The sequence below is a fragment of the Notothenia rossii genome (genome assembly GCF_949606895.1).
Source record: "Notothenia rossii genome assembly, chromosome: 11".
In the NCBI taxonomy this organism is placed as follows: domain Eukaryota; kingdom Metazoa; phylum Chordata; class Actinopteri; order Perciformes; family Nototheniidae; genus Notothenia; species Notothenia rossii.
The window spans coordinates 31,173,557-31,245,645 of record NC_136910.1 but is presented as its reverse complement, the minus strand read 5'-3'; the positions used below and the strand labels follow the sequence as shown (position 1 = coordinate 31,245,645).

The following is a 72,089-nucleotide window of genomic DNA, read 5'->3' as shown; positions in this document are numbered from 1 at the left end:
TGGGTATTTGTGAGGGAGCTCCTATATGGCATTACCCCGCTGAAGCTCACCAAAGTTTAACATATTTCATAGTTCAAAGTTTTGTCAATTGTTGTGTTTATTGGTCAAATACTGGTTTCTAATGTTTTCTGAGGAGTTTTACTGGAATGAAAGAGCACAGAGTACAGAAGCAACAAAGCAGCATACTGCATTAAACCTGACCTTCACAGAGAGGTTGAAGTTCATGTGGAGAGAAGGCTTCAGTAGTCTGTCTGCACTCTGTTTAGTTTTGCTATCTTACAATCAATATAGTAAATGTGAGGTAAAGTGTGTTGCCAATGTAACCGGTTAGAACTCAAAGTTGCGATGAGGTCTTAAAATGTATTGAGAGGGTCTTAAAAAAGGTCTTAAAAGGTATTAAATTTGACTTCAGGATTCCTGCATATACCCTGGACTCTCTTGTCTACTTTTTGCAGCCAGAGACCTGACAGCGCTTCCTCTCACACAGCTGAGCCACATTTGGCTTGAGGGAAGAGGCGGTTGAAACTCTCAGTATGGCTTGAAGATGTGCATCTGTAAGTCTGCTCCTGTGCTTGGACTTGTTGAAGTTCATGTTGGAGAAGAGCTTTTCACATAGATATGTGCTCCCAAAAAGGCACATGGTCCTCTTGAACATCCTGGACAGCTCAGGGAAGGTGGCGGGCAATTCTCTCATAAACTGTCCAAGCTTCTCTTCATTCCCATTCACATCCCTGAACTTGGCTTTGAGATCAGAACTGCACTGTAGGTCAATGAGCTCCATTTGAAGCACAGGGGGAGCATCTTCCACATCAAAGGAAAAGGGGTTGGCAAAAATCTGAAAGATGGACTTGTGTGTTTTTAAAGTCTGTAAACCTGTGATTAAACTCCTCCTGTAGCTTCACAATGGCTTCAACATACTCCTCACAACTGAATGGTGTACCTTTGTCTGCAAGTGCCTTGCATGCTGGGAAGTGGCAGAGGTTTTTCTGAGAGACCTGGGTTTTCCATAAGACCAGTTTTGTGGAGAACGCTTTCACATTATCATAGGCAGCGCTGACCAGCTGGCCTGGGCCCTGTAGCTTCTTGTTGAGCACATTCAGCTCATGTGTGATATCGACCAGAAAAGCGAAGTCCATGAGCCACTTTGGGTCACTTAGCTCAGGAACCTCCATCCCATCCTGCTCCATGAAGGCTTTCACTTCATTCCTTAACTCAAAGAACCGCTTTAGCATGTTCCCTCTGCTGAGCCAGCGTACCTGAAATCAAATTAAATTAAATTAATTGTCTTCATACACTAACAGGTAAGAAAGAGAAGGAAAAGAAAAAGAAAGAATAACCTAACAGAAAAAGAACACTTAACGAGGTGTGTGTGTGTGTGTGTGTGTGTGTGTGTGGAGCAGAGGAAAAAGTGAGAGCTGTCAGATAAGTTTGTGTTATGTTGTTGTAGTTACGTCGGGTCGGACGCTACAATATCAATAACAACGTGTGTTTAACATCAACGTCGGACGTGAAATAGCCACGGAGCGAAGCCAGTTTCCTTTCGGCCCCGTTAACCGTTTGTGCCAGATGAGCCAGAGCGCGCACCTCTGCGCCACCTCTCGCGGTGCGCGATTTGTGTTTATTCATCTTCACAGAGCGCAAGAGAGATTAACACACACATTGACACAGGCTACACATAGCCACAGACACACAGCTGAGGGTCCGAGGCGCTTGCTGACCGGGCGGCAAGGAGAAATGCGCATCTGGTGGTGCCCCCCCTTGTGAGTGTGTGTGTGTGAGTCTGAGACAGACAGAGGGGGGACAGAGAGAGGGGGGGGCAGAGAATATAAGAAATATTAACAGACCGAGAGAAGGTATACGTAAACAAGGAATATTTACCTCTGTGAAGTACAGAACATCTTCGTACGCTGACTCGATCTCCTCCAGAAAAGCCCGGAACTGACGGTGCTTTAAGCCCTTAGATCTGAGTCGATTTATGACCTTCACCACAACAGACATCACGTGTTTAAACTTTAGGCATTTGCAGGCTAGGGCCTGCTGGTGGATGATACAGTGCAGAGCGATTGCCTCCTCCACACCCTCCTCTTCCAATTTTTTTTGCACAAGTGCAACAAGTCCATTCTTCCTCCCTGTCATTGAAGGCGCTTCGTCTGTAGTTATCCCAGCCAACCTTTTCCATGACAGACCAGCATCCGAGAGGGCATCACACAGCTGGCGGAATATCTCCTGCGCAGTGGTTTGGCCACACATAGGGATAACCCTGAGTAATTCCTCCGTTACATGAAACTTATCATCTACACCACGGACGTATATGGCCAGTTGGGCAGTGTCAGTGGTGTCTGTGCTCTCATCCAGGGCCACTGAGTAAGCACGGAAGTCTTTGACTTTGTCACGTAGCTGGCCATAAATGTTACCTGACAGCTCGGTAACACGCTCTGCCACTGTGTTAGGTGACAGGCTGATGCTGGCAAACTGAGCTCTCTTTTCGGGGCAGACAATACTCGCAGCCTGCAACATACACTCCTTAATAAACTCGCCTTCTGTAAAAGGCTTTCCTGCCCTAGCGATCATCTCGCTCAGTGTGTAGCTGGCCTTTACTGCTTTATCAGCCTCGTCGGTTGGTTTCCTAAAGAGAGTTTGTTGCCAGGTGAAACATTTCTTTAGGTCTGTGACTCGCTTCTCCCTCTCATCTCCCCGGTATTTTGCATACTCCTCGGCATGCCTCGTTAAGTAGTGGCGTCTGATGTTGTATTCTTTGACAACGGCAACTTTTTCAGCACATACAAGGCAGGTAGGGGTTCCCCTGTGCTCAACAAATAAATATTCTAACTCCCACCTTTCATGAAATTGTCTGTGGTCATCGTCGACCTTTCTTTTCCCAGTGGGTTTTGAGAGGGACATGATGTGATGAATGAGGACCGCTACGCTTCCACTTGGTGTCACTCCGTTGCTTGCTGCGTTTCCTAGCAACCCGGCTGGCTGCCTGCTATGGTAGCCCATGTGGGCCAAAGCGCGTTTGGTAAAGACACGCGGGCCACATTAACATTACATACTGATGTCCACTCGGGGGCCACAAAATGTCGGCCGGCGGGCCACAAGTGGCCCGCGGGCCTTGACTTTGAGACCTCTGATTTTAAGAGATTGAATTGACTTGATAAATAAGTAAAGATAAAAAGATGTATTAACCATGAATTAATCAATTGGTAAATTCAAAATAGCAGTAAAGGGGAAACTGTTAAAGTACAATGGTAAAATCATCCTAAAACACACTGAGCCAGAAAGGGGGAGACATGATGGAAATATGCACCACACTTTAAGCAGTGGGTGTTATATATTCTTCAATTTTTCCATCATATTAACAAATTATTCTTCAAGTGATTTTTATTCATGTGTGAATAAAGAAGTGATCTCATTTGTTACAATATTGATCACCATTAAAAGGATAGTTTTAGGAACCACTATAAGACAAATCTTTATTTGTATGGATAATGTTGAAGGGAGAGCTAGTGGCAAGCCAAATATAATTCCAATCTATAAAGTATTAATTTCACCATTGTAACATATATTACTATACGAGAACTTTTTAGGGGGAAGTAATTGTTGTTTGTAGTCCAGAATGTAGTGTTTAAAATGGAGTAAAAGTAGAAACAGCACATTCGATTTTGAAAAAGCCATATAATTGGAAGGAATGTGGGGTCACTGAACCCATCCTGCTGTGGTTTTCAGGTCTCACTTACAGCTTCACAGGGAGCGCAAGGCATCAGTTTTTGAGTTTGAAAGACATGCTTCTCCACCTTCGAATGGACATCCATTAGTAATGACCTGATATTTAGAGATGTTAAAAAGTAAAAACATACCTACCATAAGTGATAATTCCTAAATTCAACTACAAACCATTGATGAAATTAGTTGTTTTTGAATCCATAACATTAGTGTGTTTCTTTATCAGAAACATTAGCAGTTCATATTATATGTAGATTTTAAATAGGATCTCAAGGATTTCATTTAAAAATAACACAGATGCTTGTCAGAAATTCAGAGCTATTGAAATATGTTATTAGTTCACTTGAAGATGTTGGGGTTTGTTTTGTTGACACAGGCCAAGTATTAAGATTCTGAAGCGGCACTGGCAGATAGGAGGTCTGCAACTAATTTAGAAAACCTGTTCACAGACGGCTGTTGTTTTAAGACACCCCACCAACAGGCTCCAAGCAGCCTACCAGTGGTGGGTCAAACACCTGAGGGCCCAGAAGCCCTGAGCGTAGACTTGAGGGGTGGGTATCAGATTTCTCCACACAGGTTGACGCCAAAGGGGGACGAGGAGCAGGAGACCGACACAGCGGAGTTCGTCTGGCTGAAGGTCGTCAGGCCTAAGTGGCTCAACCCCAGGTTCTCCGGCCCACTGAGTGACCCAGAAGACATCTCATGCCGTCCGCCGAGGAGCAAAGGGGGACATCTGGTACTACTGGAGCCAGTGTGCGGCTAGGAAATCACCTGAAGGACCCAGACACATCAGGACGGACCTGGCTATCGTCAACAAGGACATCCCTACAGCAGACGACTCGGAAGCTGTCATCAGCGGACTGGAAGAGAAGGATCTCGCAGACATCCCTACAGCAGACGACTCGGAAGCGGCTGTCAGCAGGCTGGGGGACTTGTCGAGGCAGCAGAGGAGTCTACTTCTCTCTGATTAGTTTAATCAGTTCCACCTTTGAAGGAAAGGCCGCATCTCCCCCTCCCTATCAGCTACCCTTGTTGGCGTATTCCTTTGAGGGGGAGGGAGCCCCGGATGGTTCAACACGCAAGGACGCAGTTTTTTAACATATTTTGGTCTTCCTTCACTGACATGAAAAGTTGTGTTCTGTTCCCAAAAGTTTAATGTAAGGGGACAGACACAGTAGCAAAGCATAACAGTAGTTATGTTTCAAATGTCTTATGTAAATGGATCTTTTTGATATAAGATCAAAAGGGGAAAATGAAGTATTATTTGAATTAGTTGAAGTATTAAAATAACGTGTTTATAGCAGAAAGTTCAAGAAGCTGTATTTCTGGTATATTCATTTTAATGTCACCTCATATATTCGTGTGTGTTAAATTTGAAGGGACAAAGTACATTTTTCCTCTTTTAAATATAGCGCAATAGTCTTTTTTTCCACTTTTATGTGTAATCAAAAGGGTGGTTTTTGGCTATCTGTGGTTAGGCATAATACAAATGACCTTTGACATCTGCTTTGCAGTTCCCAGACCTCTGAAGAGGCCCTGAGTCTCTGGCTTCCTCAGTTAAGTGCTAAAACTATTATTGATTAAGCCAAAGGACATTTTCCTCAAATATAATGCAGTTAAAGTCCTGTTAATCAGTGATTCATGTCCAGCATGCATTAGTTAAGAAACGATAAGGGTGTTGGTGTGTTGAAATGTACGTGCGTTTCCTGCAAGACTCTTATCAGATCAGGAGATGATTGGGTCACACACAAGTTAGAGAGACAATGGTCCTTCTGATTCTAAAGTAAGCTGACTTGAGGTGAAAGGAAGTTCACAGAAGCCATTAAGCTACAACAACAATTAACTTATGTTGGTTGACTGATTCGGTGACTGTCATGGGACGATGGCGTTTGGATATTTACAAATATGGCTTTCATAAAGAAAAACAGGTGACTGTTGTGTGATAAGATACATGATAGGATGTGTGTGTGTGTTGAAGATGTTTAGGGGGAATGAGTATGTGTCCTTTCAAAGAGTCCTCTGTCATGACTCCAAATCATTGATTTGGGGACTGCCTGAGGGCAGAGGGACAGAAACATATACACACACACACACACACACACGCACGCGCGCCCAGAAGTGAAACCGACCAATGGAACACTGCCAACTCACTGGCTAGCTCGCTCAGAAGTGAACTCGCCAATAACAAATAGCTAGGGAAGAGCAAGCCACAAAACTCCTCCCCACCTGTGTATAAATGTTGTGATCATTTTGAAGATCGGCGCTCTTGTTTCTGACTGGCTGTCGTGGTACGTATATCACACGGTGGTAGAACCTGAGCCCGGGGTACTCTGCAGAGTGCTTCGTGATTAGGTGAATAGGAGATTGGGTGATGTATTGTATGTTCTACCATTAAAACAGATTATTATTTAACCCTTATCCTGGCTGCTTTGAATTTTTCCTTCTTTTGAGAACCTGCTCATATAGGAACGGCGCTGAGCAAAGGTTCTGCCGCAACAGGCACTGCTCCTAACACTAGGATGGGTCAAATGCAGAGAAACCGTTTTGTCAGTACCTGCACTATGCAATGACAATTAAATTCAATCCTCAATCTTCATCTTCTAACAATCTCAATCTCAATCTTTATTTATTTATACAGCACATTTAAAACAACCTTCAGTTGACGAAAGTGCTGTACAGGCAATAACTATAATATCAAATGAGACAATGTGAGTACACTAATAAAACAATAATTAAAAACATGATAAAAAGCACAATAACTAGAAACATATAAAAACACATACAAATGTAAAAATGTAATGTTCAACTAGTATTAAACACCAAAGCTTTAAAGACCATTTTCATGAATTTAAAAGGATATCATTGAGTTTTTAGAAGTTTTTATGAAAGGAGAGTCCTCCTGAGGAAGGACTGCATCGGCCAATAAACCTTAGACAAGGGGGACACATATGCCTCATTCACACCAACAGTGTTTCAGTCGGTGTCAGCTGTGACGGGTTTTCGTGCGGGTTTGGCTTTATGAAGCAGGCACGCAAACGGTTACGTCATGACGCAAACGATGACGCAATGACGCAGCACCAGTCGGACTCTGGGCAGTTTGAAAAGAGCCGGAGCTAAACCGAAGAACCGGTTCTGAACCTGAAAAGCTCTAGCACAGAGCTTGAACCGGAGTTGCGTTGGTGTGAATGAGGTAATAGTGGACAATACCGAACACAACACATGGATCCAACCACAATCAGTGAAGACATACTGTTTTCCCAAAGATGTCAAACTACAAATGTAAAGACTCTGAAAATGTGGTTATATTTATATATGTAAAAAAATATATATATATATATATATATATATATATACATTCATAGATTAATATAAAAAAGGAAAAAGAATAATGTGACCCATATGAACCCTCTTTAAAACAGATGTCTGGAAAGTTCCTTACATAGCTTTACCCTGGAGTTTACCTCATGAAAACCCTAAGTGACACACACTGATTGGGCCAGGTCATGTGTTTTGTGTTCCCATAACAACATCTCAAAGATGTCCGTGTGCCATGCCAACACATGTGATAGAACTAGCTACATTAAAAAAGCTTGTTTTGGTAAGATGAATGCTTGCATAACATGTCCTCTATTACATTTAACCTGTTGTGAAAACCTTTCTTGATCAAATTGATATGAAACAAATAAGATAAATATTGTTGTGACATTAATATCACATTGGGACTTAAACATTAAAGTGACTCAGACAACCTAATGGGACATATGTCACAATAAGAAATGTGATTATGATCTGCTCATTTAATTTAGCAGAGCTCAAAGATATGTATTTAATGCAATTCAAAGAATATTAAACAAATAAAATCTAAATTAATTACATTATTAATCAAATATATAAAGAAAACCATTTTTGCTTATTGGTAAAAAAAGTCAACGGACAAAGAAGATTATTTACACTATATTGGTCATATTTCGATGTCATTTTATTTTTTATTCTGTAGTATTACAGTATTCAGGATGCACTGGCAGTCATCCTGGGAGATGATAGTGAGTTTGAAGGTTGTGAAGGTAGCTCAGATGAAGACCCTGAAGAGCCTGATTACACCCAACAAAGAAATGGAGAAGGATGAGTCAGGTGATTTCAGACTTGAATCAGGTGATGTAAATGAAGTACCTCAACCAAAGATGAACCCTGGGTTCAACAACATTTTTCTTGGAGAATGAAACCTTTTGAAGCCCCTGATTGTACATTCAAGGACAGTGTCACACCCTCAGAAATGCTTGAGTTATTAAAGGAGCAAACACATTTGTACAATGTACACACATCTTCACATTGCAGTAATGTTAACACCACTGTTAATGAGCTGAAAATATTGATTGGCATCTACCTGGGCATGGGCCTTTGCCAACTGCTTGGAAATCGTGCTTACTGGAAAATGACTCAAGGTGTGCCATAGTGGAAGACAACATGTCACAAAACCTTCTTCAGACCCTGCTCGCATCTCTACACTTCATTAATAACACTGATTTGTCAAACAGGCAAGAAAATTATAAATGCTGGAAGGTTGGTCCTTGGCTTGATCTGTTACGCCAACAATGCCAATAAATCACTGCAGAGGAGCACAACTCCATTGATGAGCTGCGCACATGGTGTATTTCAGATGGACTCACAGTCCAATAAGGCAGTATGTCAAGGGCAAGCCTCACCCTTGGGGATTGAACATTTGGAGTCGCTTCCTCTGGAATCCTATGTGATTTTGTGGTCTATAAAGGTGCCACTGGGGAAAAACCTGACTTGGCATTGGAGAAGACGTTGTGGTCAAGCTATGTGGAACCCTACCATCAAACCAAAACTGTCACGGTTTGTGAAACAAGCAGGACCCAAATGCAGATATAAACTGAAATTTCCTTTATTTCAAGGCTATGCTATATATGTACAATGACAAACAGAACACTCACCGCAGAACTAGTCAGGGAACAAGACGAACCGACCAAGACAGACCGACAACCCAGAACATAAATACACACAAGACTCAATCACACAACAAGACACAGATGAGGAGGGAGGAGAAAACACAGGGGCCCAGGTGAACATAATCAGACAATTAGACACACCAGGGAAACTAATGACAAGAGGAAAAACACGGGGAAAAGGACCAGACAATAACCCAAAGGAAAACATGACATGGAAAACAGCAAAAACACCCAAACCTACAAAACTATAAACGTGACATAACATGAGAATCGTGACATAACCCCCCCCTCAAGGGACGGATTCCAGACGTCCCAAAAAAACAAAAATCCAGCAGGGTGGGTGGAGGGGGTCTGGAGGACGGGTCTCGGGCGAACGGCCCGGGGGCAAGGCAGAGTTAAAAAAAGGGGAATTCGGGCGGACGGCCCGGGGGCAAGGCAGAGTTCAAAAGGGGGAATTCGGGCGGACGGCCCGGGGGCAAGGCAGAGTCCATGGAGGGAATCTCGGGCGGACGGCCCGGGGGCAAGGCAGAGTCTGAGGAGGGGTGAAGACCAGACAGCTCCGGAGGCCGGTCAGGAGCCATTGTCGGCAAGATCCCCCATGGAAGAGGACACAGGACTGGCAGGACCCCCGGCAGGAGAGCAGTCGGCGGAATCCCCAACGCGACAGGCCATGGAGTTGGCAGGACCCCCAGCGGAAGAGTAGTCGGCGGGACCTCCAACGTGGCAAGACATGGAGTTGGCAGTACCCCCGGCAGAAGAGCAGTTTGCGGGACCTCCAACGGCTCAGGACATGGGGTTGGCAGGACCCCCGGCAGAAGAGTAGTCTGCGGGACCTTCAACGGGACACGACATGGAGTTGGCAGGCCCCCCGGCAGAAGAGTAGTCTGCGGGACCTCCAACGGCACAGGACCTGGGGTTGGCAGGACCCCCGGCAGAAGAGCAGTCTGCGGGACCTCCAACGGCTCAGGACATGGGGTTGGCAGGACCCCCGGCAGAAGAGTAGTCTGCGGGACCTCCAACGGGACCAGACATGGAGTTGGCAGGACCCCCGGCAGAAGAGTAGTCTGCGGGACCTCCAACGTGACAAGACATGGAGTTGGCAGGACCCTCGGCAGAAGCGCAGTCTGCGGGACCTCCAACGGCTCAGGACATGGGGTTGGCAGGACCCGCGGCAGAAAGGCAGTCTGCGGGACCTCCAACGACACTTGAGTGGGTTGGTTCGCCAACAGAACCCGGGGAGCTGGCGTCGGACGGACAGCCAACAGGAGACGAGGTGCTGGAGTCGGCCGGTATGCCGACAAGACACAGGGAGCTGGCGTCGGACGGACAGCCATCAGGACACGGGGAGCTGGCGTCGGACGGACAGCCAACAGGAGACGAGGTGCTGGAGTCGGCCGGTATGCCGACAAGACACGGGGAGCTGGCGTCGGACGGACAGCCATTAGGACACGGGGAGCTGGCGTCGGACGGACAGCCAACCGGAGACGAGGTGCTTGAGTCGGCCGGTATGCTGACAGGACATGGGGAGCTGGCGTCGGACGGACAGCCAACAGGAGACGAGGTGCTGGAGTCGGCCGGTACGCCGACAGGACTCGAGGAGCTGGCGTCGGCCGATGAGTCAGCAGGTGACGAGGAGCCGGAGTCGGGAACATGGTTACTGGAGCCGGCACTGAAGCTGGGGACATGGCTGTAAGGTCCGGTTCTGGAGCCGGAAACATGGCTGTAAGGTCCGGTTCTGGAGCCGGAACCATGGCTCTTGGGGCTTGAGCTGCCTGCTTGGCCTTGCGACTCCTCCTCTTAGCAGCCGCCTGAATACTCCGTGGACCTCCATAAGCCAGACGAGTTCCAGAATATGACTCCTGGACAGGAGCAGGAACTTGGGCAGAAGCAAGGGCTGACTGCAGACGGAAACCACTGAGGCGTATGGTGCCAGGTTGGGAATTGGGAGGCCGGGAGCTAGCATGCCTGGGGCTAGCAGGCCGGGAATCACACACAGGGAGGATCTTTGAAATCCAGCCAGGTGAGAACTTCACCATACCTGGTTTCTCTCTAGCCATCTGGCGTGCCTCCGACAACACAGCCTCCCGCTGCTGAACTCCGGGTGCTCTCTTCCATCTATCCGAGCAGTTAGCCAAAAAAAAGGAAACATTTAATAATTCCGACTCGAACGGATCTGCTGGGCCCATTTCTTGGTCGGTTCGTACTGTCACGGTTTGTGAAAAAAGCAGGACCCAAATGCAGATATACACTGAAACTTCCTTTATTTCAAGGCTATGCTATATATGTACAATGACAAACAGAACACTCACCGCAGAACTAGTCAGGGAACAAGACGAACCAACCAAGACAGACAGACAACCCAGAACTTAAATACACACAAGACTCAATCACACAACAAGACACAGGTGAGGAGGGAGGAGAAAACACAGGGGCCCAGGTGAACATAATCAGACAATTAGACACACCAGGGAAACTAATGACAAGAGGAAAAACACAGGGAAAAGGACCAGACAATAACCCAAAGGAAAACATGACATGGAAAACAGCAAAAACACCCAAACCTACAAAACTATAAACGTGACATAACATGAGCATCGTGACAAAAACCACAAAGTCTTTGTAGACAACTTGTTTTCTTCTGCCACCACTGGTGCTCAAGCTTCTTCAGTGACAGGTCAGAACACACAGGCAACAATCGCTTAACATGTAGTCAGCTTGAAAATGAGAAAAGTCTTGCCAAGAGAGGCAGAGGATCTGGTGATGCCAAGGTGGAGAAGGAGGAACGCATTACCATTTTCAAGTAACAACAGATCTGTTACCCTGATCTCATTCTACTATGAAGTTGAACCTCAAGACCAAGCTTGAAGTTGGAGCAAGTCAGACAAAACATTTGTGGAAGTCAATAGGCCACACATTGTGAAAGAGTAAAACACATTAAACAGGGGGTAGACCTCCTAGATGGATACATCGCAAGGTACCATATGAGGTAACAAAGGTAGTCCCTCTGTTCTGGAAAACCATAATGCTAGCCTTGTTAATGCATGACGTAACCTACTTGGTATCCACAAGCCACTGAAACGAAGGAGCATCCCGGCAGAGGTAGCAACCAGCCTTATTCATTCACTCAATGCTACATCTCCACCACCACCTCCCATGAAGGTTCGTGCTGGAGTTCAAGATGATGTTCGCATGGACCAGGTTGCACACTGACCTGTGCAATGTGATAAGCGTGGCTGTTGCAAATTCTGCAAAATCAATGCGACCACCACCCTCCTTAGAAATGTGATGTGCGTCTTTGGTTCACTGAGTATGGAAGCAAACAAGAGACAGAAGTATTTTAATTTTATTAGACACCAAATGTATAGCATTGAAAATTATTACTTTGAAAATCATGTATCTGAATTTTTTTGCTCGGAATTTACCTATGTGAAATAAAAATGTCGGAGAACAGCGGGGCTCGGGTAAGTAGTCAGTTTGTGCTCTTTATTTTACAAGCAGTGAGGGCTCGACAGCATTTGTATCTTACATTAGCTAGCTAAATGAGTGAAGTAGCCTTGTGCCTTGCTGTTAGCAAGCTCCGTCATTATTTGAAGTGAATCACAACGTTACCGTGTCCTTTTGTGTGTGTGTGTGTGTGTGTGTGGGGGGGGGGGGGGGGGGGGGGGGTGACGGTTTGCAAAGTAACGTTACGATCACTTCGGTTAGATAAGTCAAGTAGACCATGCCACATTATACAAATACTCTCTTACAAAAGCCCGTAGCACCTGTAGCCCGTAGCACCTGTAGCACCATGTAGCCCATACAGTGTGGGCTACATGGTGCTACAGGCATTGCCCTTACAACTACAATAAGCATGTAAATGTTAATCTCCAGCTCCGGCGATCCACTAGCACCGGAGTCACCTGCAGACAACTACTGTAGCGTCACCTTGGATACGAGTCCAAACAACTAACACACACACAGGCCAGGGCGCTGACAGGGCGCCCTTTGAGCATCAGATCTGACGATGTTGATTGGCTGAAATTATGTTTCGGCGGCATAGTTTACAGATAGCAACAGTCAGCTTGTTGGCTGCTGCTGCTCTGGCTGAGGGCTCCTTTCTACCGCCCGGACGAGAGAGGGTAATGACGCTGCTGCCAGCCAGGAAACATGTGACTTATCAGTAACTTTAGACATCGTAAAACAATTTTAAACGAGATTTTATTGTAGATTATACATTTTACTGATACCAACTATATAATATTTACCTTGTTCTTTAAAAAAAAAAAAAATTAAAAAAAAAAAATGTTTTGGATATATCTTTTTTAATTTATTTTTTATTTTTAATGACAATCAAACATGTGGGAAGAGGGGGTGCGGCGCCCCTACCGCCCCTATGGGCCCGCCGCCACTGCATATTAGTCAAATATGAAGAAGTTAAACTTTAAACATCCATGACTTTAACACTTTATCCAGGATAAAAGCCACATAGGATCTCCTGAAAGGTGAATACAGCTGGTAAAAGAAAAAGTGTTTGAATGCGTACATTAACAGGTTTATGATATCACTGCCCCGTCCAAGACACGAGTGGATCTGACTTTAATTGCATTTGACTCAAGTGTTTCGTCAACTTAATGTGTTGCTTAAAATAATACTTACGCATACAGTATGTGATACTGTGAGTGTTGCACAGCCAGACACGGCTCAGCTGACTCAGATAAGGAAATATATGATACATTATGATGTGATATGATTTGATATGAATGATAATGGGACACATCGACGTGTGCACTCACAGTGCCGCGGACTGTAGGCAACGTAATGTTACTTTGATCTGGTTACTTATGTTGTGGCAGATATTTAATTAAGCTTTCTTAACATAATAGTATAATAATAGTTATAATAGTCCAATTGCTCTAAAGATGGGAGGTGATCTTCTATACATTTTCACGTTCACACAGTCGGTGATTTTGGCCGGCCGTCTTTCCTGCAACGGCAGTTTAAACTGTATTTCCTCCGCACACTGAGCTCTGATTAGTCAGCAAGCGTGGTGCTTTCGCTGAGTTGATCTCTTATCCTGGAACCTATCCTGCTTCGGAGCACAGACTAGGTTCCAGGATAAGTCACCATGGAGATCTAGCCCGCTAAAAGGTGAACCAGCTTCGTAGTACCGGAAATCCCAGAAGTTATCTTGCTAAACGAAAATCCTTCTGTGTAGGATACCCCCCTGCTGCACCTACAGAATTTAGACAATGCTGGGCATAGTTACCACCTGCACAGGCCTAGATTAACATTTAGTTTAACTTGTGTATATTATTTCGTTATTATTTAAAAGAAATGGTAATGGTTCATGCTTGATAACTTTTAGTTCACATTTCAATCAATTGTATTTGCACTCATTTTGTCCGTTATTCTTAATGAAAATGTTAAATTACACATTCACATCTGACTGAAGATTGGCACCATTTATTTGTGACGTTGCAAACTCTGCGGTACAAGGCTCAAGTATTGTGAAGCTCATAAAGTGAGGCAAATGCATTTGATCAGCTGACTTTTTTTTCTTGCCAAACTTTATAGGCCTGACAATGATCACACTGTCCCTGAGGTGCAAAGTAAAACACAAAACAACACACAAATGAAGTTCCTGTTAGACTACAAAACTAGTCAGTGTGCAGGTCTTTGTGTTACAATATAAGTGTCTCTTAGTGAATGTCCTGTAGCCTACTGTCCTTAAATCTCATCACATCAGCTTTTCCTTTCCCTCTTGGATGTTCTTCTGGACCCTCAGAGAAAGAGAAAATGGTGAAGCAGTCCTGTCTCTCAGGCCTGTCCTTTCCTAACAGAAATATCAAAAAACATATTATTGCAGAGCAAGTGTGTTATTTAAGATAGAGGTGTGTTTGTTTGTTCAGGGGCTATAAACTTAATGATTTTTTTATTTGATTGTGTTTTTTTAAATCCAACAGTGTATTACAAAGATAGTCAGATTATGAATAAACCGTTCTAAATTCATCAACATTGAAATAAATGTATTATTCAAATGATATTTAACTGTTATCAAAACTTAGTGCGACTGTAGAAGCTTGCTCTGTTCGGTTATCTTAATGAAAGAATCACTTTTAACATGTTTTTTACAGTCAGTATGCAGAGACAAAGGGTCGTAGTTCTCACTATGTTCAATAATATTTGCCTTAAATACATTGAAATGTGAAAGTGGAACAAAAAAGTGATGTTGCTTGGTCAAATGTAAATGCAACCTCTTGCTAAGAAAGTTCACTCCACATCACAGATGTGCAGGTGATCTAGTATTTAGTCAGGTTTAATGGCATGTATATCAGTGTATTAGAGTCATTACTTTATGCATTCTTTGTAAAGTATGAAAAAGGTGTACCTTGGAATCCGTGCTGAAGTAGGTAGTAGTAGTAGGTAAGACCAGTGTTGAAAGTGTGCCGGTCCTACCCGGTCCTTAGTACCGGTAAGAGATTTCCAGGCGGTCCGGAGGACCAGGAAGAATTGACAGCTCCACCCGTGGAATTTATACTACGAATGGCAGATATTTTGGTTTGGATTACTGGTCTGGGGGAAGCTCGCGAGTGTGTGTGTGTGTGTGTGTGTGTATACGTGTGTGTGTTTGTGTATTTTTGTGTTTGTGCGTATTGTGTTTGTTTCCCGGGGAACACACTAACAAGAAACACCGGCTGCTGTTATGCCTGCTGTGACCTCAAGTTACTCCGTTCTCCGCTTGTAATTATGCCGTTACAAGCTTCTAAGTTGTATTTATCATCTGAATTTGTCGAAACAAGTTTTATATTCTGAAAGCCAAGACTTTGTTTATTTAAAATCAAACAAAACACCTGAACCCCGAAAAACTATTTTTTTACGCAAATCCACGTTTATTTTGAAATGAGCCGTTGCGACTGATTTCGATAGAGCGGGTCACATATTAGCTTTTTCCCACTTGATCAGAACAGCGGGAGGAGAAAATAATGGAGTGACTGAATGACAGCTAGAAAATTAGGCTACGTGGTAATTAAAGCAAAAATGCAAACGACGATTCTTCAGATGTTTAAGAGAAAGGAGAGAGATGAAGAAACTCAGAATGTGCTTAAAATTTGAAAAACAACGCCCACAGATGACACAGGTGATGATGCTTATTTAGCCCAGAGAATGGACATGAACATGGCCATGATGAATATAATAAGTTAGCTAACTAGCAAACTGTATATCTCTATATGGGGTGCCCAACCAGTCGATCCCCAGTCGATCTCGAGATGTCTAAAAGTAGAACAACAATATTCTGTTTTATCGTTAATGTCCTACAACAGGGGTGGCCAAACTTTTTGGCTCAGGGGCCACAATGATGTATCAATGTGACAGCCGGGCCGGGGGGCATTGTTTGGTTCCGTCTTGATTCATGCCGGGCTGAGGGTTGTTGTAATCTCATTCTCCCGCGCGCGGGGCGATGTCCACGCGCACCTGCGACGACCAGGGAGGAAGGGACTTTTCGCGGCGCGCGCGGCGTGTGGACAGTGGGGGATAACATAAATAAAAATTGGATCGTTGTATTTTAGACTTTAAGGCTTTTTAAGATCAACGCGGGAACCCTGGCTCATTTATACTAATATTGGACGGGCCGCATTAAACACATCAACGGGCCGCATGTGGCCCGCGGGCCGTAGTTTGGCCACCTCCAGGCCCGGTTCTACGGGGGTGCATAAGGGTCCCAGTTGAATGTTATGCACCCTCACTTGAAAAAGAGAAGGGAGTGAAAAATATTACATATACAATAACAATAATAATAATAATAATAGTAGTAGTAATATGAAGAAGAAGAAGAATATAGTTGAAAATAAAATAAACTGTAATTGTGTTCAAATATTGTGGTCAAATAACTATAGTTAATAACCTCCCCCCGTCAACGTTCGCCGCCGTCTTGGTTCAAAAAAGGTTGGGCACCCCTGCTCTATATAGTCAATGGCTATCTTACTCAGGACAAAACATGTACACAGCATACTATTTTAACATTAAATATTTTGCTTTGATATCTTCTATTTTAATCTGCACATTGTCGCATACATTTTATTTTATTAGTATTTTAATTTATGTAACCAATATTCTGAAAATCCAAAGAAAGACAGAGACTTGTACATTTTTGACTGTCTGCTGAATTTAGTTATACATTTTGTATTCTAATTTATAACAGTTGAGGCCCAGAGGGAGGAAGAGGAGACTCAGCCAGAAGAAGTGGCCGCAGGTCCCTCAGAAGCCACCACAGGTGATGCTAGCCCTACTGCATACCCTTCTATATGGAAAGAAGAACAATATGAACAGTTCAAACAGAAAAATGAATGGATGTATGCTCACAATGGAAGGCTAGGCTGTACCCCATGCCATGATGTGAAGGATCTGGGTGTCATGGCATCCCGTGGTGTTAATATTGCTATTCAGTGGGCTGATGGAAAGATAATCCCAGCTGGTCAATCAAGGGATGTCCAGCTTTCATCACTGCGCAAAAAAATCTGTGAACACAAGAACTCTGCAGCACATAATGAAGCAGTCAAGATTATTCAGACAGCAAATAAAGATATTCTTCTGAACATGAACACGAGTAGTCAGGAGTCTGTGTTTGAGTCTACTGCCAAGGTATTCATGACAGTCTATTATGTGGCCAAGAACAACAAGCCTTTCACAGACTTTGAGATTCTGATTGACCTGCAGCATGAAAATTCTGCTGATTTGGGGCGTGTTTTGCATAGCAAAACTGTCTGTGTTGACATAATTGAACATGTGTCATCGAAGATGAAAAAGGAACTTCTAAAAAAGATAATAGAGACCAAGAGCAAAATCACAGTATTGGCTGATGAGTCAACCAGTGTTGGGCACAAATCAACACTAATTGTGTTCCTGAAGGCTAGTGTTGATGGAGACATGGAGCCCATTGCCTTTCCGTTGGACCTGGTTGAGCTGGATAGTATGTCTGCTGCTCATATCAAGGAACAGATTATGTGTTGCTTGCTTAAAAATGGCTTCACTGTTGAGTTGCTGAGAGAAATCCTCATTGGATTTTGCAGTGATGGGGCCAGTGTCATGCTGGGAGTGAAGTCAGGTGTTGGGAAGTTGCTCCAGGATGACTTCCCAGGCATCATACTATGGCACTGCCTTAATCACAGACTGGAGCTTGCTGTTGACCAGGCACTGGATGTGACAGGGGGAACAAAGGACTTCCAGGCATTCATGGACAGCCTATATTCATTATATAGCCATTCACCAAAAAACATGCGGCAGCTGAGTGAATTTGCTCACAACCTGGACATCGCCCTCAGGAGGATTGGAAAAGTGTTCAGTGTTCGCTGGGTAGCTTCTTCATGGAGGGCAGTCTCTGCAGTTTGGCAGTCTTATCCAGCCTTGGCACAACATTTCCGTGAGGCATCAGAGGATGATACAAGGGACAGCAGAGAGAGGGCAAAATTCAAAGGTCTGCTTTCTAAGTTGTGCTCCATCAACTTCCTGAAAAGTCTTGCACTGATGGCAGATGTTCTGACTGAACTTAAGAACTTGTCAGAAATTCTTCAGAACAGGAAGACCACACTCCCAAAGGCCCATGACATCATGATGACGTATTTCAAACGCATAGAAAGTTTCAATCGCTACCCAGGACAACATGCAGTTGATGCCAGTCAGGCAGAGGAAGTGATGGAATTCAAGGGAGATGATTTAAGAGTTGGCAGGTCTCCCATCATTGACTCTGCTCAGTTAATCCGAGCAGTGGCAGACAATATAAAAGAAAGACTCTTCACAACCACAGCAAACAGAGCACAAGCCAGTGTTGCAGCCAACCGAAAAGAGGCTTATAACAGCCTTATCAATCAAATGGCAGTCCTCAACCCTGACAACTGGGACCATGATAATCCTCGATTTGGAGATAATGAGGTGAGGGCTTTGTGTGATGTCCTACATGTGAACCAACAATGGGCCCATCTTGGATTCACAGAATACAAGGCCAGTGGAGGAAGAAACATTCCCAACAAAATGAAGAAGTTGCTCATGGCAGTCGCACTGTCTCCAAGCAATGCTGACTGTGAACGGGGGTTCAGCATAATGAATAACATCATAACTGAGTATAGGAGCAAACTTACAACAAAAAAATGCAGCAAATCTCCTCTTCATCAGCTCTGTGGGACCACCATGCAGACAGTGGGATCCACTGCCTTATGTGAAGACCTGGCTGGGCAAAGGAAGAAGAGCAGCCAACTCAACAAGCTGCATGGCTCGCCGGTACACAGAAGAGGAGAGCTACTTCAGCCCTCTGTGGAAAATGTGGGAAAGTGTGTAGTTTACCTCCCTCAACATGCCTTGCTAATGGTCTGTTAAGTTTTGACACAAGTTGTATGCACAATTGAAAATAAATAATTGACTATACATATTGTCAAGTGTTTCTAATTTCTACCCCATAAAGGCATTACAAATTTGAAGTTTGTGTTCAGCTGGGGGCGGGAGGAGAACAATATGAACCAATGAAGGTCGGGGTAGCATTATAGTACCTGCAAGAAATTCAAACCACTTTCACCCCTGGGTAAGACACAAACCTATTTAACAAATGCAATGCAATGGACAGGCCCGGACTGGCCATCGGGAGCACCGGGGGGTTTCCCGATGGCCTGGCCTGCTAAGTGGCTTGCTGGCCTGAGGATATTTTAAATGTATGTATTGTGAACGCAACGCTGCTTAAATGTGGGTCTGACTCTGCCTCACAGAGGGTGACTGGCTGTCTAAATGATGTGGCCTGCCGACATGACCACTTTCATACAGACCATACGCTAATGCCCTCGATTGGTCTCTGTGTGTCATTCAAGCTCGGGAGGGTGTGTGTGTAGGTGTGGCGCGAGCGAGAGAGAGAAAGCGTGTGCTCCGGTTACGTGTAGGCTATTGTTGTTGTTAGCATCTGGTGCTAGTTAGCTGCGCTAACGGATATAAGGAAGTGTTTCAACAACAAGGTGGAGGAGAGTCCTCTCCTGTCAGACTGAGAGACTGATAACTACAGCTCAGGTGAGGTAAAGGACTCTCTGAGTGTTTAGATAGTTAACTTAGTTCTCAGTTGGTCACCATTCATGTAAACACATATTTCCATTTGAAGGGGGAGTGATAAGTAAAATATGCATGAATAATAATAAAAAACGTTAACTAGGTGAAAAAAGGTAAGATAAACTTTAAAAACGTGTTGAGAGCTAAAACTAGTCTTTGCTGCTGCCTCAAAGAGGAGAAGGGGGAGAGGGGGGAGACAGGTGAGGCTGGTTCAGGAGCCCAGACACACTCACAACTATAAATGAACCAAAAACAAATAAATAAACAAGTATCAATGTTTTTTCATATTGGATATGGTATGTTATTGGTTATGGCCATGTTATTATGATTTTATGATTATATAAATGTATACAGTTCTGTTTCATATCGGTGTAGTCTCTCTCTTTATTTCCCCCTCAAAGTGCACCAGATTGATGCATTTAAGTACAACAATTAAAAAAAAATCTTGCCCCCAGACCCCCCTAGAAGATTTGAGGTCCACCCGAGATTTTATTGTAGATTATACATTTTACTGATACCAATTATATAATATTTACCTTGTTCATAAAAAATTCAAATTAAAAAGAATATATTTAAAAATATATATATTTTAAAAGATATATATATTTTTTAATTTTAACTTTTTTAATTTTTATTTGTAATGTGGGAAGAGGTGGGGCGGCGCCCCTAGCGCCCCTATGGGCCGGCCGCCACTGTTTATTTATGTGTTAATGATTTTAATCAGCTATGTAATTAATGTTAAGGCTTGGGTTAGCATGTAAGCGAGTGGTAGCTACATCGGTACTAACGATGCTAATAGTAGCCTCCAAGTAAAAATCATAGACTATATTTATAAAGGTTAAAACGAAATAGACAAGTGTTAAGCGTTAAGTGGGATAATACTGTACAACAAACGGCTTCTGTTTGAGGTTGATAACATAAGGTCATCCTTGTAACTTAGAGAGATATTTTATTATGTAGGTAAGAACTGTATGCATCGCTAAGGTTAATTTAAGTTGGCTGTGCTCAAGTATGTAGACAAGCTAATGTCGAAGTAGTGTATGTGAAATCAACCTCACAATAAGATGTGTGTATATTACAATTATTAATGTCATATTTCAAGATGATTACTTAGATATTACAATATGGTTGGTTGAGCTGGAGTTCATTATTGAGCTTACACGTTAACGTCACAGTCATCTGAAGAACGAACCCAAACCTTGTTGTTTTTATTAATTGCATTACCAAATGGGTATCAAATAAACAGTAAGCATTGGTAACAAAACTTCCAAAGTTACAGTAAAATAAAAAGGACCCTGACTCGGACAATACACAATCCACCATGTTCAACAGAAGAGAATCAGTTATATTGTTTGTACACATGGTACTTTACATATATATCTGTTTGTTTAAGGTGTCCAGGTGATGCAGACAGGCTGGACCAGAGAGTGAAAGACAGAACTGGACTCATCACAGCAGTGAACTTCAGCACAGGTATAAAGACTCTATTTTTCATACTGTACAAAGAATCAAGAAAGATATTGGTTTAAATAAATGAAGTATTGACTTTAATACACTGATATACATTCCATTAAACAATACTAGATCACCTACACATCAGTGAAGTTGAGGGTTTTTTCCATGCAAAAAGTTACATTTAGATGTTAAAAAGCAATATGATTTTGTCAGCTTTCTAATTTAATGTATTAAAGGCAAAGATATCTAAAACAGTGAGAACTGCTACTATTTATCTCTCAATATTGTCTGTAAAAAACGTGGTAAAAGTTATTCTTTCAGTGAGACAACAGAGCAAGCTTCTACAGTTGGACTACATTTTGATAACAGTTAAATATTATTTTGATAATAACATACATTTCAATGTTGATGAACTTCATACTGTTCATTCATAATCTGATTGCCTTTGTAGCTCACTGTTGAAATAAAAAAAAACCATTACAATTACAAAATAATTATATCTACAGCCCCTAAACACACAAACACAGCACTTTCATAAATAACACACTTGTTCTGCAATAATATGTTTTATGTTTCCTGTAATTTTTGTTAGGAAAGGACATGCCTGAAAGACACAACATGTTCTCCTTCTCTGAGGGTCAAGAAGAACATCCAAGAGGAAAATTAAAAGCTATGAGATTTTAAGACCAGTACACTAAGAAACTACTTTTATTGTAAAAACAGTCAGCTGATGGAATGCACCTATTTCCACATCACTCCATCAGCTGATTATTTGTATTTGCCTCGCTTTAGGAGCTTGACATCACTTGTGTCTTGTGCCGCAGAGTTTGCAATGTCACAAATAAATGAGGCCAATCTTCAGTCAGATGTGAATGTGTAATCTAACATTTTCAGTAAGAATAATGGACAAAAGGAGTGAAAATACAAATACAATTTATTGAAATGTGAACCAAAAGTTAATCAAACATGTTTTAAATAAAAAGCACATATGGACAGAAGGTGTAAACCTATTAAATGTATAAGTAAACACATTTAGTCAAATAAAGTGACAGACTAGGCCTGTGCAGTTGGTATCAGCTTTGCCCAGCATGGGCTCCTCCATCAGGCCTGATGGAGGAAAGACTCGCAGAGGAAAGACCCTCAGTCCTCTCCAAACCAACAGACAGGACGTCCATCACACGGAGGTTTCTCCCTGAAGTCTCTGCAGCTTTCTGGACACCACGCTGTCTCAATCCGTCCACACTGACTATGAGAGGGGGAAAATGAAAATAATAAATGCTTTAGACAATAAGAAACATAAAGGTGACTGTTGAGTTGCTCAGTTTTTTTAGATTGTCAATACTATTACTTTATAACTAATATATCAGGTTAAGAGGCACATTAAAATAAAGATTGGTCTTTAAATACATGTTGTCTTTTGAATTGTTTGTCTAAAGTCAAGGATCTAGAACTGGTACTTAGTTTTAAAGTCCATGTAATGTCCAAAATAAATGTTATTCTGTGTTAATAAATCGCTTCATCACTTTCCACTGTTTCATTTGACATATCAACATCAATGATTCTTTCCATAAATACCCCCCAAATAACATGAAATGTGTGCCACTTTCCCGTGTTATTCTGCTCCGGTAGCAAAAAGCTTGCCAGCCATTAACCCAGCTGTGTGACGTCACACGTGGCAAACACCAGCCCCGTCTGGATTGTTTGTTTTGTATCCTTCCGCTATTTTCGCTCAACATATGTGTAACCGGACCTCGCTAAACTTTTTTTATCTAACAATTCATGATGGGGAAGCGATGTGTAATTGTGAGCTGTGAATGTTTCCTGATTGCTATAAACATTGATCATGGGTGCTGGAAGATTGTGCACAAAACTCGGGTCAGAATTAAGTTACTACAGGTGTTATGCCAGCTTGAGCTAAATGTCACCAGAGTACAGTGAACTTGCCTAGTGACTGAAATATATAAAAGTTGAAGTGAAATAAGTAAGGCCAAAAATGAATTACGTCTGAATATCTTTATTATTTTTACCACTTTTAATTATTTGTGGGCTCGCACATATACCAAAATAGACTAATGTACACTGCAATAAAGATAAAATGTTACAAGTGAAAAATTAACAAAAGAACCCTTTTTTATTTATCAAACAGTAAATTAATACAATCTTACAAATTTGCGATTTGGAAAATGTTGTTTTATTTACATGTTTCTTTGGAAAAATAATATTGTAAATGATGTACTTTGTAAATTATTTACATCATGCGAAACCATTTTAACCAGTTCAGCTGCATGACTTATGTCAAATTACAGATTTGGCCATTGAAATCCCTGATAGCGGCCTCCCGGTTCAGGGTAAGTCTTCCGTATCTCGGTTACAGCACATGCAGGCAGCGGGATTCTGATTTTTGGGCCGAGTACACCCCAGCACCAACGTACAAACTGTCGATAAGCTGTATATCGATACTTCCTAATGAAAAAAAAGTATACAGATTATAAATATATTTGGAGAAAAATAAAATGTTATGTAGTACTATTATGTAGCAATGGTTACAAATTGGCTTATAACATGATATTTGTATTTTACTTGTACAAAATAAATATGAGGTTTTACATGACTGCTTGACAGAATCATAGACCTCTTATATATTTCCTCACATGTGTAGTTGTTTCTTTTCCCAAGCATACATTGAACTTGCATACACAGAAAAAATAAAAGCCAAGCTGTTTTTGACTGCTTGAAAGAGTTTAATGGTATCTTTAAAAGTGTACCATATCTGTAGCGACTAAAAGTATTATATGAAAGCAAAGCTGCAATAGGCAGTTGGGTCAATCAATATTTACTTACTGGTGTAGTGTGCCATCAACGGCTCTGTGTTGTTGTTTGTATTGAAGATACGCTATTTTCAGTGTCCAAACACTGAGACAGCCTTCTCTAAAGCCTGGGTGGCTAATAATGCACCTTGGTTTCTCGTTGGTGTCTTCTATCTGGCAGAGTCCTGCACGGGTCTGATTTTCAAGACCCGCTCCCGCCCCGCACCCGTGACGTGCAGTACCGAACCCGCCCCGCTACCCGCACATATTGCCAATTAGTTCTGCAACCCGACCCGACCCGCCGGCACATGATCCGCAACCCGACCCGAACCCGCATATATAGGCCTATAAGCAGTGACAACGTGCAATTATTAACACACGCAGTTGCATATTTGGCTCAAAAAGCCTGGGATGTTGTTTATTTTCTCCATCTAGGATGACACCAAAAGCCTCCCAGACGTTGGATTTCGCTCTTGAGGAAGAGTTATTGAAAATGCTGTATTCTCCCCTATAGAGAGCTTCACCTCAGCCATTCAGAATGTGGTGCGCTCAGCAGCAGATAGATGCACTGCAGAGGTTATGATTATGCTCGGTAACGCGGAGGAGAGGTCTGAGGATTTAAACATTAAACTAAATTATTATTGTTTAAATATATTTATTATGCAACACCCGCAACCGGACCCGCATCATCTTTGTTTTACCCAGAAGCGAACCCGGAAAAAAGCGTTTGAAAAAATACCACCCGCAAATCACCTTTTTTGCGGGTCACCCGTCGGGTACCCGCGGATACCCGACCCGATGCAGGACTCTGCTATCTGGTCAGTAGGTTGCAAACTGTCTATTTGTTCCATCACCTGCCAGATCTCTCTGCAGCATACACATTCATCTGCAGTGGGCATGCTTTCACAGCATTGACATGTACACCTGAATATTGTACATAACATTAAAAAACAAAACAATATCTGCCGGACGTGTGAGGAACAGATGACAAATTAAGATCGACATTTAGTGCAGGTCAAATTAAATAAAACAGAATTTACCATTCAGTATTGCCGACTCGAGTCTCGCCGGCTGCGGAATCCGCTTCTCTTTCACAAGTTTCTGCCTCGTTGTTCGATTGCTGGGCAGGAGGCTCGTACTTATAAGGCAAGATGCCTTGAAGTGAAAGGCTAGCTGGTTGACTCTCTACTTCTGTAACTGTATCCAGATAACCCACCGAATCTGAGCTTGAATGATCGCTGTCGCTGTCGCTGTCTGAAGTTATCGCGTTGCTTGCCATTCGGACTGATTTGATCAAATGGCAATGTTTGCCACGTGTGACGTCACCGCTCGTTCGGGAGTGATCGGGGGCGTACTCGGCAAACTTCGGAACCAACATCGGTTTTTAACGTATATGTCATTTAATTATGACAAAACTTTAAACATTTTTATTTATTTTTATTCTGGTGATATCTAAACTACATGTTAAAAAACACCTGTGTTAGATGCATTACATGGCCTTTAATGATACAGTCTGGTTATTATGCTGTTTGGAGGAGGCCTCACAGGTAAGAGCACTAACTAGCTACCATCAAATGTACCTTAGCTTGACTTAAATGTATTAAACGTATAATTAAGTGATATCAAAATATAAATAACTAATGTCATGCAAACATATTAATATTTGCTTGATTCCAGTGTTGAATTTAGCACAATTGCATACAAACGTTAAGGGATTTTAAGATTCTGAAGTATTATGCTAAAAACTCAATAACTTAGATTATTATTTATAGTTTTGCTGAATAGTTTCATGTCCGCTTACCTTAGAAACGCAAAATGCCACGGCAGTGTGCAGATGGGGAGCATGTTAGCTTAGCTTGGTAGCTTCAGCTAGCTCTGGAACTTTCAGCTCGGTGGCAGCAGGTCCCGCCTCGGCTCCGCCTCTTTGCCCTTATTTGGAGCAGGCTGGAGTAGGCGGGAGTTGAACTCTGACGTCAGTGTCGAGCCGTTAGTGGCCGACTCCGCCTACTAAGGGCTTCTCGGCAACTCTGCAGAATCCTATGGGTGACTTCACGGACCCTACGTCCATTTATATATACAGTCTATGGTCAGCACCACGCAAACAGTAGGTACTGGGTACTGGGTAGTGTAGTATCTACGCCCATCCTAAACTGAACAAATATTTGTTTCTCCGAATCGAAGGGGAAAATTACAAAAGCATTGTACACAATTTAAACCAATCAATGTTGTGTAATCAACAAGGATAATCTGGTGTTTTTGAGTTGATGAGTAGTACAGATATCACTGTAAAATCAATCGACAGTAAAGAGAATACTTACTTCCGGGTGTAAAATCCTGCGTTAACCAATGGGAATGGACGCTCACGTTGCTCTCCGTAATACAATAAAGGGGACATGATCAAATCGGAATATAATGTTCTTTTAAAAAACGTTAACTAAAGGGAACAATCTATTTGACACAGCTGAAGCTCTGGCCTTCCTTAAAAACTAACTAATTTAATAAAAATCACAGTTGTATTACACACAATGCACTGTTTTTTGAGAACAAAAATGTGTAACTAATGCACCATAATGCATTCTGACAAAAAATAAAAATGATTATGAATACAAATAAAATAAAAGAAGCCTCCCGTGAGTTACTACAAGCTATAAAGTAGATTTTAAAAACGTTTTATATAATAAAAGCTCTCTGCTGGACGTTGTAGAAATGCGTGTGTGCACCACGACAAAGCAGCTTCATTCACTTTATATTGGCGTTGTTTGCGTGGTGCATTCTGGTGAGACCGGGTTGGTCGCAGCAGACTATCCCAGTCGAGCTCTGTTGATGAGACCATGATCCTGGCCCCCACCAACATGTTAAAGTCCATCCAAATTTAGTTTTTTCACTAAACAGAGATTCAGTACATAAATAATATATACATAAATCCTCCACTAAATACAATTTCACAGTACTTATTGCAATATAACTTGTGTTTAAGCTGATGTTTAAATTAAGAGATATTAGAGGGTAAACATGTTATACTTTTGTTAACCACAGATTAGTTCTAAGCTGGTGTCTGATATGAACAGTGTGCATGTAGCAGCTCACACATGTGGGGACAAACTGTACGGCTCTATTTTTACCAGCAGCACCACCATTTGCCCTCTCATATCTCAAATGTCTGTGCTGTAAATGTGCCACGGCACATGCATACTCTATACGGTATGCCATATACGGAGGGGATACCATGTACAGTAGTACGGCTCATATATCGGTACATACTGTTCAGCTTCTTTTTAGGTTAGTGCTTCTGCCCTCACCCCCTCCAGTTATTCATGAAAAGTTTCAAAAGAGGCGGCGAAACATGCTGATTTTTGTTGAAGCAATCCCATCAGAATTTCCAACTGTACATATAAATGTTATTTGAGTTGAATTTGTCTGGAGAAAGGCATTGGTTGCTCGGTTGCTGTTTTAATTGAATACTCGTGATGAATATTTATAGCAGCCTCCTGGTGTTAGGTATTTATTTTTGACTTTATCCTTAAGATTGTTAATTAATTAATTATTATTATAAAATTATAATAATATTTATTATATTCTATTTCCTGATTCTTGAAAGTGGTCAGAGACAGGTGTGTGAAAGAGATATCACATGTTCAACTGAAAATACATCACAGGGGAATCTGTAGACCAAAAACTAAATAAGAGAAAACAATGTCAGGCTGCAGGAGATAAACAGAAACTGATAACATTCTAACGTGCAAAGCATACACAATGTTATTTAGTGAATGTGACACCATGCTGTAGGTTAACATGGAGCCTGTTGCATCTAACATCAATGCCACAACAACATTATAGTAAAGACCGCAGCACCAGTGGTTGAATGGGAAATCACCTGCCACCTTATTTTGAGTGATGGCAGCACTGGCCCACTTATGGACGCCCCAGATATGGACCCTAACCCCCTGATAATCTTTGGGATGGCGTCTGAACAGATGCATTCATCAACAGATCAGGCAGACCTTCTCCACATTATTGGTGAGATGACTGATTATTTTAGGTTGGAAGAATGCAGCGCCACCGTCCTATACAGTAAACACTGCATGGAAGAGGTGAGATCACACAAGAAACACGTTAAACACACCGTCCAGGGACTTTAGAATGGTGTAGGTCGGACAACCATTTATCTTTATAAAAAAAAAATCCCCTTTAGCCCAATCATAAATCACCTTCCATATATTTCCTATTTTATTCTATTTATTATGGATTTTATTAATTATATTTTGGTTATCAGTTTGAATGTTTGCATAAATGTGGAAACATTTAATAACAAACATTGAATTATGGTAGCAATGGTGGATTTAAGAAATTATGCAGAAAACTGCTTCAAAATCACAACACAGTGAAAGCGGCTTTATCTCAAATCAGCTTAATTTGCTTTTTTGACCTGTCAGTTGTGCAAGAGAAAACGTCTCATTTGAAGACTACTTAGCCTGCACCAATCCAACATACTGCATTAAACAAGCAGCAGAAACACAACAAGAAAAAACAAGAAGAAAGTCATGCAGGTGAGATTAAAAAAAATACCACTTAAATGAGTAATACATACAATTCATTAAAAGTGATTTATTTTTATTTTTAGGACAGTGAATTCCAAAAGTGATGAGTTATCTGCATACTGGACGTGAGGAACAGAGGGTCACACCTCACACCTGAAAGACAATCCAAGCACTGTGGGGGTTCAAGGGTTAGAGGTCACAGCACCATGACAAGGTGTTCGGGACAGGTCTAGAAAATCTGTTAAAATTGCTTCACCAACATTTACATCCTTGAGAAGCTTTGGAGTTATTTTTTTATTTTTTAGCTTGCTCAGGATGTTCAAACTGTGTTTAGTTGGCCCAGGTGACCTTTACTCCTGGATAGGGATCTGCAGTGAGTCCACTCCCTTTGTGTGTCTCTCTCTCTCTCTCTCTCTCTCTCTCTCTCTCTCTCTCTCTCTCTCTGTCAATCGGCTCTCTTATCTGCATTACCTCTCCTGAGTCATCATCTGTGTTGAGCTCCTACCCCCACTTATTGTCTGCACAGCAAAATAATAATCCTAATTTTATGCAAAACAAAACAAAACAAACATATATAAGAGAGTATGCAACTTAAAACACAAATGCACAAAACGAGGGGTTACGTATGGTAACCCTTGTTATATAAACACAGGCGGAGCCCTCTACTGGACTCTATGGGTACTCCCTTTGATCATATCATGCAAGCATTCATCCACTGAGACTTCGTAGCCGGCCCCGGGGCGGGCCTACCTGAATGCGCGTGCATCTCACTGCATAAAAGGAGGCCTCGCCTCCTTACTGTCATCCTACACTTCTCTTCAGCAAGCAGCATAGGACAGACAGTGCCCCTGAGTAGAGGGCTCCGCCTGTGTTTATATAACAAGGGTTACCATATGTAACCCCTCGTTACATCTCTTACAGGCTCGATGTATACACGCACTGTCGTCCCTCAACAACACTGTTCCATCTCACTGTCTCTGGCCGGCTTTCTAGTTAGCAGCCGCTGCGCCTCACTCACCTCTCCCTCTGTCTTAATCGTGGAGAAAGTTGGGGCTGCGGCTGACGGAGCACACTCTGACGCGCTTACCCCGCGGATGTGTGCTCGGAAAAACATAGGCGAACGGAGAGAGTCCCCAGCCCCGTATGGGCTCACTATGCACAGGGTTGGAAGGGTTACTTTGTAAATGTAATGAGTTACTGGTTACTGAATACATGGCTCTGAAAGTAATCCGAATACAGTTACAGTTACGTGTCTTAAAAACGTATTCAGATTACTTATGGATTACTTTTGGATTACTTTCTTTTTCCATCACATATGGGTATGTTTTGGTGGACAAGAGAAACAAAAAGCAAAAGGAAACTGAACATGTTTTTACTGTTTTAATGGCTTATCAAGAGCTGAAACATAACATCATCATCAACTTTTTGGGGATGCAGCTTGGGACAATAGCGCGCAGTGCCTTTCACGCACTACCTTCATTGTGTTTACCTTCAGAATCATTAGGAAGGCTAAAGAGCGACCGCATGCTGATGTGTTTTAACCACACACACCTCTACACACACACACACACACACACACACCTCTACACACACACACACACACACACACACACACACACACACACACACACACACACACACACACACACACACACACACACACACACACACACACACACACACACACACACACACACACACACAAACTGCCCGATTATTCCCCCTTTTATTAGTTTTATAAAGGAGATCTCCGGTATGATGTGTGTGTGTGTGTGTGTGTGTGTTTGTGTGTGTGTGTGTGTGTGTGTGTGTGTGTGTGTGTGTGTGTGTGTGTGTGTGTGTGTGTGTGTTCGTTGTGTTTATTTCCCTTTTATAAAACAGTAAGGTAACTTTGTCGAAGTCGGGATAACAGACTTCATATAATTTCAACAATAAAGAGAACAAAAAAAAGCAAAGTTGACTTACCTCCCAAGTGCTTTTTAAGATTAGACGTGGAGTCCTTTGATGCAGACAGTGTATTGATGGTAGGAAGACACAAGGTACACTGGACCGTGATATTCTTCCCATGGTCTTGTTTAAATTCAAAGTGGTGTCGATATCGCCACGATTTAAACGCAGACTTTTGTTCCTCCATGTTTCGTTGTTATTGTTTCACTGAGCGGACCCGCACATTTTTTTCAAACGCTCCCTTTTTTGTTCCATCTGCGGCGTTGATAGGTTTTGTGCGCTGTGATGGTTTGGCTGTACATTTAGTATTGAATATTAAATGTTGTGAGGAAATATTTCCACCAATAATTCCAATAAGTACTCCAAAATGTATTCACTTCAGGTTTACGAACTTAACTGTAATCAGATTACTCGTTTTTCAAATGTAACGCGAGCTGAATACAGTTACTTGATTTTTGTATTCTGATTACGTAACGCCGTTACATGTATTCCGTTACAACCAAACCCTGACTATTCACCACCTCTCCCGAGTCCCTAAGGAGCACGGGGAGAGTGCAAGTGCCCCATGTCCCACACTCAGACACGCTCACCACTTGAAGAGCGTGTATGGACTATGACGTGGAGGACTCCCCCCTCCTGCCCTAAAGCCCCTATGGGCCCAGTGCGCGTCATGTCCCCCGGGGCCGGGGGCCTGGGGAAAACGTAAGCGAATTACGCCCGGGGTGGGGGTCACTGACCCACAGCCACCCTCCCTCCTCACCAGTTCTGCGTTGCCCCAGCAAGCACAGACGATGAAAAGGAGCCAGTCATGTCCAAGAGATAAAACTTTATGAAGGGGCCTGGCGTTGACCAAGACGCCGCCGTGCATGTGTCCTCCACACTCACACCGTTAAATAAGGCTGTTGACACAGCCATAGCTCGTGTAGAGTGTGCACGGACCCCCGCGGGGCAGGCTCTCCCCGCCTGTCCGTAGGCATGTGCAATGCACTCGCAGAGCCAGCCAGCCAGGCGTTTATTGGACAGGGCTTTCCTGGTCACCCCGCCCCTGAAGCACACAAACAGCTGTTCTGTGCGTCTAAGGGCAGCCGTGCGCTAGCATACGTACCGGGCAGAGGAGGTGCAATTTAGCCTCCCTCGCACCACTATGGGGTGGAAGAATAAAGCCCCCCAACTGAATAGCCCTCGACCTGAACGCACTCCTTAGGTTATTGGGCACAAAGGAGGGGCTCGGTCTGAGTGTCGCCCCGCTCTGGTCACACTGGATCACCAAGCAGCTCGGGTGCACCGACAGAGCGGTTAATTTGGCTGACGTTAAGCAGTAGCAATGCTGTCTTCCACGACAGTGCTTTCAGGGAGGAGAGCTCCAGAGGCTCATATGGTTCTGAGACTAGAGCCTCGAGCACCAGCGGCAGGTCCCACTGCGGGGTGGAGGCGTGCACTACTGGGCGCAGCCTCCTGACCCCCCGTAAAAACCGCAACATCAGTGGTTGAGAAAAAGGCTGACCTGCCGTCAAACCCCTGAGCAATTCCTCTGTCCACCAATAACTGTAAGTAGGACAAAATAGATCCCAACTCACAAGATAGGGGCTCTATTTCTCGCTCCTCACACCACAGAGCTGGAATCCCAGCCACTTCGGCCTGTAACAGGCTGTGGTGGATCCCGCTCTAGCTGCCTGGATAGACTGAATAACACTATCAGACAATCAACCCTTTCTCAGCCTGTCCCTCTCAGGAGCCAAGCCTGGAGAGGTTGGCCCAGAGTGGGTAACGCCCAGATTGCACCTGCCTCTTGAGACATCGCCCCCCAGAACTGGGGAATCGCCCGGGGCTGGCCCACCTTCATCTGTGTCATCTCTGAGTAACACGGAGCCCTGACACGATCCGGCGCTACTAGGATGACTGACAGACGTTCTCGCCTCACTCTCCCCAGGAGAGGGAGAATGAGACGCAACGGTAGAAAGGCGTAGAGCAGCTTCCTTGGCCATGGCTCATGTGCAAATGCGTCCACCCCCAAGGGCCGGTCGTCGCTCAGAGCCATGGAGAACCACAGGGCACAGTGACTGTTGCGCCGACTGGCGAACAGATCCACCTCTGCTCTCCCGAACCGGGCCCAGATCAGCTTCACCACCTCCAGGTGAAGCTGGCCCACTCGCCTGGCAGGGGTCCGTCCCTCGACATGAGGTTGGCCCCCCTGTTCTCCAGACCCAGAATGTGGAGGGCTCTCAGAGATAACACCACCTCTGAAGAACCATAACCACAGTTTCTCCGCTATGGTCAATAAAGCGGCGGAGCGGACTCTGCCCAGCCTGTTGATGTATGCCACTGTGGTGCTGTTGTCGCTCCTGACCATTATATGTCTTCCCCGAATTAAGGGTTTGAAATGCTGGAGGACCAACACTGCTGCCCGTAGCTCTAGGAGGCAAATATCCCCGAGCAAAACTATCTGGCGTAATTCCAGAAACAGATTTTTACCACTTTAAGAACGTTGCTAAAGTGTGAACCTTTCTCTCGCAAGCAGCTGCTGAGAGAATAATGCAAGCAGAGTTGCAGCCCTTATTACGGCAAAGAACAACGTTCAGGTTTTACTGAGCTATTGATAAGCTACAGAATGATGTGTACCAACACAACCCAGTCTCACGGCATTTCGTGTTATAGTCACGACATTTAATCTATTGATTCGTGTTCACCAACACGATTTTCCCCTTTTTTTTGTGTCACACAGAACGATTTTAAAAGCAATGCATTTCTATTGGTAGTATGTTTCGTGCCTGCAGCCTTTTTGTCCGTTCGGGTCTTTATTTTAAATCGTATAATGTCTGACTTTTTTTGTCGTTTGTGAGGAAAATAAATGGGGCTCAGAATACTGAAATCTGTATTTTTTAAAATCTTTTTTTCCTTCTAATTTGTTATTCTTTTCTAAATAACACACTGTTATTTACTCACCAATAACACACAATTATCCTTGTTTTTATTTATTTGTTCAATTCCATAATCTCTGGCTTTTTTGGCGTCCGTCAGGAACTGAATTTCAAAATAAAAATAACCGGAAACAGACGTAGGCCTATAAGGGACATTTCGAGCATCATTGCGATACACAGCCACTGAACTGATTACCGAAGATCCTCAGCTATGGTTTAAGCTCGCTGATTGGATGTTTTAGCCGCAATGCATGTAGGGATATGGTGGTAATGCAATATGGAATCCGAAAAAACTTTTTTTTAAAAAGAAAATAATACTTTATTCCAAGTGTTTTTGCTTTTCTCTTTGAAAGTCATCACATAACGGCATTGTAATACACGGTTCGGCTGCGTTACATATTACAGATCTGCCGTAGTTCTTTATTTATAGAGCCCTGATGAGTGGGCCTTTGGAGAAACTGGAAGAAATGCCGCCGAAACTGAATACTTGACGTGGATCATAAATATATCAACAATTAAACAACATCTTCAATTTCTCTTCACACAATACATCTCCTTGCAGTATCAATACTAATTCGGCTGACTTTTATATTTTATCCAATTGATAGATAGGTTATATTTACACCAAAACGGTGCACAGCTGATATAAAAGGACTTGCAGTTTTTAAAGATATTACTGATTTTCTTTGAATGTAAATACTGAGTCTGAAATAGTATAGCAATATGCTGTAAAATGATGTGAAAACATGAATAAAACTACACATCTTCAGATGTTGTACATACATAAGTGTCCTACACTAATAATACAAAGTTATTATGGCTGTGTACCTTGTGTGCACCGCCTAGTGGTTAAAGCACGTTATTGAATTATTGTTTTTATGTGTTATATTCAGGGCTCGACATTAAGGACTGCCCGATGGCCCGAGGCCATCTAGTAATTAGCTCGGGCAATGAAGCCTCACCTGCTGGTTGCCCGATCGGGCAATCTATTATGCCAGTATCATGCAGCTCGCGGATCCAGTAATGAGTGACCCGACAGTAAAACTAAACATATCTATAACTAGTTTAGGTAGTTTGAGAGGTAATTAAAATAGCTACGAGTGATATTCTAACCTGAAGTGTGTTTTGTCCGCCCACCGCTGCATGTGATCATGCAGAGCTGCGTGTCGACTCGTCAGCAGCAGCTGATCTCTCTCTCCCGTCAGATTAGACTTCACTCGCGTTTATGTCCATATCGATCAGATCCAGCTAGTTCTAGCTAATGATATGACTACCTGCCTATTAAAAGACACCTAAACAATAAGTGTCGCTATGCAACCGGGTGAGGCCACAAAGTATAGCGCAGCATTATGCATTTGTTTACATGCCCACCGGAACCCCGAGGCATTACCAACAGATCAACGCACAATCAACCCAGACAGGACATCTCTTTCTCCACATTACGTGTTAGACATTAGAATTGACTATTATTGTCTGTCACATACTCTTCTTGTCTGTCACATAAGTGGCGCAACTGAAGCGGTATTGCGCTAAAGGGAAATTATTTTGACCGAAGAAATTTAGATTTGCCGGCTAACGGGAACTCCGACGTCACCATGTTGTGTGCTTCGCGGATGCGCTCGGCTCCTCTCGACTGCTGCTCGGGTGTGCTCGGTCAGCTTCCGGATGAGGAAGCATTCATTCGACCAACTTACAGTAGATAACATTACAAACATTTATAACAGGGGCCATAATAGTGTAAATAATGTTTGTTTTGGCAGTTATAACTGAATGTAATGTTTTCTAGTTTTTTACATCTGGGAAGGCATTTGCCTTCATCAGATGGAAAGTGTCTTGACCAACAACTTAAGTATTTCTTATAGCTATGCAGGGCATGCAAGCGAGCAAACAAGAGCAAACAAACAAGTGAAATGAAGAATAACATTGAAATTGTACAATATAATATTGTGGTGGTTCATCTTATAATTCAGTCTAGAGAATGCACCAGACAGCATCTACAGTAAGACCTGGAAAAATCTAAATGTTCTAGGGGGAGGCCCCCCAAACCCTTCGTGCCATTTCGTCCGCGCGCATTTTTCAGGGCAATCTCTATTGGGCTCAGGGCCATCTGTAAATTAGTTTAGATGGCCCACAGGGCCATCTCCCAAAATCCTTAATGTCATGCACTGGTTATATTTGATGAAAAAAATATAAAGAGTACATACTTTCATAGGGGGGAAGTAGAAGGTCAATGATAGAAATATAGAATATAAAAAATCAAGAAGATACTATAAGTGATCTCTACAATAAAACAGTTTAGTGCTAGATGTACAAAGATATTAATAGGAAGAGGTGCAAAACAGAAAAAATAATTAACCTTTATTTAAAGATTAAATAATACGTTAGATTAAGGTCTTCTTTTAAATAAGAAAAAAGCTTTGGGGGTATCTACAGATACATTTTAAGCCTTACAAAGTACTTAACGTCTAATATATTGCTTTCCTGCAATGTTAACTATGTTGAAGCACTTATTTTAACTGATATTATACATATGAATTATACTCTTATGTATGTAGATAGTATAAGAAATGTGCAGAATATGACAGTTTAATGGTGGAGGTATACACACATATAGATAGATGTCTTGTAATGCACTGTTGAGGAACCTCAGCTGCGACCCAAGTTTTTCCTTCATTGCATAACTACACCATATATGATATGTCAATAAACCTTAGAAAATCTTGAAATCTTGAAAGGGATGTGAAAATAGCCATTATACAGTCTTTAATTAACTATTAGTAGAGAATAACGAGCACTGAATATACTTTACTATTCGTTTCCATTCATGTCAATTGCAGATAAATGTTTTTTCTTCTCAAGCACCAACTATCAAATATCTCTCCTGATTGTTGGCACTTGACAATCACCTTTCCCTGAATTTTAACCAGGTGTAACTGATTTAAGGGTTGTTTATATTTCACATCATTAATCAGAATCTGCAAAGTAACTAAAATAAATGTATCGCATTAACACCATATCCCTACATGCATTGCGGCTAAAACATCCAATCAGCGAGCTTAAACCATAGCTGAGGATCTTGGGTAATCAGTTCAGTGGCTGTGTATCGCAATGATGCTCGAAATGTCCCTTATAGGCCTACGTCTGTTTACGGTTATTTTTATTTTGAAATTCAGTTCCTGACGGACGCCAAAAAAGCCTGAGATTATGGAATTAAACCAATAAATAAAAATAAGGATAATTGTGTGTTATTGGTGAGTAAATAACAGTGTGTTATTTAGAAAAGAATAACAAATTAGAAGGAAAAAAAGATTACAAAAAATACAGATTTCAGTATTCTGAGGCTCTGAGCCCCATTTATTTTCCTCACAGACGACAAAAAAAGTCAGACATTATACGATTTTAAATAAAAAACAATAATCGTGGCTTGATATTGAGTAAGAAGATGTTTTTATGAACCACAAAGCTTCCGGTCTTCCAAGACCCGAACCGACAAAAAGACGTGCTGCAGGCACGAAACATACTACCAATAGATAGTAAATACATTGCTTTTAAAATCGTTCTGTGTGACACAAAAAAAAGGGGAAAATCGTGTTGGTGAACACGAATCAATAGATTAAATGTCGTGACTATAACACGAAATGCTGTGATACTGGGTTGACCAACACCATATAAAGTCCTAAAGCTCCTTCATGGTTTTCTGTCAATTTTAGGAGAATATACGTTAGGCTCCATTATTAGTGTTTAAATCCCTTTATGGAGTTGCATATGAATACTTGTCGGACATGCTCTCCATGTAAACTCCCCCTTTAACCTGAGCCTGTTTTTCAGGTCTCAGGCTCGAAATTGACATTTCCAGAACAAATGACCATATCTTCCCTTCTAAAAGGGGAAAATTAATAATATTTTTTCTCAAAGTAATGATAAACCTGTGAGTTGGATGTAGAAGAGTCAGAATCAATATAGATGTTTTTTATTTTAAAGAAAATTCAGATTGAACATAGTAAAAAAGTCCGTCCAAAAGATTTGTTTTACTTATAGTGAAAACTACCCTTGGATGATGGTAAGGTAGACTTAAAGATTTGGGAACCCAAAGTACAACATATAATAAGTACCCTGAATCAAGATTGATGCAAAACAAGTGACATTTTATCTTTTTAGAGAGGTTTAGCAAAAGAAACTCCACCTCTGAGGTGATTTGGGTGGAAATGTCCGTTTTTACCGTTTCTCTAGAACACATTGGTCGATTTTGGTGATTGACATCTCTTTTTGACCGTTAGAGCCAATAGAATCAAATAGGAATCTCCACATACACACACACCTTACCATTGAGAAATGAGAGCTATAAGCACGCAGTTTTGTTTGAGAGCGAACCTATCTCTCGCTCTGACATCTGGAAACGGAAAAGCAGGTTTATTGCTTATGGATTATCAGAAATTCATTGGATTACCTATGAATTAACTTCAGCAGCGTTTTTATCGTTTTACTGCCATTGAAGACCACTTTTGACCAGACAACGACAAAGGTGAGCCATTTTGCCATTTTTAGCTACATGTTGCCACATGTTTTGATGTCTGTTCTTGTTAATATCTTCGCAAGTTCTTATCATGGAGTGATGATGTATGTACCGATCGATTCTGTGTCATCTCACAATGCGAAACGATGGGTTAGACGTGCAGCTACGATAAGTAATAAGGGTGTTATGAGCAGTGTTGGGCAAGTTACTTCCAAAATGTAATATATTTAGGGCCGGGACTCGATTAAAAAGATTAATCTAATTAATTAGAGGTTTTGTAATGAATTAACCGAAATTAATCGCATTTTTAATCACATATACATATTTGACCTGAGAACAGTGAGAAGATGTCAATAAAGTGTGCCCTCACAGAGAGGTAATTTGAATTGCTTACCGAGGTCCAATGATCCCCAGTCAGGGCAACACATTCGGCTTTCTCCAATAAATTCTCTTTATCTTCCTTTTCATTGTCATAAAGCTGCTGGATTCTTTTTGTCACTGTCTTTCTGCATGGCAGCTCATATGTTGTGTCAGACGATGCAATCTGTAGTACCTTTTGCAGCCCCTTATCTTCTACCACTCCAAGTGGTCTACAGTCGAGTGCAATCCAGTGAGCTGGTTATTTTTTCAGACGTGGACTTAGTTATCCTGGCCCTGAAACCAGTCATCTGGTTGAGTGTGGGTTGGGTGTGGGTCATACTTGTCAACCCTCCCGATTTTCGCGGGAGACTCCCGATTTCATTGCCCTCTCCCGGTTTCCTCCCGGGGTCATATTTCTCCCGCATTTCTCCCGATTTCTGACAAAATCAGATTTACACACGACTGTTTCCACTCTGACTTTAATACAGCTACACCATTGTTTGGTTTCCATGGTAACACGTCTCTTTAGTAGCGCGCGCAACTCAAAGTCTGAGAGGGTGAGGCAGATATTCACAGAAAACAGATAAAAGAATCGACAACTACTCTACTCTCTGCTCACTCCTTCCCTGTAAAATGCAGGTCCAGTCCACACATGTGCTCCATCAAGGACGGTGCTACAGGCCGCAAGGCAGCACCCCCCCCCCCCCCCCCCCACGCTAGCTGCTATATGTTTTGCATCGAGGTGATACTTGAGGCTTTTGCATAATTTGCATACAACCGTGCTCTTATCGACGCTTCCATCCGTCCGTTTTTAAAACAAAATTTCCCATCCACGGGGCCAACCAAAGCGGTCTCATCAGCTTCTTCGTTCATGTTTGACTATTGTTGACTGTGGTTTGTTGTTGTCTGAAGTCATGAACGTTAGTTGGTGCTCCAGTATAATCGGTACGCCTGAAACTCATCCAGTGAGAAACGTTCCGCAGGGCAAAAATAAGTGCGATTAAAATGCGTTTTTTTTTTTGTTAAAGTCCCGGCCCTAAATATATTACATATTACTTATTACTCTCTTTTGAAAGTAATAAGTTACATTACAATATTACTGTCTCTGAAATGTAATGAGTTACACTACTTTAGTTACTTTTTAGTTACTTTCACCAAAATAACCGCAAAAGAATGGCAAGGTATTTTAAATGCTAAAATGTAGTTATTGTACATCCAGTGAAGGGCAATGTGGTATAGCATAACAACTGTAGATCCTTAAGGCTACTAACAACTTGTATTACACGGCTTAGTTGAATGCTCCATTCTGATTGTAAATTCTTAACATGTGACACGTTGTTAATACAGCAGTGCAGGCCACTGTCAAGGACTATAATGAAGATTTCTAAGGAGGATCAAGAAAGAGAAAGGAAAAGAGGTTAAAAGACGGAGCGCTGGACATCAGATAAATCATCAGAAGAAGGCAGAGAGGAAGTAAACACTAACAGGACACGGAATGGGCACTGTAGTTTGTTTAGTATGTGGCTGTGTACAGGCCCGGTTCCAGAACAAAATGACCCAGGGTGCCTCTGAGATTACAGGGGGCGCAGCAGTAGTAGGTTTACATGAGCAATAGTGGCCGGCAACAACAATGAAAAATAGCATTGATGGTCCCCAAGGAACAGATTATGGCATTTGTTATGTTTTGAAATCAAGCAAGTGAGAACATTTCAAGTGAGTTAAAAGTGCAATCCTGAAATATTTCATACAGTCCAAAGTGGGCTATGGCAAGGAAAAGCACAAAAGCTTCAAAACTGTACTGATAAAACAAATGAGAACATATTGTAAATCAAGGCAAATATTATTTGAACCAGCTCATGGTTTGAAATGGCAAACATTGAAAAGCAAAAGTATTATTAAAACCATGTACTACATCATCAACTTGGTCCCATCTCTGGGAAGAGAATATTTACCGTGCTTAAAAACTGGTATCACATCATCATGTGAGGTTGACTTTGTGACCTGGAGAACATTTCAGCTGCAACATTAGCTCGTTGATAAGCTTGGGATATGAGATCTTTTTGTAGCCATTCGTGGTGAAGGCATCTGTGCTATTGTATGCATTATTTTTGACCCAACATTTATACAGGCATGGCAGAATAGGGCTCTATTTTCATATGCATATTCCATTGTCTATTTTTATACCACGAGCTGCAAAATGACCGCCTAACCCCACTGTACAGGCGGGTACTTGTTGAGACATACCTGGGCAGGCTCTGTTTTGCTGTGGTATCCTGGCACCTGCGGGCCGCAGAGGGGCAGCCTTGTTTCGGGTGACGAAGACTGCTGCTCCGGGGGCGAGGGCGGCGAGTCAGGCGGGAGTAAGCTAGTGTCCACAACGGAGGGTAACGTGATGTCCCCATCTGACCTGTTGCAGTGTTGCTGGCGTTTAGTGATGGTCGCTTTAACCATTTTCGTATTTGATTATCCACAGATGTGTGTCACTGCTGTGGAAGCACTTTTGAAATGATGCAAGCGCAGCGGAGCAGGTCACGCGCACCTGACACAATTTGTTGTTTGTATTTTTCGCTCTGTTAATTTTTTTGAATAGAGGGTGCATAACATTCAACTGCCCCGAAGATCCCAACGCGAAGCCTGAAGGGTAAACACACCAGGTTTACTAATCTACCCGCACAATTGGTCTGGTGTCGGAATGTCTCGCTATGTTAGTAGGGGAGACCGGGGCTGGTTGTCTCACGGGTTGGTTGTCACATTGCTTATTCCAGGCACACTAGGTGGCGCTGTGGTAAAATTTTGATATCAAACTGTTAACCTTTGATAGCTTAATCATTTGCACTAGGAATTTTGCTGAGCAGACACACAACATTGAGGTGAGGAGACAATTTTTAATTTTCATGGGTCAGAGTACATTTTCATGTTGGTGTTGTTTTTGTATTGAGAGCTTGTAGGATATTAGTCATTCAAAAACAAAACACTCATTAAAAAGCCAAAGGTAGTAGCTTTATTTTGAGTCATATTTTAGCTATCAAGTTAAAGCCATGTGGCAGCTAGGTTAGCATCTTTGTCAAGAGGTCAGTTGGGGATGGTTGTCACATAGTTCGTGCATAGTACTAGAATAAAGTTTTTTTTTCAACTTAGGATGTGGCAGACAGTGATATCTTGTGTCTTTGTTGGTAGAATGGTCAGGAACTTCAAGAGAAAGACAGAGAGGGGCAGAACACCAGCAGACATTATGCTTTTGGCTGTGAGGCAGGTGAAGCTAGAAGGCAAAAGCATACGTAGGACAGCTAAAGAATTCAATATTAACTACAGGACATTGACCCGTTACTGCCAGAAAATGTCAGATGAAGACATCCAGGGTGGCGCTACCACTCCCTCAGTGCCAGTTGGATATAGAAAAAATCGCCAGATTTTCAACAGTCACCAAGAACAGCAGCTGAGAGATTACATATTAAAGGCCTCTGAGATCTATTATGGTCTCTCTCCCAAAGAAGTGCGCTGTCTGGCTTACCAGTTTTCTGTGTCACAGCAAATTAAGATTCCACAGTCCTGGAGTGACACTAGTCAAGCCAGTGCTGACTGGTTCAGTGGCTTTCTCAAGCGCCATCCTTCTCTCTCCATCCGATCACCTGAGGCCACAAGCTTGGCACGAGCCTCAAGCTTCAATAGGGAGAATGTTGCCAAGTTCTTTGACAACTTGGAGAGGGTCATGCAGAAGTACAAATTTGGGCCTAATGATATTTGGAACATGGACGAGACCGGTGTCACCACTGTACATAAGCCAAATAAAGTTGTGGCTCGGAAGGGCCACAAACAAGTGGGCAGCCTCACATCCGCCGAAAGGGGAACACTTGTCACAATCGCTGCAGCTGTTTCTGCCACTGGGAACAGCATCCCCCCTTTCTTTGTTTTCCCAAGAGTCAATTACCGAGATCACTTCCTTAAAAATGGGCCTGTTGGAAGTAGAGGTGTAGCAAACGTGTCTGGATGGATGAAGGAGGAGCATTTTGTGGATTTTCTGAAGCATTTTGTCAGCCACACGAAATGTTCAAAAGAGAAGCCCTCTCTGCTGCTTTTGGACAACCACGGATCAAATCTCTCTCTGTGGATGGCCTTGACTATGCAGAGAAAATGGTGTGGTCATCTTGTCCTTTCATCCATACTGCTCACACAAGCTTCAGCCCCTTGACAGGTCAGTGTATGGACCTTTTAAGAAGCATGTCAGCTCTGCCTGTCACGCCTGGATGATGCAAAACCCAGGGAAGACCATGTCAATTTATGACATTCCAGGCATTGTCGCCATTGCCTACCCACTGGCTGCAACCCCTACCAACATCCAGTCAGGCTTCAGGGTTTCGGGCATTTACCCATTTAACAGGGATGTGTTTGAGGACTATGAGTTTGCCCCATCTTTCGTTACAGATCGGCCCCTAGCCCCTCCCACCACTGTGCAACAGCAGGACCTGTCCCCTCCCACCACCAGTCAACAGCAGCCACTGTCCCCTCCCACCACCAGTCAACAGCAGCCACTGTCCCCTCTCACCACCAGTCAACAGCAGCCACTGTCCCCTCCCACCGCTACCTGTTCAACTATTTGGTCAAGCCCAGAAGATATCCGTCCATTTCCAAAGGCGGGCCCAAGGAAACTGGTCCAGCATAGGAGAAAACGCACAAGTGCTGTACTAACAGATACTCCCGTGAAAGCCCAAATTGAAAATGAGAAAAGGTCTGCTGCTGCTAGGAAGAAAATTGTTGTGACCAAAGATGCTCCTCAGCTGTCAAAAAGAAAAGCCCCTCTTAAAAAGAAGGCAGCCAAGAAGCTAAAGCTAGAAGAGGAGTCTGAGGAGGAGGAATGCTTCTGCCTGGTCTGCATTGAGCCATACAGCAATAGCAAGTCCAGGGAAGTATGGCTCGGATGTGTTCGCTGCCAAATGTGGGCCCACAAAGGTTGTACCCCTGGCAATCCATCGGCATACATCTGTCACAACTGTGATTCTTGTGACTCTGAATGAAGCACAGCCTGTCCTGCGCAGGGTTTCCTACTTTAGTTCAGTAGATTGTTGAGAATATTGTCTTGTAAACCTTTTAAGACTGTTGGTCTGCTTGTTTTTGTTTACTGTTATAACTTACATAATGAATAGCAAGTCCAGGGAAGTGTGGCTCAGATGTGTTCGCTGCCAAATGTGGGCCCACAAAGACTGTACCCCTGGCAATCCTGGGGCATACATTTGTCACAACTGTGATTCTTGTGACTGAATGAAGCACAGCCTGCTAGTTTAGTTCAGTAGGTTGTTGAGAATATTGTATTGTAAACCTTTTAAGACTGTTGGTCTGTTTGTTTTTGTTTGCTGTTAGGCAACTTACATGCTAATAAAGAAGTTTTAGCACTGAAAATGATTTAATTTTATTTCTCAACACAGTAGACAATTCAAGTAACTGATCACCTCCTTTAATCCCATTGTTTAAACATAAGGGGCATTGATGACAACTATCATAGGGGTGGTATTCATATTAAAACTTATTTGCAGTTTCTAGCTTAAAAAACGAAAAAGTTACACATTTTTTAACATCCCTTTTTATCACTGAAATCCCGTTGAAACTCTATAGGGACAACCAACCCCATACCCTGTGACAACCAACCCCGTGATGGGGTTGATTGTCACATTGTGTCAGAGTGTCTTTGATGGTTAATTGCTCCCTGTTACAATACATTCTAAAAGTAAAAATGATACACATTTAAAGCCAAGACCCCAAGCTTTCATTTCATGTAGGAGTTACTGCTGAAAGAGTTTTTGAAGATGAGCAATTCATGCATGAGTAAAAATTGTGACAACCAACCCCGGTCTCCCCTACATTCAACAAAACACCATTTAATTTCGGGTTAAAATGTGTTGTAACTGCGTTACTGAGCATTGTAACGGGTAATATATTACCCAAATTTCATTAGTAATGCTTTACATTACTTCGTTTCAGCAAAAAGTAATATATTACTGTAACTCCGTTACTTTTGTAACGCGTTACACCCAACACTGGTTATGAGTGAGTTTCTGTGCAGTAATGCGTTAGCATTTTTCCGCTCGTGGCTAATTCATAGGCTCAGCGCTAGCTTTGTGGTTTAAAAAAAAAAAAAGATCAGTTAGCTGAGTTTCTTCCCGTTACATGGATATAAAACATTCATAGTTTATTGAATATTAAGATTCCCTCAGACGCTTTCCTGCAGATGACGCGTTTTTCCCCTCGGTATCGGGGGGGCGGTGTAGAACAGGTTAAATCCCCCAACTCCTCTTACACTAACCCTTAATTATTCCCACGGTGAAGACAAATACATACAGAGAGGCTGCATTTACTGTTTTAACTTCCCACCTCTAGAATAGCCTCCCAAAAGAGCTGAGGTTTCACATTTTCTAAATATCTTTAAATCTTAAGCCACATCGTTTTACTTTAGCAATTTCTATATCTTAATCCCTTAAAATATACTTTATTATTTGTACCCACACTCTTAAACTGTGCTATGGTCTTTGTATGGTTGTCCCTTGTGTTCTTGTATTTTTATGTTGATTGTTAAGTATCTTGTACTGCTATTTTTCACAATATAAATAAACAAAGTTTAAGTTCAAGGTCATTTTGAGGTTATAGCTACCAACTCTGCATCATCAATACTGTGGGTGTGTGTGTGTGTGTGTGTGTGTGTGTGTGTGTGTGTGTGTGTGTGTGTGTGTGTGTGTGTGTGTGTGTGTGTGTGTGTGTGTGTGTGTGTGCGTGTGTTTTTGTGTGTGTGTGTGTGTGTGTGTGTGTGTGTGTGTGTGTGTGTGTGTGTGTGTGTGTGTGTGTGTGTGTGTTTGTTGAAGGGTGTTATATTTTTAGTTAGGACAGCCCCTCAAACATCCAACAGTAAGTTAATGGTTATCGCAGAGACAATATATAGGAGCAGAGCTGCCTGCAGCCACAGATCACAGCGCAGCAGCAATATAAGGTACAACACCTCCAACTCCCAGGGTTCAGGATATCACAAACGTTATCAGCATCTGAAAAAGAGGAAACCTCCTAAGGTTTTATTTATCTTTTTCTCTCTGTGTACAGAACGTTTGAAGGAAGTTTGAAGATGTCGAATGAGAAGAATCCCGAGGCTGTGGGCTGCGATGCATCCATCATGATGAACGTCTGGGAGATCAGAGAGAGAGAGTATGATCAGAAGCTCCAGATTGAGCAGGTCCGGAAAGAGAAGAGTGCTCTGCCTACGTAAGGAATACAACTTTATCTGTCTCTCTGTGCACTGTCTGCAAGTCCTTAAAGGGTTCTTAACTGCCTGGTCCACATGCAATTTTAACTCACATTACATTCTACTGTTCATTGATATATTGTGATAATGAGATTCTACAATTTAAACATGGTACTGATCATTATACTTAGCTGCTGTGATCTAGATTAACCCATGTCTCTGTCCCTGACTGTCACACTTTCCTGCAGAGAACAATTTGAATCAGAACATTTATATTCACTCCCCTTAATTCCCTGAATTAACTAGAACAAACAAACCTACATGGTGGTCCTATTAAACAATTTAATGTCTTTTCTAATTCCCTCATTAAAGATAAATCCCATTACCACTTATACAGTACTTCAAGCCACCTGAAGACTAACACCTGCAAGATCTTGCTAAACATGTAAATGTATTTGATCTCGATAGGGTAAAAAAACTGCTAACAGCTATTAACTATTCAACTCTCTGATAGACTGTTCTGTTTGACTGTTTTTATCTGAGTAATATACTGGTCCATCTCAAATATAGACTCAGTTTATCCGGTGCATCTAGATCAAACTAAAGCAGTTTACACAACTTCTGCAGTAACCCTTCCCTCATGTTCAGTTCATGTTTCAACTGTTTAAGAGAGGCGTTGGTTCCACTGAGGTCACATTTGGAGGATGTAGTTTGTGATACTGGTAAATTGCATTGTGCTATACTAAAAGCTGTTTCTATTTTTTTGTTCTACCATTCTAAAACAAAAATATAAGGAGAGTATGTATGTGTGTATGAAAGTGTCCGAGTAACTCTATTTGTATAAACACTGGGAGTTGGTAAAAAAAATTGGGACATTGTGAATTACTGCTGGATAGGGAGGGCAGGTTCTGAAATGACGGTTAATGTCAGTTAAAGAGGTTAATGACCGATGTTTCTTTTTCCTGGTGCCCAAAATGTGATTTAATTCTCTTAAATGCATGGTAGTAGTTCTAAGATAGCCTTATTTGGCTTAAATAAATAAATAAAATCTGTACATTTAAAGAGGTAACAAGCAGAGGTATCTTCACGGGGAAATTTGATCCGCATTCTGAAAGGTTAGAAGGTTAACTTGGACACCACCTAGACGGGAGCTACATGTAGTCAACGGATTAAATGCCTGAACTATTGGACATTTTCAGCAGGTGAACATATACTTGGAGGTGTAATGAATATCTGGACAAAGTAAAAAAAACTAGTGTATTTATAGTTTAAAGTAATTGATATACTAATATATTTAAATTAGGGCTGTCAAACGATTACAATTTGTAATCAGATTAATCACAGCTTAAAAATTAATTAATCATGATTAATCACCATTCAAACTATGTCCAAAATATGCAATTTCTTTATGTATATTGTTGTGGGAATGGAAAGATAAATGAAAGAAAGCGGATATATCCATTTAACATACAGTATATGTATGTTTATTATAACATTGTTCTGTGTGTCAAAATGAAAGACAGCCCACACACCTCAATCATCAAATCGTGGGGTCTTATTTCATTCCATTCCACTAGCCCCCCCGTGTTGATAGAAATCAACACGGGAGGGGGCTAGTGGAGTACTTTGTGACCACAGAGTGTGAACGTTGTGATCAGCTGTTTTAGCGCAGTTCTCCAGTGAAGGGGGGGAGTCTCCCTCCCCAGCCGGTTGGCGTAATTTTGGCACAATTCCGTTGTACAGACCGACGTTAACAGCAGCCCGGTCTGTGCACACGGAGACCGACTGTCGTCCGGTGATCTAACCGCCTTCTGGAAAAGCTTCACAAGTACGTCGGTACGCAAATGTGCTTTGTGACACAAGTGACGTTTCAGATTGTTGCCGCGCATGCGTACCTGCGTACCAGTTATGTGCACCCCTGTACTAACTACAGCAAAAGTATTCTACGTCGGGACTTCCTGCAACAACACCACGCCATTATCTTGATTCTGATTGGCCAGAAGACATTATCAAAGATGTTCTATTAAGAAGATGATCACTACGTGGCAAAAGTTTTCCAAATATTAAAATATAAAATATATAAAATAAAAAAAAAAAATATATATATATATATATATGTTTTCTGGTCTTCGGTATTTCCAAACAAGTGGCTACTGAAATCAATCTTACGAACTGCTGTCTGTGCAATTCTCGGCGCGAGTTGGCAGACTTTATTTTGCTTACTTTAACATCATTTTTCATGGTGGGGCTAAGCCATTTCTTGGTATGGGTGTAGCCTACCCCAGCCATACACTGGCGCTGCCACTGGTGGGATGTATGGGACGGGCCATTCTGCACATGGTTAAATGCGTTAAATATTTTAACGCAATTCATTAAAAAATTAATTACCGCCATAACGCGATAATTTTGACAGCATTAATTTAAATTAGGGCCGGGACTCGATTAAAAAAATTAATCTAATTAATTAGAGGTTTTATGATTAATTAATCGAAATTAATCGCATTTTTAATCACATGTAAATATTTGACCTGAGAACAGTGAGAAGATGTCAATAAAGTGTGCCGTCACACAGAGGTAATTTGAATTGCTTACCGAGGTCCAATGATCCCAGTCAGGGCAACACATTCGGCTTTCTCCAATAAATTCTCTTTATCTTCCTTTTCATTGTCATAAAGCTGCTGGATTCTTTTTGTCACTGTCTTTCTGCATGGCAGCTCATATGTTGTGTCAGACGATGCAATCTGTAGTACCTTTTGCAGCCCCTTATCTTCTACCACTCCAAGTGGTCTACAGTCGAGTGCAATCCAGTGAGCTGGTTATTTTTTCAGATGTGGACTTAGTTATCCTGGCCCTGAAACCAGTCATCTTGTTGAGTGTGGGTTGGGTGTGGGTCATACTTGTCAACCCTCCCGATTTTCGCAGGAGACTCCCGATTTCATTGCCCTCTCCCGGTTTCCTCCCGGGGTCATATTTCTCCCGCATATCTCCCGATTTCTGACAAAATCAGATTTACACTCGACTGTTTCCACTCGGACTTTAATACAGCTACACCATTGTTTGGTTTCCATGGTAACACGTCTCTTTAGTAGCGCGCGCAACTCAAAGTCTGAGAGGGTGAGGCAGATATTCACAGAAAACAGATAAAAGAATCGACAACTACTCTACTCTCTGCTCACTCCTTCCCTGTAAAATGCAGGTCCAGTCCACACATGTGCTCCATCAAGGACGGTGCTACAGGCCGCAAGGCAGTGCACTTAAAACTACAATAAGCATGTTAATGTTAATCTAACAGCTCCGGCGATCCACTAGCACCCCCCCCCCCCAACTTTGCATTTTGAAATGCTCCCGATTTCTGAGGGCAACTATGGTGTGGGTCCTTGCACTCGGAGTTGGGCTAACGTCCACGCTAGCTTCCACGCTAGCTGCTATATGTTTTGCATTGAGGTGATACTTGAGGCTTGATGGGCTGTGGTGATATGCGAATTCCTTTTTGCATAATTTGCATACAACCGTGCTCTTATCGACGCTTCCATCCGTCCGTTTTTTAAACAAAATGTCCCATCCACGGGGCCAACCAAAGCGGTCTCATCAGCTTCTTCGTTCATGTTTGACTATTGTTCACTGTGGTTTGTTGTTTTCTGAAGTCATGAACGTTAGTTGGTGCTCCAGTATAATCGATACGCCTGAAACTCATCCAGTGAGAAACGTTCCGCAGGGCAAAAATAAGTGCGATTAAAATGCGTTAATTTTTTTTACGCGTTAATGTTTGTGTAATTAATGAATCTTAATTAATGCGTTAAAGTCCCGGCCCTAATTTAAATTTATAAAATATTATGGATTAATTAAAATGTTCTATAAAAGACTAACCAAATTACCTAACCAGACCTAAATATAACCAGTGTTATCATTAATACTGAATCCTCTCCTCGTTGCACTTCCTCTCTGCTTATATATAGATCATTGTACAGCATCATCACAATATATGACTGAAGATAATATATTTTTTTCTGTGAGTGTCCTGGCTTAAAGATAGTGAGGTTCATCATGTTATGCCTCAACAAATCCTTATTTAATATTTATGTTATACTTCCAAAACAATAGCATTGTAAATGCAAGAATGAGCTCACCATAACGTTTTTTTTTAGCTTTTTTCTTTCTTTATTTTCCACAGTATTAACCAGGACTGGGCCAATCGTTTGGCTGCAAGAATGGGAACCCACAAAAGAGTGGAGAGGAAACCTAAACCTGATGGGAATCCGCCCGAGAAGAAGACTGTCTGGAAGAGGAAGCAGCCCCAGCCTTCTCCTGCTCCTCCTCGTGGCGTAGGTTCAGGACCAGCAGGCCAAAGCAGAGGCTTCTCCAGCCCCGCCTCCCACTCCAAGGACAAAAAGGGGCAAGACAAACATTTCAAAAGGCTACAATTACTCATGTCAATCACACAGAATCAACCTTCTGCTATGGTTTGGGGGAAGTCATGGAAGTACAACAAAGCATTGCCCGTACTAGAAGAAGGTGCTATTTCAAACTGGGGCGAGTGCTGGATGTTTGCCACCCAGCAGCCTTACTCTGAAGCAGGCAAGCCTTGGCTAAATGGACCCAACTTGATGGATCCTCATAGCCTTCATCTCTGGATGAAACCTGACTACAGGATGGTGGAATCGCAAGAGTTAGACTTGAGTCTTCCAACTGAGAAGTGGCAGATGTCCTGGAGAAAAGCTGACAAAAATAAAAAGGATGGAAATGGAGAAAATGTTGGCAAATCTGGATTCTTCACCCAGCTGTTGCAGACTCAGCACAACAATGAAGCCTTATGCTCCTCCGAGTGGAGTGACTCATGGTTATCCATCAAGCCAGCAAGTCAGCAGGATAATTCGACTGTTCTAAATGATGGTCAAATGAATGAGTCTGTTGAAAAGCAGGGTAAGGATACAGGGATAAGCTCCAAGTGGGAAGAATGTTGGAGGCTTGCTAATAACTATGGTTGCAAATCTAAGTTGCCTCAAGTTGACAAATCTCACAATCCAGAGTGGGCCAATTCATGGAGAGCAGCCATGGTGAACAACTTCCATAAGAATTCTGATCCCTCTGTGTCTGACCACAGCCAGCAGAGAGAGTCACATCTTTTCAAGGCCATGCTTGTTTCTCCTGAGCAGAAGAACAGAGATTTGTACTTGAATGAATTTGAGGCTCTCTCTGAATGGAACACTTCTTGGCAGGTGACCAAAAACAACTCAAAACCCAGTGAAGAAATAGAGAAAGTCCTTAACATCGCGCATCCAAGGATGGAGACTTCCAAAGCTCAGAAGGTGGAGAACAACCTGAAGGGGCAGGATTTCCTGTCAGAGAAGGTAGACCCACGCTATGAAAACCTGAAGAATGATGTGATCTATTGCCCAAAGAGAGAATTTTCTCAAACTAAGCTGCGTCATCTGAAACATATGGAAAACATATTGTCTTCCTCAGAATGGAGGGAATCATGGAAGACACTAAAACACAGAATGAGAATGGAGAGAAGAAGAATGAGGCCTGACCCTTCAAGGCCTTTCAGGGCAGCTGAGAAAGGAGGAGAGAGGATGCCCTCGGCCTCAGAGTGGAAATACTCATGGAAATTAACCAGTCAACCCATGCGTCAGGAGCCTGAAGCTTGGCAGCAGGGTTGGTCCACAACACCCCAATTCCAAGTAGATCGTGCGAGGGAGCAGAATCACTTTGCGCCTGTGGAACTCCCTAAGAACGGGCCAACAAGTGAGCGCAGTTGGGAGGAATCCTGGAGGTTCTTGAGGCACCAGCGTCAATCAGAACCTGGGCAGGGTAGGGCTCAAACAAGCCAAGCAGGGTCAAGTGTGGCTACTAACCAGCCTGGCTATTCGCTTGCACAGAGGAGGGTTTCTAGATCATGTTCTGATTGGCAGGCAGCCTGGATGGTCTCAGAAACTCAGTTCCACCATGACAGACCCTCCTTAACCCAGTGGAGGGAAGCATGGAGGCGTTCTGACTCGCATACAGATCACTGTACTTCAGAAGTGCTGAGGGAGGATCAGGTGAATGTGTCAATGGAGATCCAAACCCTGAGAGAAAAGATTTCCTTGCAGAGAGCCAATGCTAAATTTAGCCAGTCTTTTGATAAGCAGAAGTTTGGAGAAATGTATCCTGAGAAACAGTGGGATGCTTCATGGAAGGCTGGGTCAATACTGAACCATCAACCAAGTCATCATGGATCTTCAGGGACACCTGAGAAAAGCACTAGCAGCACTACTCCGCACCACGACAACACTGAGAATGGACATGGAACTAAGTGGGGAAGGTCGTTCAGGATCGCTAACCCAATGCCCCCCAGGGAGAAACCCTGGGTAGAGTCCTCTGCCAACCCATGTCAATATACCGTAATGTGGTCAAGAGGAAAACACTTAAAAAACAACGTCAGCACCATCTTAAGCAGCAACCCTGCAATCTTCAAGCTTTGGGGAAACTCCCATCAGTTCCTGCCGGGGGCTCATCCAAAAGCCAAAAGCACAACTATGTCTAAAGCATCTGTGGACCCCAGGGTGATCATAACAATCCAAACCAAAAACAGGAAGCATTTATACTATACAATTGAGAAGGAGCAACTGTCAGCTAAGAAGTTGGCTGGATGCCACCTGTTGGGTAAAACACAACCACGTCCCAAGAAAGGCCTTGTGAAGAGCGCTAAGAAGGATGACAAAACACCTGATACATTATTTGAGGAGTGGGAAGAGTCTTGGAGGTTTTCGGTCCAACCTAGTGGTCTGAGAAAGCCTTTCAAGTCACTCTCAGGTTGGAATGAGTCATGGAAATTCCTCATTCCACCACACCAGCCGATGAATGGCCCCAAGGCCAAATAAAAGACAACTTCAGTAACTTTGAGCTTAGTCAGAATTGGCCATTTTTTAACTATGTCAAGAAATAAAAAAAACGGTATGCTTTACCCCTTGCTGTCGTTGTTTCTTTTCACTGGTTGAGAATGTATTCTGGATGGTCAGGTATTTATAGTTCTAAAAACAGAATTGCAACATAAGCCATTGGGATAACCTTTCAAAAAAAAAAAAAAAAAAAAGTTAAGATAGTACACAAATCTATTATTCAATGTCAATAATCTAAATAGTGTGTTTCGTTTATCATATAAGAAGAGAATTAACACTTTTTTTTTGTTAACTATCATAATTATTTGAAAAAATTAAAACGTGTACACCTATGTATTAGCATTTTATACAAACACAGTTTTGCCTGTCCGCACAAAGATCTACTTGTATCAATCAGACATTTTCAGAAAGCATTTGATAACCTGCTGATGACATCATTTCCTGATTCAAAGTAAGAGCATATTGTCTTTTTTCAATTCAATTACAATTTTTAAATACAACCCCTATATAATTCCTTAAAGTTGAGAATAGGCCCAGGAGACTTAAGATGGATTTGGAAAAAGTTCATTTATTAAACAGAAACATTTACAAGCTAAACAAACACCCAACACTTACCAAGTTTCCTAAAACATATCTTACCATAACTATTAAATGCTTACCAAAACAATAATTGTATCAGTCTTAAAATTGGTCTACAAAAACTAAGACAAATATAGATTTAACAAGGAAAAATAATGATGTAAATTAAATGGTTTTCAGAAACTATACAGCCAGTGTAGTCAAGTTTTGACATATATCTTTTATATCAAATATATAAAGCAAATTATTGTGATTAAAAATGTAAAGACATTCTTATGAAGCTCAGCGCAAGTTCAGGCAGGAAGAGCTATCACTTCGTATTGCACGTCATGGCAATACTCGCTCCCTTCACTAATTGATAGGGAGCGCCACTCCTCAAGCTAACCTATCACTTCCCTCCATCCACAAGCCTAATTATCGCACCTGTTAATCCCTCTATATATGCTCTCCCCTTTTCCATCAGCTGTCTTCCAGGTGTCAATGCGCTAAGTTGGTAGCTTACACTCCTCTTACGCCTAAAAAACACTGGATACGAAAAAAATAAAAACATGTCTAATTCAGACTCTTCAGAGATCTTACCTTTTTCGAAGGATCTTGATCCCGATTCCGATGCACTTCCAGAGGAAGCGTCAAAATCCTCAAGTCACCGTCGCCTTAGTTCTCATCTGAGCGCCCGCAGCGGCTCTCGCACAGCAGAGGCAGAATTCCTCGTCGCCCATCTCCGCAAGCAGGGCATCACCCCAGCCCCAGATCTCCTGCTTTCCCAGCTCCGTGAGCTGTCGGACCAAGCCTCCGGCGCGGTCTCCCAGCCCAGGCCCGTAGCTCCAGCCAGCCTCCCCGGAAGAGGGCGAGGGCGCTCTTGCGGCCGCGGGGGCAAAAGGTCTAAAAAAGCGCGTCCTCCAGGAGCTAGCTCGGCCAAGAAATCCTCCACTCCTCAGGCTCGCTCCAGCGGCGCTCAGCAGCCCAGCGCCGCTCAGCCCGGGAGCTCCGGCACTCAGCCCCTCTTCGATGGCAGCCTAGTTAACACATTGCAATCTCTGGCAAGTTCTATGCTACTAATCGACGCTCGCCTCCAGTCCATGGAGAGAGGCCAGGCTGGAGCTTCAACTTCTGCGGCGGCCCCGCCGGGTCAGGATTTTGCATTAGGCACGGTAGTTCCTTCTCACTCTCTGGCTTCCGCCCTCCCGGCTCCTCCCTCAGGTAGGCCCTACATTCCCCAAGCCGCTAACATCTCCTCACGGCTCAGAGCTAAGATCCTCGACGGGAAATACATTAATTTAGTCAGCCTTATTCTGCCGTCCCCGGAGTGAGACAAAGCCATCGCCTCGGGAGGAAGCATTACTGCGGTATTTAAATCTGCACACCCCCGGCTCCTCAAAGACCTTTCTATAGGGCAATTTCTGGTAGCTTTTAGCATCTTCCGCGATGCCCTCTGCGCAGTTTACCCTGAAAGGAGAGTGGAGTTAGATACTTATCTGGCCATGATCGGTGATCTTCACATCAAATACGGGAAATCCGTGTTTTACCAAGACCATAAAAGCTTCTCTAGCAAAGCAGCGCTGCACTTAGCGCATTGTAACATCCGCCTCGACTGGTCCGTGCTGGATACTGAGCTGTTCGTTATGGCTACCGGCGGGCAACAAGTCGTCTCGTGCATCAGTTGCGGAGCGCAGGGCCACACCTCTCCGCTCTGCCCTTCAGTGCCTCTCTCCGGGTCTAGCGTTTTCCCCACGCAGTATTCTGGGAACAATAAACCAAACCGTCAGGTGATCAAACAAGGGGATAATAACATTGTGTGTTTCTACCCTCATTGTACTTTTCTTCATATTTGCAGTACCTGCAGGGAAGCTCACCCGAGGTCAGTTTGCCCAAGGCGCGGGCCCCCCTTCCCGCGCCAGAATCAACGTGGTGGAAAAACCTCTTAACACATCACCCCTCAACTTCCATTAACACCACACATTTAGCAGCTGCGCTTTCGACTCATCCAAATCCCGTGTTCGTTGATTATCTTTTGTCAGGGCTCTCTCAAGGGTTCAGGGTAGGGGTCCTTTCCCCCCCCTCAGTGACTTTAGTGGCAAAAAACCTGCAGTCAGCCACCAAAGAACCCACCATAGTCTCTCAGCTCATTCAAAAAGAGCTCAACAAAGGATATTTAATCGGTCCTTTCCATTCCTCTCCGTTCCCAGTGTTCCGGACAAGCCCAATAGGGGTCGCTACACGCAAATACTCTGAGAAGAAAAGGCTCATCTTTGATCTGTCCGCTCCTCGCGCTGGCCCGTTTTGCAGCACCAATAGCCTTATTCCCCCAGAGTATTTTTCTCTTTATTACGCTTCAGTTGATAATGCCATCAAGCTCATCAAATTCGCAGGGCAAGGAGCGGGCCCTCCAAAGCAGACATTACTGACGCGTTCAAAATAATTCCCATTCACCCATCTCAGTGGCATATGTTCGGTATCAGATGGGAGTCCAAATTCTACTTCGCTGTCCATTTGACCTTCGGGTGCAGAAGTAGCCCTTGCATCTTTAATTCTTTTTCCGAAGCCCTCTGCTGGATCCTCCTGAACATCGTCAGAATTCCCTCCGTCCTGCATCTATTGGATGATTTCCTCCTCATAGATCCCCCTCGGGACAACTCAGGCGCGTCTCTAGCAAAACTCAAACTATGCTTTCAGGAGTTAGGTGTTCCCCTCTCAGGAGAGAAAACGCTAGGTCCCATCACACGCTGGAGTTTTTGGGCATTACACTCGACTCCGTAGACATGGAAGCGTCTCTCCCCACGGACAAACTGCAGTGCATTCGCGACATTACAAAGTCCTTCTGTGAGCAACAAGTTATCACCAAGGAACAGCTGCTCTCCCTGCTCGGGCACCTCAACTTCACCATGCGTATTATCCCTCAGGGGCGCTCTTTTATTTCCCGGCTCCTGGATACAGCGTTGGCTGTAGAAAACCTCCATGACCACGTCTTCTTAGATGAAGGCTGCCGCTCTGACCTGCAGTTCTGGTCCCTCCTGCTCGCACATTGGAATGGCATCACCTTCTTCTACGACGACCTCGTGTACTCCTCCGACTCCATGAGATTCTTCACAGACGCTGCCCCATCCGTGGGTTTTGGGGGTTTCTTTCAGGGAGAGTGGTTCGCAGGCTCATGGCCTCCGGCATGCCCCAGCAGTGCCTCTTCCTCCGCTCTGCATGAGATCTTTCCGATCGCTGTTGCCTGCCACGTGTGGGGTCACCTCTGGCCCCGGCAGCGGATCTCAGTACTCTGTGACAACCAATCAGTGGTCGGAATTATTAATAAAGCGCGCTCCCCGTGCCGTGACATCATGCCGTTCATGAGAAGCATCACGTGGTCTTCCACCACCCACAACTTTCTCATCTCCGCTCGTCACGTTCCCGGCCACCTCAACTCAGTGGCTGATTCCCTCTCTCGTTTCCACTTCCAGAAATTCCGGAACCTCTGCCCAGAAGCCAGCGCTCAACCCGTCAGGATTCCTCCCCTGCATCTTCTCTCTCTCTTCTAAATAGAAGCCCCCTAGCAAGGCACCTCGAATCCGCCAGGATTTTCATGAGGAAGGGCTTAGCCGCTTCCACCCTTAAACATATGATTTCGCTTGGAGAACGTTCACTTTATTTTGCTTTTCCGTAGGCATTACACTTAAACCTGTTCTCATCTCCACCGTGTGCGCCTTCATGTGCTACTGCGCCACTGATCGCCACCTCAAACCCCAATACATCTGGGGCCTCTTAGCAGGAGTTCAGTTTAACATTCGCTGTTTCGATCCCGGCTTTCCCAGCCTGTTCGCAAACCAGTCAGTCAAACTCATTCTCAAAGGTTTTATTACAACATTTCCCCCTGCCTCAGACCGGAGACGTCCTATTACACTCTCCACTTTACGCCTTATGCTCTCCAAACTTAGAAGTGGGTTATTCTCCCCTTATATCGATGCACTACTTGCTGCTTTATTTCTCCTAGCTTTTTATGCTTTCCTCAGACCAGGTGAATTTACCACAGCTTCTCTAAGGTTCGATTCCAATCGAGACGTCTGCTTGTCTGACATATCCTTTCACGCCAGCCATTTTAGCTTACATCTTAAGCACTCCAAATGCGGCGGCGCCTGCTCCGTCATCGCCGCCCGCAACGACTCCCAGTTCTGCCCTTATAAATCCATGATCAAATTCCTACAGCTTAGACCTACCTCTAATCCCCTCTCTCCATTATTTCTTATCTCAGGGAATTTTCCCTTAACTCAACGACAGTTCAACCACTATTTAAAGCAAGTTCTCATGAAATCCGGGTTATCCCCCCTCCTATACACGGGGCATTCATTCAGAATAGGTGCAGCTACTTCCGCTGCTAATCAAGGCCTCTCATCCTCATCCCTGCAACAACTCGGACGGTGGTCCTCCTCCGCTTTCTCATCCTACATTCGTCCGGACCTCAGTGCCGTGCTGGCTATCCAAAGGTCTCTCCAACCTTAAATTGGTACGTATGCATATAACTGGTTCATTAGCATGTCAGCACGTATATTCGCCCCGTGGCTCATGCTTATCTTGACATGTCTTAACCTGTACGTCCAGGTTGTAACCTTCGGGTCCGTATTAAATGTGTCCCTGCTAAGTCAGGTTGCCCCGTAGGTCCGGGAAGCCCCGTATGTCCGGGATGCGCCGTACGTCCGGGACGCCCTTTATGTCCGGGAAGCCCTGTACGTCCAGGAAGGATGCCTAGGAGGCATTAGTATGTCTAAAATCCCCACATGCACTAACCTCTCATTTCATCCATAGATCTCCAGTGTATACCACAAGGTAAGATTTCATCACGTTCAGTACTCCATACTTTCACTTATTTTGGGGATTCATCGGAAATGGTTCTTTCCCTTCCCGAATGATATCCTTCAAAACCTGGGCCTAATCTCCAAACACCATTTTATTCACTGTTATAATCTTTCATCATTATGTTTCATTTATATAATGTGACCCGATAATAAACATGTATTCCATACATCACGTCTCTCCTGATTGAAATGAAGCTCAGCGCAAGTTCAGGCAGTAAGACCTATCACTTCGTATTGCACGTCATGGCAATACTCGCTCCCTTCACTAATTGATTGGGAGCGCCACTCCTCAAGCTAACCTATCACTTCCCTCCATCCACAAGCCTAATTATCGCACCTGTTAATCCCTCTATATATGCTCTCCCCTTTTCCATCAGCTGTCTTCCAGGTGTCAACGCGCAACCCTCCTCCACCCCTTCGCCTCCTGCTTCCAACTCAGGGCCAAGCTTAACCTTCTCCCTTCCAACCGGACCTAACCACTTATCACCACCACCAGTGTCTAGACCCAGGGGGTTCATCGGAAACGGTTCTTTCCCTTCCCGAATGATATCCTACAAAACCTGGGCCTAATCACCAAACACCATTTTATTCACTGTTATAATCTGTCATCATTATGTTTCATTTTTATAATGTGACCCGATAATAAACATGTATTCCATACATCACGTCTCTCCTGATTGAAATATAGTTATCAATCTCTGCAAACCACACTAAAGCTGGTACAGTTACGTTTACACCCTTTATAAGATACTTAAATTGGACCTATCATGCAAAATGCACTTTTGTACGTCTTTTATACATGAATATGTGTCCCCGGTGTTCCAGGTGTAGCAGGGTGAGCAGTAAATAGTGTTGTACACTGTAAAATATTACCATGATTTCACAATATTTAACTGTAATATTTTACAATAAATTACTGTTTTACCACTTTACAGTCTTTACCTGTAATGTTCACAATATAATACTGTAATTTTGAATTTCACAGTGAAATCAATGCAGGCACAGTTAATTACTGTGAATGCACAGGATAAATGATTACCAGGATTTAACAACATGTTACTCTATTATTTCACAGTAAAATACTGTATTCAGACCATCCTCTGTGATAACACAACAAATTAAGGTATTTTCTTGCTTTGATCGCTCTTGCTTGGCTTTAAATATTAATTTATTTCTTTGGTGCAGGTTTTACTTAAATTGAAAGGGGCACCTCTGCTTGTGCCTTAAAATAAACGATGCAACATATGTAAATTGAAATTGTTGTCTTGGCTTATTGTTTTCAGGTGCTTCCTGGGCATTAACTGAGACGGGCTCGAAAGCCAAAAAGAGGCATGGCAATTTAAACCCCCATGTCAGCACATTCTCCAGACAAATAGTTGACTTTGAGTGGATGTCTGTGTAGACATGTGTTAAGTGCTCCCCTCCTTGTTTTATTTTTCTGTCTCCCTACTGCCCAGGTGCACCTGGTCTGCCCCTGGCTCCGCCTCTGCCCAGGTGCACCTGGTCTGCCCCTGGCTCCGCCTCTGCCCAGGTGTTCCAAATTCCACTCAACCGTGTATATATAAAGAGAAGCTAGAGGAGAAGGGTGTTTCGTCTATCCTAACGCCGGGAGACACTCTCCTTAGAATACCTCTTTACCATTTTGAGCTGTAGGCCATATTTTTTCAGATGTGTTTATGTTTAGCCTGGAGGACCTGGTAGTCCAGTTTTCGCAGCTTTATTTTGTTTCCCATAGGGTTTATAATTGATTTCTGATTAGGGGGGGAGCTCTGGGTCCTACGGCCCGTGGTGTGACTGGCTCGGGTTCCCTCCTTCTGTTTGTTCTTTTTGGCCAGTCCTCCAGACCTCTTTTTGTTTCCCATTTCGCTTTTGTGAGCAAACGGCTGATTATCAATAAATGCTTGTTACCAAGTACCGGTTATTGCGTGTATTCTTTCATGTTGCGGTTCTCAGCACGAGCCACTACCGCGGAGTAGAGGTTGGGGCTGTAACAACATGTCCAAGACACTGTGAAATGTACTTTGCACTTCAATGGAGTAATAAAAAGTTAAAATGGGCATTTTCTTTGTTTTTCTTTGTTGATTGAGCTGATTGAATTGTGTATTTATGGTAAAATCCCAGTTAACTAGTCACATTTACAATATATTATCGTATTATTTAGATTTGTATATTTACAGTAAATTACTTCGACAGTAAAAGTGTGAAAATACAGGTAATTACTTTAATTTATGTACAGCAAGGTACCATAATACCACAGCTCTGTACTGCTATATCACAGTAATTCCATGGGCATGGCAACTGTAAAGTCAAAGTATTTAGTTGTACTTTTATTCTAATTTACTGTAAAATATCTACAGTAAATTACTGTGAAATATTTACAGTCAATTACTGTGAAATATTTACAGTAAATTGTTGTGAAATCCATGCAACTAGTAGCCAGTAATTTAGTGTAATTTTACAGCCAAACATTTTACAGTGTATGGCATATTCTTTTTTAGCCTATCACCGCCAGGGGGCACCCTATAAAGGGGCAGAGGCTTCTAGCTGGAGTTGCTTTGCGTCGGGCCGAACCACGCCCCTTAGCTGTGATATAATGAGCATATACCACGGCCTGTCGTGAGCTATTGCTTAAATATACTGTACACACAAAGTAACTTATATACTAGACTGAAATAACTTAAATGAATGCTTGTTGTGGAGAGGGGCACTATGTCCAGCGTCCATTCCTCGGGGTAGGAGTTCTCATTCATAACACTCCGTTCGATGTCTCACTATGGGATGCGCCTCATCGCGGAGCAAACAGAAGCATTAATCTCATTACGCCAATCCTGATTGGCTGGTGATCTTGACGTCAGCGTCAGGGAATCCACCCCCTATAAGTAGCTTGCGCTACGCCGCATGCGTCATTCAAACACCTCTTCTCGCTTCAGAGCACATCTCGAGAAAGATCAGTAGCTAGCTAGCTTAACTGTCCACAGACTGATTTACGAAGCTAACCTTCGGTCGACGGGCGCTCGCCGGCTACTTCTATATATACTTCTGCAAGAAGACTGTTAATACCAACACACCAGTTAGTATTGCAAATCGACCTCGCCGTTTTCTCCTCGGGAATAAAGGTAAGGTTTTGATTTTTTTTCAAGCTAGCAACACACGTGTTGCTAGCTTGTCTTCCCTCACTACCGACACCACGGTAGCAAGGACGTTTTTTCTTTTTCTCTCTCACACCAGAGGAGGGGAAGATAAAAAGGGTATTAACACACCAGTTAATATTCTTTGAGAATAAAATTCTACACCGTCGTTTTTTCTCCGGATTAACGACAGTTGGGGAAGTATTTTTTCTCAGCAACGTACCTGTTACGAGCGGGTCCTCTCCACGCCGTCACCACGGCGACCGAGATGGACGCTTCTCTCCCTCACACCAGAGGAGTCAGGGACTCGGAGGCTCGGCTCTGTGGCTGCGGGTTGAAGATATCAGGCACAGACTCACACCAGGTCTGCTCGTCCTGTCTCGGGCTGGAACACGCCCAGGAGGCTATCGACAACCCCGGCTCATGCGGACATTGTGCCCGCTTCACCATCAAGAGCCTCCGCCGACGGCTAGCACGCCAAGCTAGCTTGTCGGGTCAGGACTCCCTCATGTCCTCTGATTTACCGGACGGAAATCAGGACACGGGGGCGTCCACCACAGAGATGGAGCCCCGCACTGTGTCGGTCTGGGGCTCATCAGTAGTGGCAGCTGCAGAACCGGAGTCCCGCGCCGTGTCAGGCTGGGACTCGGTGGCAGCGAGGGACGTGCGAGCGGAGCCCCGCGCTGTGTCAAGCTGGGGCTCCCAACTGGACCTCACCATGGTCTCGCCCGCGGACGATGTCCCGGAGTTGGACTACATGGAGGACGAAGAGGATGAAACCTCTGGATTCCTCCTGTCCGACTCTGATGAGCAAGACGATGATGTCTTCGTGTCATCAGCTCAGGCTGCAAAGCCGGGAGCGATGGCTGCTCTCCCGGGCGATAGCACACCAGCTTCGCCCTGTCTGAGCATAGACCTGCAGGCCGTGTGTCAGCGTGCCGCAGCCAGCCTAGACATCCCATGGCCCGAAATGGCCAAGGAGACCTACAGGTCCCGTTACGAGGGGAAAAATTTGCCCCAAGCAACGAGGACAAAGAGGCAACTCCTGCCGGTCTTCCCGGAGATGTTGGATGAGGTGTCGGTCTCGTGGAGAGACCGGCCCTTCAGCAACAAGGCCCCAATCCAGGGTGCCTCCTCCCCTAGACTGCGACGGTATGGAGAGGCTCGGCCTGCTCCGCATACCGCCGATGGAACCGCTGGTGGCAGCTCACCTCCTCCCGAGGATGGCGACTACACCGAGCAGGAACCCCACGCTGCCGGCAAAGGTGGACCGGTTCCAGTCAACCATGACTGAACGGTCCTACAGAGCCGCAGCATTGTCTGCCAGGGCTTTGAACATTTCCTCGCTGCTAACCGCTTACCAAGCGGAGCTCTGCGAGGATCTATCGAGTAATCCTGGACCGGCAGTACTGGACGAGATAGCCGCGATCACGGACATCTGTCTCCGCGTTCAACGCTGCGCCGTCCAGGCCACGGGAAAGGCAATGGGAATTATGGTGGTGCAGGAAAGAGCTAGATGGCTCAACCTCACCAACCTCCCAAAACCGGGAAAGAGAGGATGTGCTGGACATGCCCATCGTTCCCGAGGGGATTTTCGGATCTGCGCTCGCTTCTATGCAGAAGAGATGCGAGTCCAAGAAGAAGGAAGACGAGGCCCTCCACCTCTGTCTTCCTCGATGGGTCCAGCCGCTGCCTTCACAGCGGCAGTCCCTCGCCCAAGCTACCTCAGCTGCTCGGTTTAAAGTACCGAAACAGCAGAGGTCACGGCCCGCCCCGAGTCTCCAGCCCAGGCAGGAGACGAAGGCGAATTGGCCCAGAAAGTCTCCGGTTCCGGCTGCAGCCCAGGCGCAGCCAACCCGGAATTTCGGCCAGCAGGCGAGGAAGAAGAAGCTGGCGGCCTGACAGCCTCCTCTTCTTCCCTCGGTGACGGAGCTGGAAGGTTCCCCAGCTCCAGATGTGTTCCCGCTGCCTCGAGAGATGCCTCAAAGCCATCCTCAAGTGCACCAAAACACATGTCACAATATTGCTCTGTTTTCTCGGATAAAGCATTTTCCGCTGACGCATCCAGGCCTCAGGCTGAGGGCGCAGCTCAGAAAAATGAAAGAGAAAACAATAAAACCAATAAACAGCCCGCCATTTGTTCCCCTTTTGAGAGCAGCTACGGCCTCTCTCAAAAGGCGGACGATGAACGGGTCTGTGAAGGCACCGCCGCCACGCGCATGCGCAGTAACGACTGGGGCTGTGAGGCTACCACCGTCACGTGCAGGCGCAGTGCCGGCTGGGGTTGTGAAGGCACCTCCGTCACGCGCATGCGCAGTGTCGGTGGGGACTGTCAAATCGGGGTACCACCGTGTTCAGACACTAGAGGGCCCCATAACACAACAAATAGAGACTCAGAGGGCAAAAGACGTGACATCTCCGCTGGCTCTAAGGAGCGAACAGTGGAAGATGCTCACAACGTCTGCTTGGGTGTTCAAGACAGTTACACGGGGTTACAGACTCCAATTCGCTGTCACCCCCCCTTGCTTCTCGGGCGTTCTGTATTCACAGGCCCGAGGGGAGTCAGCCCACATTCTAGAAAGAGAGATTCTCTCACTTCTAGAAAAGGAGGCTATATCTATAATACCCGCCGAGCAGAGTCAGAGCGGCTTTTATTCCAAGTATTTCCTCGTTCCCAAACGGGGAGGGAATGGAATTCGGCCAATACTAGATTTGAGGGCTCTGAACAATATCTAAGAAGATACAAATTCAGAATGCTCACTCACACATCTCTGCTGCGTCTCGTGCGACAAAACGACTGGTGTACATCAGTCAACCTGAAAGATGCGTATTTCCACATCCCAGTATATTACCCACACAGGAAATATCTGAGGTTCGCATTTCAGGGGATCTGTTACGAATACAGAGTACTTCCCTTCGGTCTGTCTCTCAGTCCAAGAGTGTTTGTACGATGTACGGAAGCCGCGATAGCCCCGTTAAGACAACAGGGTATTCGCCTGGCAACCTACCTAGACGACTGGCTGCTTCTCGCACAGTCGGAACAGGAGGCTATTATGCAGACAAATGTCCTCGTAAAGCACCTGCTCAACCTGGGTTTCATAATAAACACAGAAAAGAGCATGTTGTGCCCGGCACAGACTGTACTCTTCCTGGGTTTACACCTGAACTCGGTGCCCAGCCCGCCTGTCAGCGGAAAGAGTGAAAGCTTTCAGAGCTTGCCTCGCTCATTTCCAGCTGCGCAAACATGTTCTTTTCAGATCATGCCTGCGGTTACTGGGGCTCATGGCGTTAGCCATCCTGGTTGTACGGCTGGGACGGTTACACATGAGGGAGTTTCAACGCTGGGTAGCCGCTCTAAAACTAAACCCCGCGCGTCATGGAGCACGGAGAGTGATGGTTACTGTGAAATGCGTAATGGCACTGCGCCACTGGCTGCACCCGACTTTTCTGGTACGGGGCGTGCCTATGGGTGCTGTCCTTTCACGGAAGGTGGTCACCACAGACGCATGTCTGACAGGCTGGGGAGGTATTTACGAAGGTCGTCCGGTGAGGGGTCTCTGGAGCAGAGACCTCCAGCGGTCGCACATAAATTACCTGGAGCTTTTAGCGGTGTTCCTCACCCTAAAACGCTTTCTGCCTTTCTCAGAGGACACCATGTCCTTGTGAGGACGGACAATACGACCACAATGTCGTATATAAACCGACAAGGGGGTTTGCGCTCTCTCCAGTTACACATGCTGGCACGCAAACTGATCTTGTGGAGCTGCGGCCGTCTCCTCTCTCTGAGAGCGACGCACGTACCGGGTGTGATGAACCTCGGTGCAGACCTGCTGTCCAGAGGTGTACCACTATATGCAGACTGGACTCTACATCCAATGGTTGTGAGCCAGCTGTGGGTGCGTTACGGCCGAGCCGCGGTAGATCTGTTCGCATCAAAAGAAAATGCTCACTGTCAGCTTTTCTTTTCAATGCGCGATCAAAACGCACCATTAGGCGTGGACGCGCTCGCGCACGTTTGGCCTCCGGTCCTCCTGCTTCCTCCACTAGGTCTCTTTATGACTGTAAGTGGAGGGTGTTTGAGGACTGGTGCCTTCAAAGAGGGCACACCTCTTTTCAATGCCCTGTGGGAGTGATTTTATCATTTCTACAGGACCTAATTGATAAACACAGAGCTTTCTCCACGATCGAAGTCTACCTGGCTGCTATTGCTGCATGCCATGTGGGTTTTGAGGGTAAGACGGCCGGCCAGCATCCTCTGGTCTGCCGTTTTATGAAGGGAGCTCGCAGGCTCCTTCCTGTTTCCAGGTCACTGGTGCCCTTATGGGACTTGACAGTGGTTTTAGATGGGCTCACTCGAGCCCCATTTGAACCCCTGGAAGAAGCTGACATGAAGCACCTGTCACTCAAGATAGTGCTGTTACTGACCCTGGCATCCGCCAAGCGAGTCAGTGACATTCATGCGCTATCTGTACATCCTTCATGCACTCAGTTCGCCCGAGGGTTAACGAGAGTGTTGCTGAAGCCCAACCCTGCCTTTATCCCTAAGGTGGTTGGTTCATGTACCCCCTTTGACATTGAGGTATTTCCTCCGCCGCTGTGTCCCTCCGGGGAACAGCAGCCGAATTTGCTATGTCCAGTCCGTGCTTTACGCACCTATATGGACAGGTCAAAAGAGTTTCGTCATAATGACCAACTCTTTGTGTCCTGGGCTAACCCTCAGAAGGGCAAGCCTGTTACTAAGCAACGGCTCTCTCACTGGATTGTGGAGGCAATTGCTTTGGCTTACACGAGTCAGGGTCTGCAGGCACCTTCGGGTTTGCGTGCTCATTCGACTCGTGGTCTGGCTACATCCTGGGCTTTGTTCAGGGGTGTTTCCATCCAAGACATTTGTGCAGCAGCGAGCTGGTCCTCGCCGCTCACTTTTGTCCGCTTTTACAGATTAGACGTCTTTGCTCCCAGTGTGGCCCATGCAGTGCTGGGCCCCCTGCTGAGTTAGAGCTCTAACTGTTAAGTTCTGGTTGGTCTTGGTGACTTTTGAGATAAGCTCGTCTGGCAATTCGGGAGCTACAATATCCCATAGTGAGACATCGAACGGAGTGTTATGAATGAGAACTATAGGTTACTTACGTAACCCCAGTTCTCAGAGTAACATGAAGTGAGATGTCTCACCAGACGGCCCTCCTTGCTATGGTGAAGCGAGAAGAGGTGCTTATTTTGAATGACGCATGCGGCGTAGCGCAAGCTACTTATAGGGGGTGGATTCCCTGACGCTGACGTCAAGATCACCAGCCAATCAGGATTGGCGTAATGAGATTAATGCTTCTGTTTGCTCCGCGATGAGGCGCATCCCATAGTGAGACATCTCACTTCATGTTACTCTGAGAACTGGGGTTACGTAAGTAACCTATAGTTTGTGTGTGTGTGTGTGTGTGTGTGTGTGTGTGTGTGTGTGTGTGTGTGTGTGTGTGTGTGTGTGTGTGTGTGTGTGTGTGTGTGTGTGTGTGTGTGTGTGTGTGTGTGTGTGTGTGTGTGTGTGTGTGTGTGTGTGTGTGTGTGTGTGTGTGTGTGTGTGTGTGTGTGTGTGTGTGTGCGTGTGTGTGTGAGTGTCGTTGGGGGGCTTTGGGAGAGTCAAAAAGGATGCAGGTGACCTCTTTGGATGAATCCTTTAAAAGGCAAGTTATGGCATCCTGTCAAAGAGAGGGTGAAGTTCAGGATTTAAGAAAACAGAGCTGGCTAATTACAATGATAATTTTCTTAATCATATTATTTACTTAATCTTACCTTATTAAGCTATAAAAGCATCTTTCTCAATAAGTCACTCTTCTCAGCAACCCTATCAATGACTACGTCGGAGTCCAATGCCATGAGGATGTCTTTCTCAGTGGCCATCAACAAAAAAGTCTCCGGCTTGTTCACTGACAGACTGCTTCTGAGTCGGCTCTTTATGAACTTGAGCGTTGAAAATGTTCTTTCAGAGGCCACCTGAATTAGGGAAAGGGTCAGCAGGAACTTATATGCAAGCCCAAGGACATGATAAGCATCTGACAACATGTTGAACCGCCTGAGTATCTCGTAGCAGTACAGTGGGCAATTTTTGCAGGAGGAGCTTTTATGCACAACTTCAGTCTCCTCCTCCTTTCCTTCTGATCCATCTTCCACCGTTCTGGTCTTATATTCTTCCACATGTGATGCTTTAGGCCTGTCTCACTGTTCAGCTCTGACTATAGATTCTCCACTGTAGCCCTGCTGTCAAATCTGATAAGACAATTACTTAGGTCTTTGAGTGCAATATTTGGGATCGGCGTGGTTCTGATCTGACTGAAGTTCCTAGGGTCCAGCAAGTCCAGCTAAGTCAGCAAAGAGAGTTCCATGTGTCATAAACCTCCTGTGGATTGTCTCGATTGCTGTGTCCAGAATAGCGTTGTGTACATTTACTTCATATGCTCTCTCTGCATCGCTTAGTGCTTCATCTGGAGACATCTCTTCAGCCCTGCTTCTTTTTCTTTGTTCTTTTCTGAGGTAGTGCAACCGCCACTTCAATGTCTGTTCCTTCCTCCCTCTCCTCAATGTTTTCATTTGTCCATTTGGCAAACGTGTCTGCAGCTGTTTTCACAGTTTTGAAATCCCTGGCGATGCTTTTGAGACTTTCTTGTGTGGCACTCAACATTCGATGGGCGGAAAGGATGTCCATCTTTTGTGTCTGGAGGTACTTGGACAGCGGAGTGATTTTTTCAAATAGTCTCAGGAATATCAGTGCTGTTAACACTGTCTCAAATCTCAGGAGGCCCTCTTTAAAGCCTTGTGCTTTGGCCCGTACAGTTGGCTTTTCATTTGCCTTCTGTTCTATGGCTGCCAGTGTGAGCACTACATCAATAAAGAGGCCTTTCTCTGGTTTATTGACATTTTCAAACACCTTTCTGACAGCTTCGTGCTTTGCCCACCATCTTGTCTGTCCAATTGGGGAGAGGCGACTGTGGCTCTTGTCTTGGGCTTGTTTCTCCCACAGATTGATCCTCTGATATGACTCCCTGATAAACACTGCTACAGACAGTATGTCATTGATTAGGTTGAAAAGTGTTCCACATTCGATGACAGTTTGGGTAGTTTCAGCCAGGACAAGATTAAGAACATGAGCATAGCACCACACATGGACATGAGTGGGTGACTGGGAGGTCATCAGTGCAGAAAATCTTTTGTACCGGCCTTGCATATTGGATTCTCCATCTGTTGCATTACCTATACACATGCCCTTGTCCAGTTTCAGATGCTCTAAGACCTCTGAGAGCAAGTTCACAAAGTATTGTCCAGTGGAAGCATGGCAAGCCTCTCTTGCACAGTCTCATTGACATATCTTAAGATTACTGAACACTGATCCTGAGAAGTTATGTCTTGTGTTGTGTCCAGCTGAACAGAAAACATTCCGGCCTTCTGGACATCACTGGAAATACTTTCTTTGATTAGACTACCAACAGTTTGTATTATGGAGTTAACAGTGGTTTTGGAGAGTAGGGTGATGAGAGACCCTTTACCTTTTGTTCCACTGGATTGGTGCAATTTCTTGCTCTGCTCTACGCAATCATCCAGATGCTATTTTAAGCAGACATCATACTTTCCTAATAAAAGAATGAGCTCCAAAAAGTTACTGTGGTCCACGGTGTTGTCAGCTAGCATATACTGTATGCTGCCTCATTCTCCACCTGCCTGTAGCTTAGCCCCCTCTTCCCAAGCACTTTCACCACATCCACCACACGCTCCAAAACCTGACGTCTCTTTCGGACTTGTTCCCTATGAGTAGACATCTGACTGCCAGCAAACATGCTTTCGATGTCTGCTTTCGAGCACCGTAAGAAAAAAGCTTCAGCACAGGTTGAATGTGTAATGCTTTTTTCGTGCTCCTCTGTACGCTGGTGTGCGTGCCTCCAATCTGACATTCCAGTTATAAATGTGCCAGTGTCAGTCCTCTTCCCAAATGCCAGACATACAAAACAAAACAACATATGATGTCCCTTGCAATATGTAAGCCACTTTCTGCTGGTGCCATCTTTACAGGTGAATAATACCTTCTGCACAACTGGATTTCTGGTATGTTGTTGTGGGTGCTATTCTAAAAACATCTGTAACATAGATGGCTCGGGGCGGGCAAAGTAATCTATGTCCTCCTGCTCTTTGCTCTCCTCACTCTCACTGACACTCTCCTCCTCTGGGGATGCTACCTGGCTCAACACAATGATACAGAATTAATGGATTCCCTGATAGAGGTCCATACAAATAGGCATTGACATAACAATACCACACAGTTATTGGTCAAAACTACATGTGTCCCTCAATTTTTTATCTATTTCTATATTATTCATTCTATATATTGTCAATCAAAACTACCACAAAAAGCTGACTATAAACATTTTTCAGGTCCCAAAAGACCACTGTTGCCCTTATAACCAAATAACTAAATAAACTAAACAAAACAAGCTGTCAGCTGACAGTAATTGTTCATGAATGGTGGTTACCAAAATAATGACATTCTTTCAATGAGACAACGTATCAGAGTCCCATTAAGCTATATTTTAACTTGCCAGGGAAAACCTTAAAAAAGCCAGCTTACTAGCTTGTAGGCTAACGAATGTTTCTCTTATAATATTTGTCTTATTAGTGCTTCATCAAGGGGATATTAATGGGTTCCAGAACTACAGAGTATCATAACCTTAATAATAATCTTTTCCTAATTTTCTTAGCTTCTGCTTACCGCGAGTTCTCCTCCCTCTCCCCACTCACGCTAATCTCTCTCCCTCTCATCATCTTCCTCACCACCAATATCGGCCACGGGTGCTGAAGATAGACCTGCACCTGTACTAAACATGTCGGCTATTTTTGACACACGCGGCTGCATCCCCCTTAACGCTTGGCCTTCGTCTTCGCCTTCGCCTTCGCCTTCGCTTTCGCTTTCTCCATTTCTAACTCAAACTTTTATTTTCTCGAATAAAAAGGCAGTTTGGCTTCAACGGCTGGCTCACCTCCTGGGGGCGTGATTTAATGATGCACACCGAGCGGCCCAAAGGGGGAGGTGATTAAAGATTTGATTGGGCCGGCCCAGTGTCAATTACTAAAAATATTTAAACAGAGGGCCAATCTACCCGTCTTATGGGCCGGGACTTCAGAAGAAAGAAAAAAAATGACGTGTCGGCCCAAAAGGCACGTCGGCCCACCGGGAAAATGCCCGGTATGCCAGATGGCCAGTCCAGCCCTGTTCACCACCCAGAAGATCTCCACACACTGAAGATGGGCCACTCAAGAAGAAAATGAACATTCTTCTACAGATGGGCTCAGATTCAGAATCGGAGGAAGAGGTACAGCCTGAGAGAGCCATACACAGGCACAGAGCAGAGCCCACCACTAGTATGCAGGACTGTCCCTTGCGGTGGTGGTCATCTCATGCAGGAGCCCCAAGCTGGCCCCACTGGCTCGCAAATATCTAGCCACTCCTGCATCCACAGTTCCATGTGAAAGACTCTTCTCAGTTGCAGGTCACATTGTGCAAAAGAAGCGGTCAGCTTTACTCTTAGAAAATGTGGACAAGTTGGTTTGCATCAGCAACTGGCTAAAGGATGAATAGAGAAGAGGGCCACACATGTAATTGTGTAGGCCATGTTGTGTTGGCCATGTTCTTTTGGTTTGATATATAAAAAAAAGAGGTTTCATTCAAATAAGAGAAATGGCTATATATATATATATATATATATATATATATATATATATATATATATATATATACAGAGGTGGGAACTCAGATCTTGTACTTGAGTAAAAGTAGAAGTACCAGAAAGTAGGAATACTCTGTTAATAGTAATTTAAAGTCCTGCATTAAAAAATGTACTCAAGTAAAAGTAGAAAAGTATTATCATCAAAAAATAGTTAAAGTAGCAAAAGTAGTCATTGTGCAGATTGGTCCATTTCAGAATAGTATATGTTTTATAATTATTGATGCATTAAAGTGTTCGTTGTTTATTGTGCTGAGTCATGCAGCATTGAGCCATGTGGCTTTATTTACCCTCTCTGTTGGTTGTGAAGACATAGTTGTTTAACAGCACCAGTAGACTTCAGCCTTGGCTCTGTGTCATAAATACACATGAGCACCCAGAAATGCAACTACTTCAATTTAGGATATCTCTTTTTTTCATCACTTATACATTCCAAATGACATTAATATGAATATTGTTCTTGCCAAGTTAATAAGCGATTTCTGGAAACAGTGTGACTTCACAAAACATAAGTAAAAGGAGCAAGAAACACAACACTGAAAGGTGAAAAGGGTGTATATTTTTACTTTTACTTAACAACACATTGATTTAAAAACAATCTCTCTCTCTCTCTCTCTCTCTCTCTCTCTCTCTCTCTCTCTCTCTCTCTCTCTCTCTCTCTCTCTCTCTCTTTGGCTGTGAGCTGCGGGTGCCTGATGAGCCACCATCCCCCACTTTCATCACTTACAGCGCCCATCGTACAGGGCAAATGGAAAATGTAACCGAGTTGAAAAGGTTTGACTTAATTATGAATGTTGTTACATTAAGGCCGAAAATTAGGATGAGTACCAACGGTCCAAAAAAAAGGTTTGCCTCACAGAGCTACCAGCGCAGCACCCCCCCAGATCTGGCGCCTAACCCCCAGTTTCCACCGGGTCCGTCTGCGCCGCGCTGCGCCGCGCTGTGCCGCGCTGTGCCGTGTTACGGCTGCTGATGTAACCAATGCTTACTACAAGGACAACATCAGAAAGGACAAGGCCTGGTTTTTAGTCGCTGCAGTTTGTGGAGTGGAAGGTAACAACTACATATTAATGTTTTAAAGTTTATTAATACCCGAATTAAACCCGAATCAATAACAAAACTGCGAGCCTGCTCGCACAACGCTACACTTCTGAAACGCTTCTGGGACGCGTCCGGTGGGTTATGGAGCTAGACCAAAACCGCGGCGCAGCCGTGACACGGCGTAGTGCGGCGCAGACGGACCCAGTGGAAACTGGGGGTAACCAGTTTATACATCATATAAAATAGTGTGTTTTTCCACTTCCATGATGAAAACCTCATCGTCCATTGTGCGTATCGTAGTAGAGGTGTTGTGATGAAGGAGGGGGGTCTGCTAAATCAGTATATGTGGGGGATGGGCC

The 72,089-nt window shown here is 43.8% G+C and overlaps 3 protein-coding genes and 1 long non-coding RNA gene across 4 annotated transcripts in view; 2 read left to right on the top strand and 2 right to left on the bottom strand.

The window, feature by feature from the left end:
* Nucleotides 1–3,120, bottom strand: part of LOC307025514 (general transcription factor II-I repeat domain-containing protein 2-like) — a 3,668-nt gene extending 548 nt beyond the window's left edge. The window contains exons 1-2 of the mRNA XM_079660242.1: nucleotides 1,879–3,120; nucleotides 1–1,256 (exon numbers count right to left, since the gene is read on the bottom strand). The exon at nucleotides 1–1,256 is cut by the window's left edge and continues 548 nt beyond it. Coding sequence (XP_079516368.1) covers nucleotides 810–1,256; nucleotides 1,879–3,000 — 1,569 coding nt within the window. The 5' untranslated portion in view covers nucleotides 3,001–3,120 and the 3' untranslated portion in view covers nucleotides 1–809. The remainder of the gene's footprint in view (nucleotides 1,257–1,878) is intronic.
* LOC307023996 overlaps nucleotides 1–23,668 on the top strand; it is a 208,560-nt gene extending 184,892 nt beyond the window's left edge. The window contains exon 2 of the long non-coding RNA XR_013803817.1: nucleotides 22,671–23,668. This is a non-coding gene — a long non-coding RNA (uncharacterized lncRNA). The remainder of the gene's footprint in view (nucleotides 1–22,670) is intronic.
* Nucleotides 23,669–45,205: 21,537 nt separating this feature from the next.
* Nucleotides 45,206–58,466, top strand: LOC307023987 (uncharacterized protein). Its single transcript, XM_079657729.1, has 3 exons — nucleotides 45,206–45,265; nucleotides 45,373–45,531; nucleotides 49,683–58,466. Exons 2-3 carry the CDS (start codon nucleotides 45,395–45,397, stop codon nucleotides 52,372–52,374), a joined length of 2,829 nt encoding a protein of 942 aa, XP_079513855.1. The 5' UTR covers nucleotides 45,206–45,265; nucleotides 45,373–45,394; the 3' UTR covers nucleotides 52,375–58,466.
* A 10,567-nt stretch (nucleotides 58,467–69,033) lies between these two features.
* The window catches only part of LOC307025293 (uncharacterized protein), a gene marked incomplete at its 3' end in the record, with an annotated part of 7,610 nt that continues 4,554 nt past the window's right edge, over nucleotides 69,034–72,089 (bottom strand). The window contains exon 5 of the mRNA XM_079659930.1: nucleotides 69,034–69,147. Coding sequence (XP_079516056.1) covers nucleotides 69,034–69,147 — 114 coding nt within the window. The remainder of the gene's footprint in view (nucleotides 69,148–72,089) is intronic.

Coding starts and splice junctions, on each gene's coding strand:
- LOC307023987 (XM_079657729.1), top strand. CDS start 45,395: ATGTCGAATGAGAAGAATCCCGAGGCTGTGGGCTGCGATGCATCCATC. Junction 45,532..49,682: donor GAGAAGAGTGCTCTGCCTAC/GTAAGGAATACA, acceptor TATTTTCCACAG/TATTAACCAGGACTGGGCCA.